Below are 72,089 nucleotides of genomic sequence, written 5' to 3'. Positions count from 1 at the left end.
GCCAAAGTTCGTACATTTCGTACAAAGGTACGTTCACAAAAGCCAAATGCATGGACGGAGTCGTCGTCCTTGCTTTGGCGTTTCTTGTGCCACGTCAGCGGCGCCAGACGCTGGGCTCTGCGCTGGGCGCAACTGGAATTTGGCGTTTAGCCATCTAATTTTCTATTTAAACCCTAATTTCCAAGAATTTTAGGGCACAAAATCAGAAACAGAACGTCGTAATTTCGAAATTCAATCCCAAAATCAAAATACAAAAATCAATTTTCAATCTTCAAATTCCTATACAATTTCTAATATTCAAGCAATTGGGAGTTCTAATCGAAAATCCAACCTAACCCTAACTAGGTAATTTCGAATCCCTACTCAAATCTACCATGTATTCTATTCTTCTACATTTCTAATACAAAATCCAATGATGTTACCATTTAGGGTTCATGCCTTTGGGTAACTAGGAAAGCCATACAAATGTGTCATCTTTGGGGAGGTTTTGACAGGCTAAAGTCGTATCACCTTATCAAAAATAAACCTAAGTCCACTAGCTAGGTAGCAAGGGAGTCAGGATCGAATCCACAGGGAAACAATGTTCTTTCTACTACTAATCAACTAATCTAGACTATTGGGAAACAAGAGTTGGTTTGTTTGTATACTAAGACTACGACGATAATTAAACGATTAAGAATTCAGATATTAAAAGGATCTAGGGCATAGGTTCACCAACAAATAACAATCCAGGATGATAATCAATCGACAATAATTAATAAATTAATCAATTAGACTAGCATGCTCTCTCGAATCGATACTAATCATAGACTTAGAATTAACGGGCTCTCGCTACGTATTAATCCTAATTCCACCTATTGACACAAGCCTAAACATCAAATTGCATCTCTCGAATCTTAACTTGATATTTCTAGACTATCACAATTAAACCTGCGCAAATCTAATTGCATAGTAGAATAAACCAATCAATAGGAATCAATTACAATACCAACAATCAACAATGTTCAATCATCCCTTCATAATTATTCATGGATCCCCAAACCCTAGAAATTAGACTACTCAAACATATTACCAATAATCAAAGCAAACATATTAATTGAAAGCATAATTAAAACAAAGTAATAAATCAAAATAAGAAAATAATACCTAAATGAAGAACAATGGAAATTGAAAGTTTGAATTTTTATAGAAATTGAAACTAAGTGTTTTGAACTAGTTTAGAGAGAAAACTTGGACTAAGAGAAATAAACTAAGGCCTAATACTAGAATAATAAGATGTCTACTAAAAATAAAAGGGTTAGTATTTATAGTTTGCCCAAAATACAAGCCAAAAACCGGAATTAAATCACGCGCATAAGCAGCAGGGGTTGGCGTCGCCCGATCGGGCGACGCTTCGCCCGATCAGGCGAACTGCTCGATAGTCGGCCCGATCTGGCCGAATTCCGCCCGATCGGGCGGTTTGCGAAAGTCTTAGAAATCACCAAGTTTGGCCGCCCGATCCGGACCGGGCGATGTGTGCCCGATTGGGCGCGCATTGACACTTCAATTCTCTTTTTAATTCGCCCGATCTTCGCGTTTCGCCCTCTGCTCAAAGGGCGATTTGCAATCATCAACATCCTTCGCCCATATCACCGAGTCTAACTCCCGGGGCTCAACCGTAAGCATCTAAGGCTCCCGAAAGTTGACGATAATGGTCCCGAACTTCCTCGGGTTCATGTAGTGGCCTAAATCATCATGAAAGAGGTCTAAAAAGACCAATTTATCACCAATTCATCCTGAAACTCAAGGCACACTCAATAACACAGATTAGTACTAAAAACGGCTCCTAAGAGCTCATTTGATGCATAAAAGTACTAAGGGACAAGGGTAAAACTCTATATAAAACTCCCCCAAGCTAGATTCTTACTTGTCCCTAAGAAAGGAAATCATCGATGAATACAAGACCAACTTCACCCCAACATATTTCAAAATGAAAGACATAATTCAAGGCAAAATCCAACGAGCATGCATCAATGTCAACCAATCAAATCCACCCAACCACAAATCCTCCCTAACAATCGTCACGCAAAGCGAACCACAAGTGCACAATGGAATTCAAGACTAGTGCTCACACACTCGTCAATAATTTATGTGGTGGGTAAAAGATGTACCCGTTCTCTCTCCTCCCATCATATAAGTGAACAATGCCCTCCCAAACTCACAACACTCGTGTGTCTAGAAAAACATACACTCAACCTAGTAGTCGACTCGAAATGTGTCATGTCATAACTTGCATTGATAAACAACTACTTTCACATTAATACGACTCTATGCACAAAGGTCGGAAGGTCTTTAAAGCTTGTAATGATAGGCTTAGGTAGGGGTGCGGTGAATTTGGGTAAAATGTGAGCTTAAAGCCTTGGCTTTGGGGAGCATAAATCCTAAATACAACCATGATCAACCAAAATAATGACCATAACTCTCCCACTCAACACATGACAAAACAACAAATAACCAACACCATACTTTCTTGCCTTTTTTCACAATTACAACCAATCACTCATAAGGATACGAACTTACTAAACTTAAGTGAAACAATACTTTGAAAATTTTTGAGAGTAACAAAATTTTTTTTCTTCATTTTTTTTTCAATCTCTCTTTTTTTCCCCTTTCTTTTAGAAACCTTCACATTTTTTTTTTCTTTTTCTTCTCATCTCTTTCATTTTTATCAACTCATTTTTTTTCTTTTTCAACAACAAGCATGACAAGAAGAACTCCCTTTTTCACCACTCAGTATGCTCAAAATGTACCACACTACAACTCCCTCACCTCACTACTATTAGCTCCCCCAAGCTAGGCTTGGGACTAGTAACCAATGGGGCTTTCATGGGCTTGTAATATGGTTAGTCACCGAATAAAGGGCACAAGCACAACATGGGTAGAAAAAGAGGGAACAAATCTATCTAATTTCATCTGAAGGCTACCTAAATAGAAAAATTCCTTCGTCCTCCTCAATGTGCATGTATATGAGTCATAAAACACTACTAATAGTTGCAAACCAATACTCAAAATCAACGACACACCAGGAAACTATCACACATTCCTCACCAAGTCAACCAGCCAAGCACCAAGTCCACAAATAGTTAGTCAGAGTTGACTCATGCTATGGCATCAAAGTAATCGAATATCAAATCATGGCTAACATATCAACATTGCTCGTCATCAAAAACCAAGAATCAAAACAATTTTCAATCAAGGGGCACAGCGAAGCATGCTTTTATATGAAGGAAATAATGCCCTTGGTCCAAGTATGCATTCAATGATAAGTCTAATAAATGCGGTTCAGTATTAATTAACAAGTTAATAATTCAGTGAGATCAAGTGAGCTGAATGCCTAGCTAGAGGCCGCTTCAGTTCAAGTGGAATTAATGATATTAATCCACAACTTACTCTTGACTGAACCCGTAGGGTCACACAAATAGTACGTAAACGGATCAAGTATTTAATGGCATTAAATACTCCAACTATGGATATTCGGAATCGACGGATCTTGGTTTCAGTGGGAGCTGAGATCGTCACAGGCAAGAAATGAATACTCCGGAAACGATGATATTGCCGGAAACGGAAATATGGATCGTATCGGAAATATAAATATTATCCAAGTCGTAGATGTTGCCGGAAACGGAAACATGGTACGTATCGGAAAATATTATCGGAAATAGAAATATTGCCGGAATCGGAAATATTGCCGGAAACGGAAATATTGTCTGAATCGGAAATATTATCGGAATCGGAAAATAATTCCGGAAACGGAAATATTAAATATTTGTTCGAAACGGAAATTAATTCCGGAATCGAAAATATTAAATATTATTCGTATCGGAAATAAATTCCGGAATCGGGAATTTAATCGGAAGCGTATCGTACGAATAAGCATCGGACGAGGCCTGCCGGACGAGGGCCCAGCACGAAGCCAGTCCATCGCCCAGCAAGCCAAGCGCGCCACACGAACAGCCAAGGCCACGCCAGGCCCAGCGCAAGGCCAGGCCCAGCAGGCCGTGGCAGCGCGCGCAGCTGCGAGCAGTGGGCTGCGAGCATTGCTGCAGCTCGCATGGGCTTGTAGCTCGCGTGGGCCGTGCGGCCGTGTGGGCTGTGCGCGGGCATGGCCTGCACGCTTGCGGGTCATGCTCGCGTAAGTGTTTGTGTTCGCATACGAAACCTAAAACGTGCAGAATTCGTTTAATGATTAAATTCCTAATTCTATTTGATAAATTAATTAAATAAGAGTTTTATTATAATTCTAATTTAATTAATTCGTATCCTAATAGGATTCCAATTCTCTTTCCATACCCCTATAAATATGTGGCCTGGGTTCACAATTTATAACGAGTTATTCAAGTATTCAAAGTGAGTTTTTGAGAGAAAAATTCAGTCACACATCTTGCTCAAAAGTGCCGAAAATTTATAGTACCTTAGGGGCGATTCTAGTTGGTCAATCTTAAGGCGGATCCGGACGTGCTGTGGACTATCTACGGAGGGACGACACTTGGAGTCCTAAAGACTTGTTCTTGTTCGGTTCGGGCGCAGCTAGGGAAGGCACGCAACAAAGAGTATGCATCTAAACTATGTTGTATGATTATGTGTAAATAATATGTATTCCTGGCTTAATGGTTGTTTCCGCATGATTTATGAATTGTCATATGTATCATAACCTAACAGTGGTATCACGAGCCTCTTATTATTTTCATAATCTAAATTGCATGAACATGGTTAAATATTACACATTTGCAAGAATTAAAAGGGGTGATTAATTTTCGTAATTGTTAATTAATTGCAAATTGCGTTTATTTAATTATACGTACGCAGTTTTTCGGCAGTTTCTTCGTTACTCATCCAAATCGAGTGATTTTTGTGTCAATTCCGCATGTAAAAGGCATTCTAAAATTTTGACAAAAAAAGAATTTTTCTGCCGAACCCAGAATTCTCAAATTCGAAGCCTAACTATGACTTTTCGAAGGTTTTAGTTTTTCGAATGCAAAATTTCGTAAATTTAAGATGTTAAATTAAATATTTGCGATTCTTGTTGATAAATCTTGAAATTTTGATTGACCTACTGTATATGTTTAACAAGTTTGAATGCCTAGCCTTGTTAATTATGCAATCTAATTTGTAATTATGATTAATTTGTTGAAAATTAGAATAATTTAGAATTAATTTGATTTTCATAATTAATTATAATTTAATTAGATACCTATGATTAAAAACCACCATAAAAATTGTAAATTTATGATAAATTTTAAATTTTTATGACCTAGACTTGAATCCATGTTAATCGGAAATCAATTGAATAATAAATTTTCGATTTTTCGCCCTAAAATTATGAAATTAATATTATTTATTAATTTGTCATTAATTTTAAATATAAATTTTTTAAATTTTATGCGATTCGTTCATATAACTTGCACGCACAAAGCAATGGACGCTACGTGTTACCCTTAAGGGGTGTTGTATAGTGCGGGCATGTGACGACGGGCAAGGGAGCTCGTCGCCCATGCGGCACGAATGCAATGAGCAAGGCCATGGTGCACGAGCACAAGGCAGCAGCCCTGCCTTGTGTCGTGGGCTATGAGCAATGGACGAATGGGCATGGGCGAAGGCAAGGCACGGCAGTCGCGTGTGGGCAGCAAGCGAGCTGCGCCACAACGCGCACTGCCTCGCACAAGCGCGCGCAGCCTCGCGCGCAGCGAGCGCAAGCTCGCGTGCCACGAGTGCTGCGCCCAGCGTCGATGCCTCGCGCAGCGAGCGCTGGCTCGCACAAAGCGAGCGCTGGCGAGCGCGCGCTGGCTCGCATCAAGCGAGCGCTGGCGAGCGCGCACAGCGAGCGCTGGCGATCGCGCGCAGCGAGCGCTGGCTCGCGTGCATCGAGCGCTGACGCGCGCGCAGCGAGCTCAAGCTCGCGTGGAGCCTTGCGAAGGATAGCAACAGCAGCTATGCGACGCAGCGCATGGGCTGCGCGCACATGGCCAGCGATGGCTGTGTGCGTGTGGCCCATGGGCGTGCGATGCGTAAGGTTGTTGCGTTACGATTAGATCGTTTTGAAATTTTAATTTGAAATTTTCAGTTTACGTAATTTTAATTAATTTTAAAATTAATAATTTAAATTATTTTCTTGGATTTTAATTTTGAATATTGTAATTATAATAAATTTTATTTATTCTAATTATTTTACTAAAATTAAAATCATGAATTAATTTAAATACGACTGAAATTAAATTAAACTTTTGGATTCAATTATAAATTTATATGAGCTTTAAATTTTAATTAAATTTGTATGTTTCCGGTTAGACTAGAAATACATTTTTATGTTTAAAATTAGTAAAGCATATGAATTTATTGGTTTGAGTGGGAGCCCTTTTTAGTCATAAACTCTTGATTAGAATTAATAAGGACTGAATAATTGGTAGATTATTGGTGCCCTTGATTAATTGCTGCAAATGTTTACGTGATGCATAATGTGTTTTACTAACCAGCTATGTGGGCCATTCATGATAATGAATGGGTGAATGGTATATATTGTATATGTACTGTTTTGCAGGTTATGAAGTGACTAGTATGGCCCAAATAGGATAGAAAATATGGTCTGCGTACCATTAATTTGAATGTAATTGGTCTAAAGTACCAAAGTTGTTTTTCAATTCAAATATGGTCTGCGTACCATCAAATAGTTGTAATTAGTTTTAATTATAGCTTATCCTATTTGAAGAAAATGGTGCCTCCCACGGAGATTTTCGAGACGGACTTTGAAGTTAAAGCTTCAAGATGAAGTCGGGCCATACTAGATCACATTTATCTTATGCATGCTTTAAGTTATTTATTGCTTTAAATATGTCTTAATTATGCATGAGATTGTGGCTTGATTATATTGCATGATTAAGGATTTTAGTTCACTTAAAATCTAACCAACATAGTAAGAGCCTTAAGTTCCAAACTTAAAAATTGAGTTAAAAGGTGCCATGCCAAAATATACACTTGCTTGGATATCCTTTACATCAATCTAGTAATAGTTTTCGCTCAACGAGGTGTTACTTATTGGTCCTAAAGGGGCAAGGTACACAAATAATTGTGAGTACATGTTAGTTTTGGTGAAACTCAACGATATAAGTAAGGAGTCCTTTTATGTCGTGGCAAAATCGATAGGTTTACCTAATAAGTTCTTAGACGTACCTATCAACCAAGAATAGTTTCTAGACTATTAGCAAAAGGCTTTTGCTTACCTAAGATGTTTTAGGATTAAGTCGACAAACTGTGCTTAGTTCTTCAATGATTTTAGGATCTTGGAATCATTTTATTCACACCTGCCGGAACAATAAATTCGAATAAAATGCTAATAACTTGTTGAAATTGCATGATTGCTTTAATTTTCAAGTTATTACTCATGATAAATGTTTAGACTTTGCATGCTTCAATGTATGTTTTAATTATTGTTTATAATTAAATATCTTGCACTGCAGTAAATCCTTTTAGAAAGGTAACAGTAAATTTCCTCGATTGGTAGTGAATCCAAGAACGATTCACGGAAATGAGAGAAAGTGAGCAATTTAAAATGTATGTTTCTTATATCGACTTTTATGGTTGTTTTCGAATATCAAAGTCGAATGGCAAACCGATTGGTGCTTGTGAATTCAAAATACAATGTAGTTTTGAGATCATAAAGCATTGAGTTTAAACGCTCAGCTTTACCAATGGTTAACAACCTAATATCTTTGTCCATTTAATTCTCGAATGAGTCTAGTCCCTAGACATTCGAATAGATCGATACTTAGAGAACTTTAGAAGCTTCTGGTAAGATCATCTAGTTGAAACAAAATATTCAACATAAATTAAAATGGTAAAGAACCTTGTTGGTGACATTGGACATGTCTAACAAAGTATAAAAGTCAACACTAAAGAATTCAATTCTTAAGACTATAAGAAAGGGTACAAGAAATAGGAAAACAAAGGAACAAATGAAAGGAATTTATAATTCCGTTTCTACCTATAAGTTTATGTTTAAAGAGAAGTGACCTAGGAATCAAACTTCCTTGGTATCATATACCGCTTGAGGTTCTTACTTCGGTAATAACTCAAATAATGGAAGCTAGGCTACACTAATGGCCTACAAGTGGGAAATGAAGCATGGCAATGCTACATTAGTTGTAGGGTCATCTAGTTTGTTTTAAAGGCTGGAACTTAATGGCTATTTTGTTCCATAATCAGCATACCTAAATTTCTGCTTCAAACACAGAAAGACTCACATTCAAGAAAAACAAAAACAATGTTTGTTTGTTTATTTGAATGAAATGGTCAATTACAGGTTGAGTCAATATGCTTGATTAAAACAAACAACTCTTTAAAGAACTTTACTAGGTTCAAATCAACCCCTTGATTTGAGTTCTACTAATCTTTGGCATTGTTGCTTAGACCATATCAACAAGTTAACATTCATAAGCTCTATTTTGATGGACTTTTGAAAGTTGATTGATTTCTAGATCATTTTAAGACAACTAGTCTTACTTGTTGAAAGTAACAAAAGATATGAACTATTGTTAGAACGCCTAGACAATAGAGTTCAAAGCTAAAGAAAGATTTTATGACTTTATTATTTCACATGGATTTGAGTGAATATAAGTTTATTTACTCAAATGTGATATAAGTTGAATCTGTTTGGCTAGTTCAAAGATTCAGAAGTATAAAAACCACTTGGCAAGAAATCATAAATATCTAGGTTAGATCATGATTACTTGGACCAAATATGATCATCAATGATTGTGTGTTGTAATTTCACAATCTAGGTCCATAAGATATGGCATATCTTAGTTGGAATAATCGAAGTCAATTAGTACTTGATTCGATTAATAATGAATCATAAAGACTTTTCCTATAATTTCTAAAACAAAATGCTCAACTACCACCAAACTAAACCAAATTCGTCAAAGCTATTGAAAAGTAATTTCAGAATAACTTTTCATAAAATATATCTAGAGAGTTGCAAAACTCAGTGGGAGCTTAGTGTTTGTCATTCGACAAACTAAGGCTCAAGTATAGATATATGTTTCATTATGATGAAACACAAGGGTATTGTTTCTACCACGAATTTTTGAGAACATAATGTTTGTTTGCTCGAAATAATGTCCTTTTTGGAAATTCGTTTCCAAAATGACAAGTGGGAGAAAATAGACCTCGAAAGTCTTCGAGGCGAACAACAAACATAAAACGGACATTCCGGAGGCTTTTCGAAGTTCTTCAGAAAATCCGAACTTATTCTTTAAGGACTTTAGAAGTGGCTTTAAAGAATAGACATCTCTTAGAAGACTTTACAAGTGCTTCAAGGAGAACAGAATATTCAAAGGACTTTCAAGTGGCTATTGATATTCTATTGTTTGATGTTCTATACCCTAGTAGGCACAGAGTTCAAGTCACTGGAACTATGAGATTCTTCTATTAGATAGTGAAGAAACATGGAGTTCAGGTCACTGAAACTATGCAATTCTTCTATTAGATAGTAAAGAAACCTACAACTTGCAGTCAAACTAAAAGAAGTGACTTGTAAGAAAGCTATGACGAAGCCCAGATTCCCTAAAATGGTTAGAGGCCATATATAGACTATATGTTTAATTGGTTAAAGGCCATAAAACATACTCAATGTTTTGATGACAAAATTGAAATTTTGTTGATTTGCAAGAATAGTTTCACACCTATTGGTTGCAAGTTTGTTTTAAGGATAAAAACCATCAAACATGGAATTGTGTTCACACACAAAGCTAGATTAGTTGCTAAAGGTTAAAAGCAAATTCATGGCATGGATTGTGTTGAAACCTCATGCAAAATCGTAATGCTTAAGTCTATAATTCAAGCAATGATTGCATATTGGTACATATGGCAATTGGATGACAAAACGTATTCCTCAATCAAATGTTGGAATATAATATGTACATGGTATGTCATAGAATTTGTGGATCCAAATAAATGCTTGAAAAGGAAAGCTAGCTTATAAAATCTAAGTACAGATTTAAGCAAGCAATTGGGAATTGGAACTGTATTTTAAGTGAAGCTAATAAGCATTTTAGTTTCATAAAATATACATGATTCTTATAGATATATAAGAAGTTTAGTGGGAGTACTTAAAACTTAATTGGTCCTATGTGTATTACACACATATCTCTCTATTGTGAAATAACATTCAAATGCTAATGACTTAGATTTGAAATTATTCATCAATGATGGACCATGGCGAAACTTAGTACATACTGGGTATTAAGATCTATTTACAAAGATCTTATGATATTGTTTTGGATTAAGTAATGGCATTTACTAAATCAAACACGAAAGTCTCCATTGGAGATATTCGACCCATGTGAATAAATCTAAGTAAAGGATGTTTGAACTATGTATAAGCATTTACTAAGTTAAACATCAAAGGATCTAAATAAGATTCTTAACCTATATTATATGTCAAAGAATTTAGCTGAATTTAGTATCTACTGAAACTAGATAAGCTAAAGTTACATGAATAGAATTCAATTGGGAATTATTTTGCAAAAGAATTTATCATGTATGATATAATATGAGGATCGCCAAAAACGTATCGTATGACTTTAGCCATGACGAACATATAACAATCTCTATTGATCTAAGTAAAGATCAACTAGATTGAGATCAAGAATACTTATGGTACTTGAAAAGGTACATAGGAATAGTTCTTGATTCAAGGAAATAAAGATATGCTAAATATTGATGCTACACGCATAAACACTGGCAAAGGATCAAGCAAGACCCTTTGGAGTTAACCATTGATAAGGACGAGCTATAGAGCATCGTGTTTTGAAAATGGCAACATGGGTTGGAGACCATGAGTTGTTGCGTGGGAAATTAAAATAATAATTTCTATGTTCTAAGATATAGTTGGAGAGTCTTCCATATATCTATGAACTGCTTGGATAAGTAAATCCAAACAAAGCATCACTAGCAACCTAAACAGTTGAAGTAAAAGTACTTATTGCCTAAGAAGCAATAAAACAGAGTTGTTTATATTAATGAGTTCTTCATTGAACTTGGGTGGATCACATGCCTGCTAACTTGATGGCTCTTCATTGCAAAATGCGTAGAACCACTATCGAAGTAAGAAAGACTAGATCACATACTAAACAAACTCAAAAGATCTTATCATCATATCTCGAAGAACATTCGATGAAAAGGATATTAAGATTGGCAAAGCATGATAACTAAACCTATGCAACAAGTGAGAGGCAACACTCACATTGTAGCACTGGAAATCAAGCATAGCTTTGAATTCCATGAACTGTTTTAAAGATGGGTTTTGAGGCCCATGGTTGTAAAACATTAGGGGTTGAACATTTATCATATATGAAATGTATTTTCATATTCCATTTAATCTTGGTTTAGTATTAAATGATGAGTCCCTTCAATTTGACGATATATTCAAGATAGACTGTCAGGACCAGTCCTGTGACTAAGAAATGTCTATCAAGTGAACTTGAATGTCAAAGGTTGAAAATGGTCCCTAGTCGGAGTTTTCTATAAAATTGGACGCATACAAAACGTTAGACGACTAGAATGCAAGATGACTAGTAGTTCTGTTTCTTGAACTATGTGGACATGGCAATGTCATAATCATTTGCATAGATACTTACTTTGGGAAGACTAGTATCGGACAAGACCTATGAAAATTTACTGTAAGAGATGAAAATCTGTCATAAGTAAATTTCATTAAAATTATTAGACACTAAATCCTCAATACCTGAGTGATTTGAGATTACTTGTTTGAGAACTGGTTGCTTTGACGTTGACCAACCGTCGCACCGTAAAAGGAGGCTATAAAGGCAACGCTCAGGTAATCACCTATCAAACGAAGTCTAATCTCAAGATCGCAAGATTGGGATTGTCCTCCCATAAATCGGGATGAGATGCTTAAAAGTTGTACAAGGCCACTCGGAGAGCTAGAAACTGTGAAATGCATGGCCGTGCTCGGATGAATCATAGGCTATGATTATCTGTTTATTTGATCAGTTGAACTCTGAAACCGAGGAACACCTCTGGACATAATAAGGATGACAACTCTTACCTTATGTTCAAGAGCAAGCATCGAGCGACAAAGGAATTAGGAAATGCACACTTGTCCCTAAGGACAAGTGGGAGACTGAAGGAAATAATGCCCTTGGTCCAAGTATGCATTCAATGATAAGTCTAATAAATGCGGTTCAGTATTAATTAACAAGTTAATAATTCAGTGAGATCAAGTGAGCTGAATGCCTAGCTAGAGGCCGCTTCAGTTCAAGTGGAATTAATGATATTAATCCACAGCTTACTCTTGACTGAACCCGTAGGGTCACACAAATAGTACGTAAACGGATCAAGTATTTAATGGCATTAAATACTCCAACTATGGATATTCGGAATCGACGGATCTTGGTTTCAGTGGAAGCTGAGATCGTCACAGGCAAGAAATGAATACTCCGGAAACGATGATATTGCCGGAAACGGAAATATGGATCGTATCGGAAATATAAATATTATCCAAGTCGTAGATGTTGCCGGAAACGGAAACATGGTACGTATCGGAAAATATTATCGGAAATAGAAATATTGCCGGAATCGGAAATATTGCCGGAAACGGAAATATTGTCTGAATCGGAAATATTATCGGAATCGGAAAATAATTCCGGAAACGGAAATATTAAATATTTGTTCGAAACGGAAATTAATTCCGGAATCGAAAATATTAAATATTGTTCGTATCGGAAATAAATTCCGGAATCGGGAATTTAATCGGAAGCGTATCGTACGAATAAGCATCGGACGAGGCCTGCCGGACGAGGCCCCAGCACGAAGCCAGGCCATCGCCCAGAAAGCCAAGCGCGCCACACGGACAGCCAAGGCCACGCCAGGCCCAGCACAAGGCTAGGCCCAGCAGGCCGTGGCAGCGCGCGCAGCTGCGAGCAGTGGGCTGCGAGCATTGCTGCAGCTCGCATGGGCTTGTAGCTCGCGTGGGCCGTGCGGCCGTGTGGGCTGTGCGCGGGCATGGCCTGCACGCTTGCGGGTCATGCTCGCGTAAGTGTTTGTGTTCGCATACGAAACCTAAAACGTGCAGAATTCGTTTAATGATTAAATTCCTAATTCTATTTGATAAATTAATTAAATAAGAGTTTTATTATAATTCTAATTTAATTAATTCGTATCCTAATAGGATTCCAATTCTCTTTCCATACCCCTATAAATATGTGGCCTGGGTTCACAATTTATAACGAGTTATTCAAGTATTCAAAGTGAGTTTTTGAGAGAAAAATTCAGTCACACATCTTGCTCAAAGGTGCCGAAAATTTATAGAACCTTAGGGGCGATTCTAGTTGGTCAATCTTAAGGCGGATCCGGACGTGCTGTGGACTATCTACGGAGGGACGACACTTGGAGTCCTAAAGACTTGTTCTTGTTCGATTCGGGCGCAGCTAGGGAAGGCACGCAACAAAGAGTATGCATCTAAACTATGCTATATGATTATGTGTAAATAATATGTATTCCTGGCTTAATGGTTGTTTCCGCATGATTTATGAATTGTCATATGTATCATAACCTAACATTATATTCATCGGAACGTATTTTTTTTTTTTTTTTACAAAGCTATAAACTAATCTAGAAAACAATAACAGACCAAAATAAACGCACCAAAATAAGTAAGTGCAAAAATGAAAAGAAAACATACCTAATATGTACAGGTAAGTGAAACACCCCCCCAAGCTAAATCAGACAATGTCCTCATTGGCTCAAGGGGTACCGAACCATCTCGATCATCCTCAGCATCATTGATGGCCTTGACCATCATCACCATCATCACCACCGCGACCACCATGACCGCTAGGGCCCGCTCCATACCCACCGTAGTAGTGGGTGGGTGTGAAAGTGCCCATGGCACCGGGAGCTCCATATCCCTCCGCGGGATAGGTAAACCAGGAAGGGTGCTGGGCATCCTGAGGAATATAGCCCTGCCTGGCATACTAATCATAAATAGGGAACATAGCTCTCTAGTGATCACTCGCAAAGTCATGAAATCCTATCTCAAGCCTGTCCAACCGCTCATGAACGGAGCGCTGCTCCTTCTCTGGTGTCGGGCCACCCTGTGGCCTCCCCTCATCCCCACGACGCCCCCTCCTAAAATAGGTGCGAGGCTTGGGCTGAAACTGGTGGGGATCTGGCTGCGGGTCAGGCTGGGGCTCAGGCTCCTGCTCTTCCTCAACCCCAACATACAAATAGTGAGCCTGGCCGGGTCTAAAACGGGTGCGGCCTTGAGGGCCAGACAAGGTGAAAAACCTGTTCCCCTCGAACATCCAATACATGGCACCCGGGAGAAACAACCCATGCTCACCCTGTAATCGGCGAAGCCCATCAAAATAGGCCAAGTCTAGCAAGTTGCTACCCAAAACCGGTGTCTGGTTAGCCTCTACAAAGTTTACCGTGGCCATGGCAATGTGGGTGATCAACCCACCAATGGTGATGCGAGTGGTGTGCGAGCTAGTGGCTATTGAATAAAGGTGGGAGGCCATATGATGGGCCAAGTTCATTGTATATTATCTCCTCCCCCTCTAGAACATAACCACCCAAAATCTCCAACTCTGTACTCCTAACATTCTGATTCTCCTCTCTTCCAAATATGGTGACAGGGTGTTGAATCCTAGAAGCATGCAAGTGTTGCATACTACCGGGATCACTATTTCCGGTTAGCTTTCCCCACATTTCATTATTGTTATGGGCATTACCAGGCTTCCTACTTGGGGTAGTGGACAAACCAAAAACCCTACCAAAGTCCTCAATACCCAAATGTACATCACGGTTCATCAAACAAAAATGAACCGAAGACACATCCCTATAACCATTTTTACGCAATTGCAAAGAACTCAAAAACTCCAAAGTCAATCTCCTAAAAGTAAGACGCATCATGCTATACATATTCTTCATACCAACACCATAAAAAACTCGTTTGACATCCTGTTCAATACCCATATCATGTAATGATTTTTGACAGATAAAACGGGTAGGAATTACCTTCCTCTTTTTGAGGTGGAAGAACCGATCCCGTTGCCACTCCGTAGTAAAGATAATCGCCGGAAAATCCGGATCCGATTCGAACTGTGGTGGCGGCGGTGGTGGTGTCGGATCACGAGCCCGGCTTGTAGAAGCCTCGTGTTGGTTCCTTGCTTGGATGATGCAATTCCTTTTAGGACGGCTAGCCATTGTTGAAAATCTGAGTTTTTAAGGTTTTTTGGGGTTTTTTTTTTGTGAAATTTGGGGATTTTGTGGAGAGTGGAAGAATCTGAAATTAATTAAGTGGAGGTTATAGGGGATGATGAGGAAGATTTTGATGTATGGTTTGTTGAATTTGGTGAACCATTGAGTGAGATATGAGGGTTGGAAGATGTTTAAAGCTTGGGGTTTAATGGAGGAAGAGAGAGAAAAGAAGTTGAAGAAGAAGATGATAATGAAAGAAAGGAGGAATCCCTTGTTTAATTCGACAGAATCGCGCGTTGCCCGATCGGGCAGCATCTCGCCCGATCGGGCGAAATAATATGCTCCAATTTCCTTCGACGCGCGCCCGATCTAGCGCACCTCGCCCGATCCGGATCAGGCGCCTGCAATTTTCTGCCAGATTTCCCTTTCAGCCTAAACTTCAGCCTCTGACCTCAAGGTGACATCATCGCACACCGCCCGATCGGGCGGACTTTCGCCCTATCGGGCATCCTACTTGCAATCGAGTCGATCGGGAAACCATCGCCCGTTCGGGCGATTTTCAATTAACTTCCTTGTGTCGACACGCGCCCGATCGGGCGCACCTCGCCCGGTCCGGACCGGGCGATTTACAGGGTACTCCTTTTCAGCTTTAATTTCACTTTTTCGAACTCGGAGTATTAGACCTGCACACTATTAAACACCCAAACAGCGTAAGTCCCTCTTCTCACCTCTCCAATACCAAAAACTACACTTAAGCACACACCTGAGAAAAATTAAACCAAAACACACAAACGAAAGCAAAAATTATACTACTAAAAGCGATAAATGGATAGTGAAGTACTCATCCCCCAGATAGTTTGATGAAATGTCCCCATTATACAATCCCATTTTACTGCGCAGAAACGAAAGGAAGGGGATGAGAGCCACGACAACTCATCGAATGGGGGCACCAAAGATGGTGCCATCTGGTGTCAAATCAGTTGCCTTGGATGAGCTATGTGGCGCGGAAAATGACATATCACGACCCCGATCATGAATACGGTGCCACCGTTGACAGAATATTCGGCCTTTTGGGTCACAGAGTTATCAAGCCGTACCCCCTTTTGAACCCATGCCAAAGAGTTGATACTCCGGTCACCTCCACCTGCAAAGCAATTCGAAACACTACTTTCTCCGAAGAGTTGTTAGAGTGACAGTGAGCCAATTCATCATTAAAATAATCATTAGACACGTTGACACCACAACATGACTCCTCTATCATGGGACTCTTAGCAACATGGGTTAAATTGAAAGTAACTTTGTCATCCCCCACATTTAAAGTCAGCTTGCCATTTTTGATATCAATGATTGCCCCTGCGGTGTGTAGGAAGGGTCTACCTAATATAATGGGAATATTTCTGTCCTCTTCCATGTCCAACACAACAAAGTCACCAGGAATAAAAAATTTACCCACTCGAACAGGTACATCTTCTAGAACACCTAGGGGATATTTCACAGATCGGTCAGCCATTTGCAGAGTTATGTTGGTAACTTTTAAATCACCCATGTTCAATTTAGTGCAGACAGACAAGGGCATGACACTAACATTGGCACCTAAATCACATAAAGCTTTGTCAATAAAAAGATTGCCAATGTTACACGGGATAGAGAAACTCCCAGGGTCCTTCAACTTGGGTGGAGACTTATTTTGTAGTAAGGCACTGCACTCTTCAGTAAATGCAACAGTCTCCACCTCACTGAATGCTCTCTTCTTAGTCAAGATGTCTTTCATGTATTTAGAATATGCAGGTACTTGAGTAATTAATTCAGTGAAAGGGACTGTTACACGCAAATTCTTTACCACTTCTAAGAACTTACCAAACTGCTTGTCTAGCTTGTTCTTAAGCTGACGGTGAGGGAAAGGAAGTTTGATAGGTGGGACTTGTATCTCAAATTTCTTCTCAACCCTTGTGCTAGCTTCCTTCTCCTTGACCACCTTCTCACCTTCTACTGGCACAACATCACTGACAGACGCTTCAATATCTTCTTCAATAGTCATAGGCGGCCCATCATACTCATATCCACTCCGCAAAGTGACAGCATTTACAGACTTTCTGTTCTCGGGCTGTGAAGGGAGATGACCTTGGGGTCTCCCTACAAGAGTAGTAGCCATTTGTGCCAACTGTGTATCAATGATCTTGTTATGGGCAGTAAGAGCACCAATTTTGGCATCCTTTTCGCTCAGAGACTTCTGCAATTGCAACATCATATTCCTCATCTCTACAAGCATAGGATCAGACTGTGTGGGTTGAGGTTGTGGTGGTGGAGGGGATGTGTTTTGTCTAGGGAACCCAGGTGGTCCACTAGATTGCTGGTTGTAGTTACTCCGCGGTTGGTATGATTGCTGTGGTGGTGGTTGGTAGGGTTGTTGTGGTGGTGGAGGATATTGAATCTGATGGGGGTTTTGGACATTAGTACCCCTATATGATAACAGGGGGTTATTTTTATACCCCTCATTGTAAGAGTTGGAGTACGGATTATTCTGCTTGTAGGACTTGAATGCATTGCATTGTTCGATAGAGCTCCTACATTCTTGTGCATAATGACTTTGCATCCCGCAACTATCACAGACATTGGCAAATTGGGCACTCATTGCAGCGACACTAGCATGTTGGGTGGACTGGGAAGATGCGATTTGCATATTATCAAGTTTGTGATGTAGGGCAGTTAGCTGAGCAGTAAGTTGTTCAATAGAGTTCATCTCATGCTTAACATCCCGGTCGGCAAAACCTCTAGGATTCCCATATTGGGCACTATGAATGGCCATCTCCTCTATCACCTCTAAAGCTCTAGGCACCTCAAGTTTCATAAATCTCCCACTAGCAGCAGAATCTATATACTACAAAAAAGGGCTAAGAAACCATACCAAATAGGCCTAAGAGACCAAAAATAGTATGGTTTATATCTCAATGGTCTCTTTGCATAAGAAACCATACTTTTAGTGTGGTTTGTTAGAATGAACAGAAAAACCAGACTTTTAACAAACATGATTTCTTATATGTCTTTAATTTTCCAAAATCATTAAGGCAAAGAAACCACTTTTCTTAAGTAAAGTGGTTTGTTTGTTGTAAAAGAAAAAACCACATATGTAAGTAGTGTGGTCTCTTTGATCATTAAATTTATTTTTCTAAAATTTATTTTTTGGAAGTTGACTTTCTTTGTAAACTGTCCGTGATCTACGCTTAAATTGTCATACAAAAATAATTATAACAAAATGCCAAAACGTACAATAAAAATCAATTCCACTAAAACTTTATTTCATTTCATCTAAAGTTCTTAATCTACAAAACTAACGAGTAACAAGTAAATACAATTAAAAATTATATATCCATCTCAAAAATACAGAAGTATATGACTATCTAATTTTGAATGATACTCAATATATTCTTATCCTCAATTAAATAAGCCACTAAATTTCACTAATTCTCTGCTCTCATCGTCTCTCTCCTCCAGAGGATGTGACATTCGGGTGTGTGCTTGCACCATAACGTTGCCCCCTATGTCTGCCTGTATGACGTTAAAACATAGATAAACCAGTAAATCCATCAGATATAACCAATGAAGGAGGAAAGGAATATACTCAACTCTATCTCATCGCCTTTGGTTCGTTCTAAGGCTTCTACTTCTCCTTTAATCTGCATAGGAAAATTTCCAAATAAAACTATTCACCCCTTTGGTTTCATAGTAGTACTACGAAAACTGCATTGCTTTGAGTGGATAATAAGGTGATCTCGTGTTATATGACATCAGGAACATTCTATATTACACACACACGGAATCATAATCGTGAAGGAAACGAACCTACAAAAGCAGCAAATCTACAGAATATAACAGTGAATCAAATTAAGAAATAACAAACAAGGGAAACTGTGATTCATAGTAGTACTACAAAAACTGCATTGCCGTGAGGGATAATCAAGTGATCTCGTGTCATAAAACACCATCAGGAACATTCTATATTACACACACAGAATCATAATCGTGAAGGAAACGAACCTACAAAAGCAGCAATTCTATAGACTATAATAGTGAATCAAATTAAGAAATAACAAACAAGGGAAAGCAAATCTTAGCATCACAATATATTACCTCACTAAACCACCACTGAGTATCTATCTATGGAGAAAGAACATATTCTATAGTCTAGAGACCAAGAGTATTCGCCTACAAAAACTGATTGATATCAGATGCCGGGAAAACACAAACTTAAAGTAAGTGTAGGCAGAGAACATCTCTAATATTTTGTAGTAGGCTCTAGCTACAGGTCTGCCAGCTAGCTTTCATACTACTACCACTGACATCACTATAATATATATATACATATATATATATATATATATATATATTCTTGTTTATTACAAATGGGAAATGGGAACAATGTATAACATGATCATAAAACTGCCGGTAAACTAGAGAAAACAATCATTACGGTTTGTACAAGCTCACCTGCTTCATAAGATCCACCTCATTGCGATACGGCGACCACTGCAAGATGATGGACCTACTCCACTACAAGAAAAAAGGGTTTTCGTGGTAATCATTTTGGCCTTTAGTAGCGAATATATTCGCTACGAAAACATTCCCCAACAATTAGCTCAAAGTTTCTAATGTTGTTACTCCTATAACATGATAAATATTTTTCTTCTAAACACAAAAGCGACATTCAGTAATCTCACATAAAAATATTAATTAGAACAACTTAAATTAAAACAAGAGTGGAAACTAGTTTAATACCTTGAATTTCTACCTTATACAACCTCCAATAAGAACTAAAGAATCTCTATAAGCTTGGACATCAGGAAAACTATCAAGACATCAATCACCCATGCCAAGAATACCAGAGAAAAGAGCGTACAAGAAAAGAAAACACCATGATAGATGGTCGCTCCTTCTTCAGTACGCCTACTGCAACATGCCCAAAATTCTAAAGGCCCTACATTATAGCTCAGAAAACCAAACTAAGATTTTTTTGATCCTAAACTCAACTATTCTTAAATATCAACAACTTTAATGAAGAAACCATGGTAATAAGGACTTGTCTATAGCTGAATTGAGAAAAGTCAGTTGCAAAGCAAAGTATTATGAGTAGCTACTAGGGGAATATCCAGAATCCCTAAACTAAAACTGATACTTCCCTACTTCGATGCATGTTGCCCTTCCTGATGGGTAGGAGATTCGAAGCCTAACACAGAACCAAGTTCTGAGCCTAAACTTACAGAACCTGTTGCATTCCGTCATAGCAAATGTCAAGTGAGGCAACCAACCCCAACTCTAATACTCCTTGGATCACAGTTATGTAGAAACAATACACAAATTGAAAGAGTGCATACCTCAAGATTCATAAAGGACTATCCAACACCTACTATTTCTGCAAATAAATAAAATACAAATATTTAATCATAAAGGACTATCCACCTCATAATTTGCACTGATGAATTTGATATCTACTGTAAAAAATGTAACCTCTTTGATTCTGATTTACACCGTACTTCCATAGCCTACTAATCCAACAACACAAGGGGGAAAGTACAATGCTAAATAATATATAAACTGAAAAAAATTTGCTATTATCTCTACTGAAAAAGATATAAAAAATCAGATATCAAATAAACCCAACGAAGGTGAGACATTGACCATTAAGAGTGAAACAACTTCAAGACGTAAGTAATCAAGGTATTGAGAAAAATGTAATAGTAAATAAAGACTAAATGTACCAAATATAAAGACATTTAATCCATAATTTACATAATATCAAGAAAAATTTATCTACAAACAATCTTAGACGAGTAATTGAAAGAATACAACAAGAATGAACTTTGAAAACAAATCAAATTAAAGGAAATTCCAGAGATGTATAAGAAACTGATAATTAACTACCGAAACTGCATATGCATAAGAAATTGAAATCTTATGAATTCATATCCATTTGAAAACAAAAACAAGTAGAAAAAAATCAATCTAAAGGTACTAGAGAATTCTGAATACTAAACAATTAACGATCTATCTAGAAAAAAGCTTACGGCCCTATTTGGTTCATTATTAGTAAAGGAAAGGAAGAGAAAAGAAAGGAAGGGAAAAGAAGGGAATGTGTTTGGTTTGAGAGAAAGAAATGAAGGGAAGAGAAATGAAATATAAATGACAACTTTTAATTTTTTCTTTCATTCCAAATTCCTCCAATTTTGGAAAGGAAGTGAAAGTTTTATAATTGAGCTTTCCTTCCAATTCCCTTCATTTCCTTCCACTTCCCATATAATTATTTGTACCAAATACAGTAAACATTATTTTTCCCTTCCTTTCTTTTCTTTTCCTTCCAATTCCTTCCAACCAAATAAAGCCTACATAAAATCAAAGCAAGAAAAATCGAATTTCCTTGGAAGAAATTCACAGAAATAATAGTGATTAAAGGAAATTTATACCTTTACTAACAACTTGTAAGATTCCGTTAACGAGCAAAATTTGTTCGTCGGTTTCTTCAAGCGAAATCAAAGAAGAACCCTAACTCATTTCAGCGAGAGGGCGAAGAAAGGGGAAAGCGGCAAGTTGTGAAATTCATTTCAACGAGGAATTTTTCAAGTGAAATTCCTGTTAGCGGTGCTGTAGTTGCAGAATTGCACGGGACATTGAGGCGAGAGAAGAGAAACACATGAGGAATTGAGGAGGAGGCGAGTGAGAGAAAGATGAAGAAAAACAAACCCTTGTCGATGAACTTGATGATACCAAGTTTAAGAATTCATTTTTTTTTGTTTTTTTTTTGTCAGATCATTTATACAATTATACAGAGTTCACAAAATTTGAATAATAAAGGGATACCACTTTTATTTAGACTAGTTGTTGGCCGACGCGCTATCGCGCGCCGTCCCCCAAGGTAGGGAAAACGTATGGCATAGTTATTTTCATTAAAATATATCAAATATGTTTAATTAGTATTATAACCATGTATTTGTAGGAAAAAAAACTTTTTGTTTAAAGATTGCTAATAACATTTGTTTTGTAAGGGAGCTGAAATAAATTGTGTATCATGTTGCACACCTCCATATCCGACAAATAAGGATTTGAAATGATAAAAAAAATTACAAATATGCAAACACATGAGGTATATAAATAAGAAATCAGTTACAAAATTATGGGGCCATTATGCAAACTCATTGGAACTATGTATAGCAAACAACAACACACCAAGTTTACATAACCACTTTGGTTAAAACTTCACGGAGCAACAAACAGAACCAGCAACAGAACCAGGCTACCCCGCAACCCTGAACTAACTTTCACTGCCTCGGACCAGCAACCTTCATGCAAACCAGAACACAAAATCATCAGCACACTTCAGAGAATCAATTACCTGATCAAAGAAAGAAGGGTGTAATTAATATCTTGATTGCAAGATTTAACCTTTTAAACAAAATTTTACATTTTAAAAACCATCATTTTCAATAAACAATGATCCTAATAATAAAGTTCTCTCGCTCTGTCTCAAAGGCCACATTTTTATTCCGAAATTCCCCAAATAATAATAGGCCACTCCTCATATCTTGTAATGTCTGGTTATAAATTTCATATGTTTCTGTTACAATTTCCTAATATCATGGATGCTTATTCTAACAAATACACTTAAACAAACCCATCCAAATGTGGTTTCTAACCTCTTTCATCTGGAGGTTAACCGTTGTTAGTGGACGTAGTGTCAACGAAGCATCGTATCCGTCCAATGTCCCAAGAACATGTACTAAACATACCAACATATACGGAAGACATCAGCCAAAAGAAATGATGCAGAATTGGCATGTCTCTTCTAAGAAAAGGGAACCACGAGTACGATATTTGTACCTTAATACGATGTGAATAATTTGATACTATGTGAATAATTTAAACCAATCTGATACTTCTATTCGATCTTTACTCCCTTCTCATATTTTTAGTGACAGTTAGCCACTATATTGATGCTTCATTAAGATACTAACAATTACCTTTAAATTTCCATTTGCCAAGCAGAAACTCTGAAGATCAATTCTTGAAGCCTCAAATCCCTTAGTTAATCATACAATTGGCAGGACTTGACGAATCTCATCAGAGACAACTTGCGTAGATTCTGCAAAAGTGTAAAACCTCAGTCAAGAGACCTGAGTAGGTGAAGAAAAGCATATACCAGTTAGGGTGGTTGTAACAAAATTTCATATATATACCAAGTAATAAGAAACAACCGCATAGTTACATTAATAAACCGTACACGCTCTAACCAAACACACATTTAGCAACCCTAGAATTAGAACCCCTCATATGGTAAATGCAGGCTACAACCCCATACAAAGAAGTAAGGTCAGGCTCACAGCCACAAACGAAATACATATTGAAACAACAAACATAGTAAATGCAAAGGAAACACCTAAACTGAAGCAACGCGCAAGACAATAACTGGGTGATTTTGGTTTATGACTTAAGACCACTAATTGACCCTATCACCTAGGCCCTCCAAGTCTTCAACATTGATGTCACACTTTCAATTGTTTTGGGTTTTTAAACATAGCAAGATCAGTATATATTCATGAATGTAAATTCAAAATGCTGACACAAAGCTATAGTTTTGATGATTCTCATAACCAAGATAGGATAACTGAGCGCATTAGATACTAATTACAAGTAGTACACAAAATAAAAGAGTTAACATAAATAAATAAAAAAGGTAAGTAAGTTAAAGTAGAGATTAAGGCAACAGCTACACAATAAAGTGGGAACGAACTAAAGTAAGCTAAAGTGGAGATTAAGGTAGTGGCTGCACATTATTAAAGGAAAAGGTTGGATTAACCGTGCAACTCTCAACAAGTAGCTAAAAGCTGATTGTGAAATGTGTATAAGCAAGTTACAATAGCAAGGTAGGCTGTATTTAAAAGCAAGTTACGCAATTACGAGATCAGTAATGTTGAATTGAGCTTAATATTTCCACTTTTAGCTTCTCACGGATCTTCACTTCAAATTAACTCCAATCATTGCTTCAACTACGAGATCAGTAATGTTATCATCCTAACTAAAAAAAGAATCAACTCCAATCAAACACCAAAAGTCATTCAGTAAATCAAATTAAGCAAATAAAACATCCCTCACATCAAACATTCAACTAACAAAACTTCACCAGCTAAATATAAAACTCTGTATAAATCCTAAATATAAACCTTAAACCTAAAGCTAAATCTAATCCGAATCCAGTGATGAAATTAAGAGAAATCCACGTAGTTCAGTTGATCAGATTAACAGTGCATGCTTCAAGTACATGTACACACAAGGAAACAACACATCAGACTCTCAGACGGACTAATTTTGAAAAGAAAAGAATGATTTAGATGCTCAGACTCTTAACAAATCCTTTTGAAACTTTACCAGTTGAACCCGACAGTATGACTTACAGAGGGATCTCAAGCAGAACATGAACCATTGAGCCCTAATGAGAATCATAAAGGTAAAGAGTCTTTACTTCCAATCTTTTTCATGAATTACAAGCACAAAAGGAACCCAAATAATGAAACTACATAACAGATGCAGCAGGGGGGACAACAAAAAGATAATAACTACGCAAAATGAGCTACATGTGTGGTAGAGAGTTGGAGACAAACACATCACTATTTTATCTAGAAACATTATACTTGCATATTTCGTTGTAGCTTAGTAGCAAAGTGACAAACACAGAAAACTAAAAATGCCCAAAAATCTGAAGAAATAGAAGACAAAGTCCAACCATTCTACTTTTGTAAGCAGCAGATAAATGAATTTGACAATACAGAATCCACATTTATACACCAATAGTCTAGCAACCCTGGTCATAATTAATGAGATGAAAAAAAATAGTAGAATGTCACCTCCGCTCGAGCCATCTCAGCCCAGAGTATCCTAATGCTTTTCAAGCTCAGTTTCGGCGTTATCTCCTTCCTTTGGCTGGTAATCTACCTAAAAAAATTAATAAACCAACCAATTATGAAAAGACTAGAATCCTAACACCCTCATAAGTCATAAGAAATCCAGATGCCAAGATAGTTAATTTATGCATAGACCTAGAAATTTCAGAAACTAAGAAAATATAAGAATCTGAACACCAAAAACCCCTAAAGTTACCTAGACCTAAAAAACTCAGAAATTGATAAAAGATAGAAATCTGAAACACCTAAAACCCCTGCAAAATCACCTAACAAAATCCAGACCACTTAATCAAGCACTTAACTACAATTTGGTGTTGGCCAAGGAATCATCCTTCCACATACAAGATCAGCAAGAAGATGTAAAATCAGTAACTAAAGCAAATAGATCTGGAAAACGCTAATGAACTCGGGCAATTGGAAAGCAAAAAACGGCATCGTATGCATAGAGATCTGGAACAATTTGGGCCAATGTTAAGACAAAAGAAACAAGAGAACATGTTCAAGCAATAAACGAACCCAGGGTAAACCACAATTGCAGATGATAAATAAACAATAAAACACAAGAAAGGACGGAAGAGAAACATTTAAAAAATCCAGAGAAAGGAGAATCATACAAGGGAGAAAGAGACGAATTGATATTGAGGAGATTCCTAAGGAGTAAGCGTAGTGAGGATAAAACTTCCCTCGGTTTCAAACATCTGCTCCTACTCACATAAACCTTCCCTCGGTTCCACATGCTCTGCCTCCTCAACCCGATTCTCCTCCTGTTATTCCGGATAACAAACCACCAAAATCACTCCAACTTAAATTAACCTAATTTACACAATTCGATCTAATTACCAACATAAACCTAATTACCAACAAAACCCTAATCACCAACCATTTCTTACACAAAATTAAATTAAAAAAATTCAAGAAATAGAAATAAATTAAAAGAGAGAGAAATTACCTTGTGAAGATCCAAGTCAAGAAGCTCAGCACCAGCTTTTGATGCCGACACCGAAGAAGAAGGCCGCGCCTCCATGGACAGCAAATCTGCAGAGAAAAGGCTGGAGGTGAAGGAGAGGCAAGGGAGAAAGAAAGGCAAACCCGATAACAAACCCTGGATGACAAAAGCCAAACAAAGAGAGGATAAAAAGGAGGGCGGATTTTTAGAGCAGAGTATGGAGGTGAAGGAGAAGCAAGGGAGAGAGTAAGGAACACAGAAGTAGGTCATGGGTGAGAAAGAGGAAGGCAGTCATGTGTGAGAAAGAGGAAAGCACGTGTGGACAGTTTAGAAAGGGCAAATCTGTTAATGGGCATAAAACGAATGGCTTTTTAGGGATAATACTATTGCATGAATAGTTAAACTAAGTTTCTCTTTTTTAAAAGGTTGTAGATGAAGTCGTGGTCTGATGATAAAGGCAAAAGTCTTGAGTATGATAGATTACAAGTTTTAATTATTTTTGTCATATTTGTATGGAGTAGTTCGTAATGTCCTTGTGACTCATTCTTATCAATTTAATTAATTAAATTCATAAGTACTCTTTTTTTACCTTTTCAAGGCAACTAAACAACACCCCCCCCCCCCCTCATATTCTTACTTTCTAGTGGGAACAAACTCGTTGATGACCCGGCCCATAACTTAGATCAGAATCCTCGTAAAAAAAGATAATTTGAGAGATTTTCATCACGTTGTAGCCGGGAAACTGGACCATAAAGTCATGATTTATTTGATTAAAAATAAGAGTGAGAAAGAAAGATAGATCCTAGAGAGATATAAGAAAGACAGATCGTGCAGAGATATAAATATCTCATGCAATTCAGCAAGAATAATATCTACCTTTTAAATAGTCCTGAGTCCTGAATCATAATGGATTACAATTATCAGACAAAGATTCCTAATTTCATAAATATTAAAGGCCAACTCAAAAAGAATTCAACTACTAATAATGGTATCGTGCAAACTCACCACACTATTTTGTCCATCATTGGTAATAACTGAAATCCTTTGTGTAATTGGGGGGGGGGGGAAGGCTTTTAACTAACATGTCCTTATTTAGCTTCCTAAACACAATGTTACAGAAGAAAATACTTCAATAAATTACAGCCTGATGTAATTCAAAGACACGCATTCTAATATGCAAACTGAAACTGCAGTGTAAATCATATACGCAAAGTTAGATCACTTACGATCTACAAGAGGTTGCTCAAGTCCATGTAACAATTTGCTCCCACGGCTAACAATTTGGTCAACTTTCTCAGAATACACTGCAGCAGTGCAACACAAATTAGATAGGATCAACAATGACCATAAAGGAGGAACATCATCTAGGCATGTGTTGAACCTTTTTAAAGGTTTCCTAACCATTCTGAAAAGAGTAATTCTTATCAGATTATATCAAGGCAACTAAACTTATGAAATATCCACATATAATTACACCAGATGCAACAATAATAGCTAAAGTTTGTGCTCATATGTGTTCGACTCTAATGGATATAACGAATTTCATTGCTCAATACGACAACCAATACAGTTTGTTTATTGTTCATTTGTGTCTAATGTGCGATTAATTTTATGGAAACTGAATACGAAGTATAACTGAATATTTGGTGACAGAGGAGGCTTACAGCATAGGTATTTTCATTGATGGTCTCCATGAAAATCACTCAAGAACATGGTGGTAGCATCCAGTGTTGGATATAAAACCAATTTCCAAGCCAACCAGTTTCAAATTCACTGTCTCCTCCCTCCTTCATCTATACTTTACCGTCTCTCTCTCTAACCCTGACCCCCGATCCCCTCTCTAGCTCTCTCCAATTACAAGTATTTATTCACATAATATTATTCAATTTATTCAAACTGATCTGATACTGAACGAACATAAACATCTACAATTAAAAAAAAAAGTATATATTTAATATTATTTTAAACATAGAATTAAAGTGGGCACAAAAACCAAGTACCAAAGTTTCAAAAGCAAAATAAATCAAACCTTAGAAGAAGCAGAGGACCTAGAAGGGTCGTGAGGGTATCCTTTGCCTCTAATGCTCTGTTCCCTTCTCTTTCCTTAAGAAGATATTCTTCAAGAACAGAGAGTAGCTGGACCTAGATGGAATTAGGTACATACATTAGTAGTGAAACCAATCACTGTATGAAGATCACAAACTCAAACTACAGCTGGGAGCAAATGTGGCCAAGAAAATGAATGAAAAAGATACATTCAAATCTAGCTAGCTTAATGGCCCCGAAAATCTTCTAGATATGATGCTGAATGCTTACCCTTTTAATAAAAGAATCTGACTCCTCTTTATTTTTCCCATGCTTGTAGTTTTGAAGTCAAGACCTCCACCACTGCTACTCCATTTCAAAACAAAGATATTAGTAAGGCTTATGAATATGGTGGCAACAATTGCAACAAGAATTTAAAGTTAGGTCAATTAACCTCATATTAATTCCATCAACTATTTTTCACCGACACGACACCTGAAAGCTAAGGCTCAAACCAAGCAAAATTTTATACTGGTGTAGCTAAAAAGATTTTGAAGCATATACGGTACCTGAAATTTTGTTAACCAGTATACGAGCCTTTTCAAACTGAGATGTCAGCCTCTTTCGCCTTAATAACAACACCCTGAGAAGCGAGATTAGCACCAGTTAGAAAAGTAAGCAAAGTCAAATATAAAAATTAACCAAAAAATACATAAGCAAACAAGAGAGTGACCAATGCATGTATAAAGAAAAAAAAGAAGATACAAGTCAAAAACATTACTACAAAATATCAAATAACGGTATGGACTCATAGCTCTATCTTTTCTTATCTGTTCTACAAAACAGTCCCTTTATCAGAAAAGTGTCATAGTGACTTCCCAAGTAAAATTTACAATACCTTTATCCTACTTTTCTCACAAGACAATAACATATATTTGAACAGAGAAGTTGGAAAATTGCAACCTAAATTTTTCAAGTAAATATTTGGTCTACAACTTCTAAAGAAAAAAAACACAAATAGTTTGAAAGCAAACAATAGTCCAAGATGTATTTTGCAGATCTCTGTTAAACACCGTTTACGTGCATTCAAATTAAAGGTTTTGTTCTTTTGGACATATTAAGGAGGGAGCGGAATATGCTAGCAGATAATATTCAGAAGGTAATCATAATCAAATTTCTTAGAAGGTAATCAAACCAAGTATCGTTTTGATGCGAAGTTGCAAACTGATAGTTGTCAGACTGTATCACTCATTTATTAGCAAGCTTTGGGTACACTTCAAGGCTATCAAGCCATGCATCTGGAAAATATTCATACATACAGGCATTCAAGAAAGATTATGCAAATGTCCAATTGGTACAAAAATCTGAAAACAAGTGCTTAATAGTAAATATCACACCTTAACATTCTCTTTCCATTTGCCTACCAAGAACCCTCATTGCCTGTTTTAACTTCCCACTATCACACAAACTACGCAAAATAGTGTTATAGGTGATATATGCGTTTTATATAGAGTTTTTACCCCCGTCCCTTAGTACTTTTTGATCTCAAATGAGCTCTTCGGAGCGATTTTAGTACTAATGTGCTCCTTGTAGTGTGTTTGTAGTTTCAGGTTCATCATTGTAGGAATTAGCATATTTTTGTGCATTTCCTACTCGTTTGAATCAATACAAGAGATTATATACTTTCGAGAGCGCAAACATTGAGTTGGAAGAATTTTCATGCAAAGCGAATAGTGAAAGAAGTAGAAAACTGAATGTCGTCCACTCTTTTGATCATAACTCGAGTTATACAACTCCAAATGCAGCGATTCAAATTGGGTTGGATTCTAGACTTTAAGAGCTTTCCAACGAGTGGTCACTCGCCTAATTCCGACTTATAACGAAGGAGATATGGTGTTTTTAAGATAGAGGATCGTGCAGTTTCAACACGCGCCCGATCGGGCGGGCTTCGCCCGATCCGGATCGGGCGGTTATTCTGGGCGCTGTTCTGGGCATTTTGCGACCGCCCGATCGGGCGGAATTTTGCCCGATCGGGCGGAATTTTGCCCGATCGGGGGGAATTTTGCCCGATCGGGCCGACTATCGAGCACATCGCCCGATCGGGCGAAGCGTCGCCCGATCGGGCCACGCCAACCTCCAGCGTATTTCGCGAGATTTTATTTCCGATTTTGGGCTCTATTTTGGGCAAACTATAAATACTAGCCCCTTATATTTTTAGTGACATCTTTTATTCTAGTTTTCTAATTACTTAGTCTATTTTAGTTCTCTCTATTTTCTCCAAACACTTAGTTTTAATTTTAATCAAAGATTCAAGCTTTATTATTCCATTGTTCTTCAAGTCGGTATTGTTTCTTGCTGTAATTTATCTTATTGCTTGATCATGCTTTCTATTATGTTAATTGCTTTGTTATTTATTATCATGAGTGAGTAGTTTAATTTCTAGGGTTTAGGGGATCCATGAATGCATGATTGGGATTATATGTGGACTTGATTAATTGATTGATTGATTATAATTTCTATAGCTTATTATTATTGCTCATCAATTCTGTTCGGCCGGACTATTTTGATTTGAGTTTGATTAACCTTAGATTATGCGCCGAGAGGTATACATATGATATTTTTTGGTCTGTGGCTATTAGATAGGAATTATTTCTAGTACGTAGCGAGAGCCCGCTAGTTGTTCTATCCTAAGGAATTCATAAGATTCGAGAGATGCATGTTTTCCTAATTATGATTGTTCATTGATTGTTATTGTCCGTTGTCCAATCCTGCTCTGCATTTATGGTGAACCGTTGCCCTAGATTCCTTTAATATTGTTATTTTCCGATTTGATTATTTGCTTTAGTTTAATATACAAACCAATCCAACTCTTTGTTACCAGTAGTCTAGATTAGTTAATTAATAGTAGAAAAAACATTGTTTCCCTGTGGATACGATCCCTGCTTCCCTTACTATATTTTTAGTTGGTGAACGCTAGGTTTATCTTTGATAGGAGTGCGATTTAGCCTGTCAAATTTTTGCGCCGTTGCCGGGGAAACGGTTTAATTTTCTGCTACTAATTTTATGATCTAGATTATTTTCTTGAGTCTCATAGAACTTCCTGTTCTTTGAGACCATGTATATATTTTATTTTCTTTAGTTTATTTTATTATTTTATTTTTTTTTTAATTTTTTTAATTTTTTTTTCCCCTGAAAAAAATGGATTATTATTCTTTCCCTCAATTCTTAAATGAGCCTTTTTGGGTGTATTTCGATAGGCTAAATGATTTTATTGGTTACCACAATTTTAATCTTTGGGATTCTTGTGGTTTTGCTTATGGTGGTTTAAATCAGTATACAAGGAATGTGATAGAAAGTAGATTTAATGGTGATTTTCGAGCCTTGTCTTTGGATGATATGTGGGATTACTATATGTGGTTTGCAAGGGATTTGTATGAGCGTGAAATGGCGATTCATGTTACATGTGCTAATCCAAATTATGAGCATAATCTACATGTTTCTACCCCCTCTCCCTTGAATGCTTGTTATAATGAGGTGCATTCTAATGTTTATGATAATCATGTCTATTCTAATGACTTATCTAACCCTTGCATGGATATCAAAGTTTTGCCTCATGATTCCACTATTGCTTCTCACGTGTATTATTGTGAACCCTTGCCCAATCCTGTTCAACCCGAATCAGAAAGCAGAGATAGCTTCTTAGAGGAATTAAGAAGATTTAACTCTGAGATTGAGATTCAGTGTACTAGATCTCAAGAGGCCACTAATGAGATTATTGAAGCTAGTAAGGGTACTCTTGAGAGATTTAGAAAAGTTCAAGAAATTATTGAAAATAATGATTCGAGTTGTGTTGGGGATGGGGGTCAACTGAGTGAACCCATAGGCAACCAAGAGTGGGAGGAACTTATAACTGAGGTTGAGGATGAGTTGGAGGATGATGATTTAACTGTTGGATCAATGGATGAAGGATTTGTTGAAACTGAAAACCCATATGTTATAGAGCAAGTCCATGAGGAAGTTGAAGTTGATAAAACCCTTGTTGTTGTGTCAACCCCTACCCCTCATATTCCAAGTCCAAGAAGGGTTATTCTTAGCCCCGTTTACACCGTCTCACTCCCCTTGTCTTTTCCCATAAAACCTTTGCTTGAGGATCTTGCTCCTCCCCACGAAAATCAAAATCCCAATGACCCAATAGAGTATGTTCCTCTTTGTGAATCTTTTCCAGGTACTTACAGTACTTACAAAGAAGAGGTGGATGCTTTGCAGAGAGATCTATATGGTGAAGAGCCTATCCACCATGAATTCCAAAACACAGAGAGAGCTATTTCATTGATCATTGATGTTGAAGAATCAATAGTCCGCAAAAACAACTTCCATAAGGAGAGTATGCCTACTTTCTCTTTTTCTTCTTTTTCCTATTCTTCTTTTATTATTGTTTTTTCTTTTTGTTCTTCTTCCTTTAGGCATCCTACTCCTTACTGGCATAGAGTTCATTTGGACTTTATGCAAATATTGTTGTTGATTATCGTGCATGTCTTGTTGCACGAAAGTTGTGCGAGTGCGCATGACAAGCTTCTGCGCTCGTTCGTTGGTTATTTACTAACCAATCTCTTTGCGGGAGGCACGATTTGATGATGCTGAGACCCGAAAGGCCGAAAGCTCGGTGAACGGTGGGCACCGTATTCATGATCGGGGTCGTGGTCTGTCACTTCCCGCGCCACATAGCTCATCCAAGGCAATTGATTCGACACCAGATGGCACCATCTTTGGTGCCCCCATTCGATGAGTTGTCGTGGCTCTCATCCCCTTCCTTTCGTTGTCTGTACATAAACTAAGATTGTGTAATGGGGACATTGCATCAATATAATAGGGGATGAGTATTTCACTATCCATTTATTGCTTTTCGTAGTGTATTTTTCGCTTTTGTTTGTGTGTTTTAGTATAATTTTTGAGCAAGTGTGTGTTTCATTGTAGTTTTTGGTGTTAGAGAGGTGAGAAGAGGGTATTTTACGGTTTGGACGTTTAATGCTGTGCAGGTCTAAGGCTCCAAGTTCGAAAAAGTTGAATTCAAGCTGAAACGGAGTAGTCTGCGTTTTGCCCGATCCGGATCGGGCGAGGAGCGCCCGATCGGGCGCGTGTCGATTCAAGGAAAATGTTGGAAAATCGCCCGAACGAGCGACGGTTGCCCGATCCACACAAAAGGCGAGTGAAATGCCCGATCGGGCGAAATTCCGCCCGATCGGGCGGTTGAAGATGACGTCGTAGAAAGGTCAAGGAAGGATTCTGGGCTGAGAAAAGTCAATAAAACAAGGCATTGCATTTCGCCCGATCCGGATCGGGCGAGGTGAGCCCCGATCGGGCGCGCACAGATTCAACGAAAAGGTTCGAAATTCGCCCGATCGGGCGATCTGCTGCCCGATCGGGCGATATGCTGCCAGATCGGGCGATCTGCTGCCCGATCGGGCGATTTGCGAATCAGCGACAAATAAGCCACGGTTTGCTCACTTTCCTCATGATACCCCTTGAGCCAATGAGGACATTGTCTGATTTTGCTTTGGGGGTGTTTCACTCACTTGTACATATTAGGTATGTTTTTCCTTTTATTTTTGCATTTACTTATTTTTGTGTGTTTATTTTGGTGTGTTTAATGTTTTCTAGAGTAGTTTATTGCTTTGAAAAAAAAAAATACAAAAATACGTTCCGATGAATACAATATCATGCTTCCCTGTGCCCCTTTGATTGAAAATTGTTTTGATTCTTGGTATTTGATGACGAGCAATGTGGATGTGTTAGCCATGATTTGATATTCGATTGCTTTGATGCCTTAACATGAGTCAACTCTGACTAACTATTTGTGGACTTGGTGCTTGGCTAGTTGACTTGTTTAGGATGTGTGATAGCTTCCTGGTGTGTCATTGATTTTGAGTATTGGTTTGCAACTGTTAGTAGTGTTTTATGACTCATATACATGCACATTGTGGAGGACGAAGGTATTTTTCTGTTTAGGTAGCCTTCAGATTAATCTAGATACATTTGTTCCCTCCTTTTCTACCCATGTTGTTGCTTGTGCCCCTTTATTCGGTGACTAGCCATATTACAAGCCCATGAAAGCCCCATTGGTTACTAGTCCCAAGCCTAGCTTGGGGGAGCTAATAGTAAGTGAGGTGAGGGAGTTGTAGTGTGCTTAGTTTTGAGCACAAAGTGAGTGTTGAAAAGGAAATAAGAGAGTTCTTCTTATCTTGTTTGTTGTTTGAAAAAGAGAAAAAAAAAATAATGAAGAGTGAAAGAGATGAGAAGAATAGAAAATATGAAGGTTTCCAAAGGGAAAAAAAAGGAAATTGAAAAAAATAAAAAGAAAAAAATTCATTACTCATAGAAAAATTCAAAGCATTGTTACACTCAAGTATTGTAATTTCTTATCTTTATGAGTGATTGATTTTAATTGTGAAAGAAAGGCAAGAAAGTATAGTGTGGTTTGTTTGTTGTTTCATCATGTGTTGAGTGGGAGAGTTGTGGTCATCATTTGTGGTTGATCATGGTTTTGCTAGGATTTATGCTCCCCAAAGCCAAGGCTTTAAGCTCACATTTTACCCAAATTTACCGCACCCCTACCTAAGCCTATCATTACAAGCTTTGAAGACCTTCCGACCTTTGTGCATAGTGTCATATTAATGTGAAAGTAGTTGTTTATCAATGCAAGTTATGACATGACATATTCCGAGTCGACTATTAGGTTGAGTGTATGTTTTTCTAGACACACGAGTGTTGTGAGTTTTGGGAGGGCATTGTACACTTATATGTTGGGAGTAGAGCGAACGGGTACATCTTTTATCCGCCACATAAATGAGTGATGAGTGTGTGAGCACTAGTCTTGAATTCCATTGTGCATTTGTGGTTCGCTTTGCGTGACGATTGTTAGGGAGGATTTGTGGTTGGTGGATTTGATTGGTTGACATTGATGCATGCTCGTTAGATTTTGCCTTGAATTATGTCTTTCGTTTTGAAATATGTTAGGGGTGAAGTTGATCTTGTATTCATCGATGATTTCCTTCCTTAGGGACAAGCAAGGATCTAGCTTGGGGGAGTTTGATATATGCGTTTTATATAGAGTTTTTACCCCCGTCCCTTAGTACTTTTTGATCTCAAATGAGCTCTTCGGAGCGATTTTAGTACTAATGTGCTCCTTGTAGTGTGTTTGTAGTTTCAGGTTCATCATTGTAGGAATTAGCATATTTTTGTGCATTTCCTACTCGTTTGAATCAATACAAGAGATTATATACTTTCGAGAGCGCAAACATTGAGTTGGAAGAATTTTCATGCAAAGCGAATAGTGAAAGAAGTAGAAAACTGAATGTCGTCCACTCTTTTGATCATAACTCGAGTTATACAACTCCAAATGCAGCGATTCAAATTGGGTTGGATTCTAGACTTCAAGAGCTTTCCAACGAGTGGTCACTCGCCTAATTCCGACTTATAACGAAGGAGATATGGTGTTTTTAAGATAGAGGATCGTGCAGTTTCAACACGCGCCCGATCGGGCGGGCTTCGCCCGATCCGGATCGGGCGGTTATTCTGGGCGAGCATTTTGCAACCGAACGATCGGGCGGAATTTTGCCCGATCGGGCGGAATTTTGCCCGATCGGGCCGACTATCGAGCACATCGCCCGATCGGTCGAAGCGTCGCCCGATCGGGCCACGCCAACCTCCAGCGTATTTCGCGAGATTTTATTTCCGATTTTGGGCTCTATTTTGGGCAAACTATAAATACTAGCCCCTTATATTTTTAGTGACATCTTTTATTCTAGTTTTCTAATTACTTAGTCTATTTTAGTTCTCTCTATTTTCTCCAAACACTTAGTTTTAATTTTAATCAAAGATTCAAGCTTTATTATTCCATTGTTCTTCAAGTCGGTATTGTTTCTTGCTTTAATTTATCTTATTGCTTGATCATGTTTTCTGTTATGTTAATTGCTTTGTTATATATTATCATGAGTGAGTAGTTTAATTTCTAGGGTTTAGGGGATCCATGAATGCATGATTGGGATTATATGTGGACTTGATTAATTGATTGATTGATTATAATTTCTATAGCTTATTATTATTGCTCGTCAATTCTGTTCGGCCGGACTATTTTGATTTGAGTTTGATTAACCTTAGATTATGCGCCGAGAGGTATAAATATGATGTTTTTTGGTCTGTGGCTATTAGATAGGAATTATTTCTAGTACGTAGCGAGAGCCCGCTAGTTGTTCTATCCTAAGGAATTCATAAGATTCGAGAGATGCATGTTTTCCTAATTATGATTGTTCATTGATTGTTATTGTCCGTTGTCCAATCCCGCTCTGCATTTATGGTGAACCGTTGCCCTAGATTCCTTTAATATTGTTATTTTCCGATTTGATTATTTGCTTTAGTTTAATATACAAACCAATCCAACTCTTTGTTACCAGTAGTCTAGATTAGTTAATTAATAGTAGAAAGAACATTGTTTCCCTGTGGATACGATCCCTGCTTCCCTTACTATATTTTTAGTTGGTGAACGCTAGGTTTATCTTTGATAGGAGTGCGATTTAGCTTGTCAATAGGTCACAACATCCGGAGCAACACTCATTCTATCGAGAAGTTTAAGTGCATTATCCATTTCCCCAGCTTTGCAATACCCACTAATCAGAACATTGTAAGTTATCACATTAGGGACAGCTCCGGATTCCTCAAGAATTTCCAAAACCCTAGTAGACTTCCTAGTTTTACCCATCCTACAAAACCCGCGAATCAAACTGGTACAGGGGATAATATCAGGGATATCACCTCGATAAACCATACTTTCGAGATACTTAAAAGCTTCATCAAGCTCCCCATTCCTAACCAATCGGCGAAGATAATTATTGCTCTCAAATTCATCATAAGTTGGACCAGCAGAAGCCCAAGATGAACTATCATCCTCGAATCGCCTACCAGAGTTTCTCTCATTGTGGAAAACTCTACCATTAATAGCTAAAGGTTCATCCTTAGAAACAGCATAAACCAAGTTTTTCTTTTTCTCCTGTTTCCTACACACCCTATCCTTCTTCAAATCAGGGAAATCAACTGATAATTCAATATAGCTTATTTTAGACGCTAAAAACCCCTTTTCAGAGCTAAAATTAGCTGAAACCCTAGTACCAATTCTAGTTCTTGCACCATTATTGCTTTGAATACAATGAAATGAGCAAAACCCTTCATGGGTTTGCTTCGCAGGTATCATTACATCCATAATTACTCCTTAATTGTATGTTATATGATTGATTTAACACATAATTTTACACAGAAATGAAAAGTGTATTCGTATTCTACTGCTAATGAAATTGAAATTCCCTACAGAATTAATTGAACAATTTGAAGGATAATTACTTGGGGGAAAGAGGGAGGCTCACTTAAATAACAAATAACAATTACATAGAGGATTGAAGGCGGGTAATTACCAGTGTTTCCAAAATATGCATAAAAACCAAATTAAAGACAAAAATGAAGGTGGGTAAGTTACCTGTTACCTCATACAAACTCTAACAGCAGAAAGCCTATGAGAAGCAGCGTTTGTTGTAGATGGCGCGGAAGCAGCCAAGCGTAAACCTGTGATTGGTGGCGCTTCGTAGCCATATCCCAAAAAAAAACCTAGAAATAAATTAAACAAAAACACCAATTCAATTAAACCAGCCATAATTCAACAAAATCAACAATTAAAAACAAGAAACAAAACCCTAATTCGAAAAACCCAGATTAGGAGAATTATACCAGGGAGAAAGAGACGAATTGATAGTGAGGAGATTCAGAAGGACTGAAGGAGTACGCGAAGCGAGGAAGAAGAAAATGGTGAAAACCACTATATCGGAGAAAATGGCGAATGGAGAGATCAAATTCCAGATCCGGCGAAAAGAAGGCAAGTGTGTATCCATGGACAACCGCGGACACAAAGAACAAGGAAAAAGAAACTGCGAAAGGAAGGGAAGACCGGAAAGGGAAGCACCGAAAGGGTAAGGACTGAGGAGCCCAGGAGGAAAGGGGAAAACCTAAACAAAGAGAGGAAGGGAAGCAATGAAGTGGGAGAAGGGAACGGTGGATGAAGAGCAATTTGCAACAACGTGTCTAACGGTTGAGAAGGAGGGCAAAACCATAAATTGTGAGAAATTTAAGGGCATTTTAGGGACTACACTATTGAATGAATAGTAAAAACATACTCCTTGCTTTTAAAAGGTTATAGATGTGGTTTCTTTGTCCCCCTGCCCTATTTAATTATTAAAAAAAAAATTATGTTTACCTAAGAAACCATATTTCTTTTACATTTGGTATCTTATTAATTTTCTAAGAAACTATGGTTCAAAATTGTATGGTTTCTATATATAAGAAACCTATAAAGTGTCTTATATGGTTTCTTGTTAATGGTTTCTTAGCTAGTTTTTGTAGTAGTTAGAATAAGTCTAGATTCGTTACCCAGACCGTTGTAAAATTGTTGGATCAAGAACCAGTCACTCAAACCATGGTGTGGGCACTCTCTCTGCAGAACCTTGAACCTTTCCCAGGCTTCAAACAAGATCTCGTCTGCCCGTTGGGAAATGGAAATTATCTCACCCCTCAGACGAGCCGTCTTCTCAGGTGGGAAGTATTTCACATAGAAAGCAAGAGCCAAAGAATCCCAATCGGTGATTTTCATAGCTGCTCGGTTGAGCCCATTAATCCATAGCTTTGCCTTCCCACTCAATGAAAATGGAAAGAGCATCTCCATAGTCTGCTCTGGTGTTAGATTCTTCTACTTAACAGTAGCTCAATATTGAATGAAAGGGTCTTCACCCTTTTCCCCACCGAATTCGTGTCTCTCAATCATATTTATCAACTGGGGTTCGATCTTGAAGTTCTCGATAGCAACAGAAGGCATGATCGCCTTGGGAAGCACAGACAGACTTGGCTTAGAATAGTCTGTAAGCCTTGGCTTATGTGGTGGTGTTTCGTCACCCATCTCTAAATCTGTATGGAATAGATTGCCACTCAGATGGTCGGATTCAGAGTCCGAATAGTCTCTCAACTGTTCAACGAATCTACGCCGTCTACGGAAGGTCCGTTCAGGTTCAGGATCGAACGAATTCGGATAGCTGGTATGGACAGTCCTGGGCATAAACAAGCAAAACTAGAAAACAGTCGTGAGATCCGACCTCAAGGAACGGGAGTTCCTTGAGAAGTAACAAACAATAATCTAGAAATAACAATTAATAACAGAAAATAAAACCGTTTTCCCGGCAACGGTGCCAAAATTTGACAGGCTAAAGTCGTATCACCTTATCAAAAATAAACCTAAGTCCACTAGCTAGGTAGCAAGGGAAGTCAGGATCGAATCCATAGGGAAACAGTGTTCTTTCTACTACTAATCAACTAATCTAGACTATTGGGAAACAAGAGTTGGTTTGTTTGTATACTAAGACTACGACAATAATTAAACGATTAAGAATTCAGATATTAAAAGGATCTAGAGCATAGGTTCACCAACAAATAACAATCCAGGATGATAATCAATCGACAATAATCAATAATCAATTAGACTAGCATGCTCTCTCGAATCGATATTAATCATAGACTTAGAATTAACGGGCTCTAGCTACGTATTAATCCTAATTCCACCTATTGACACAAGCCTAAACATCAAATTGCATCTCTCGAATCTTAACTTGATATTGCTAGACTACCACAATTAAACCTGCGCAAATCTAATCGCTTAGTAGAATAAACCAATCAATAGGAATCAATTACAATACCAACAATCAACAATGTTCAATCATCCCTTCATAATTATTCATGGATCCCCAAACCCTAGAAATTAGACTACTCACACATATTACCAATAAACAAAGCAAACATATTAATTGAAAGCATAATTAAAACAAAGTAATAAATCAAAATAAGAAAATAATACCTAAATGAAGAACAACGGAAATTGAAAGCTTGAATTTTTATAGAAATTGAAACTAAGTGTTTTGAACTAGTTTAGAGAGAAAACTTGGACTAAGAGAAATAAACTAAGGCCTAATACTAGAATAATAAGATGTCTACTAAAAATAAAAGGGCTAGTATTTATAGTTTGCCCAAAATACAAGCCAAAAACCGGAATTAAATCACGCGCATAAGCAGCAGGGGTTGGCGTCGCCCGATCGGGCGATGCTTCGCCCGATCGGGCGAACTGCTCGATAGTCGGCCCGATCGGGCGACTTGCGAAAGTCTCAGAAATCACCAAGTTTGGCCGCCCGATCCGGACCGGGCGATGTGCGCCCGATCGGGCGCGCATTGACACTTCAATTCTCTTTTAATTCTCCCGATCTTCGCGTTTCGCCCTCAGCTCAAAGGGCGATTTGCAATCATCAACATCCTTTGCCCATATCACCGAGTCTAACTCACGGGGCTCAACCGTAAGCATCTAAGGCTCCCGAAAGTTGACGATAATGGTCCCGAACTTCCTCGGGTTCATGTAGTGGCCTAAATCATCATGAAAGAGGTCTAAAAAGATCAATTTCTCACCAATTCATCCTGAAACTCAAGGCACACTCAATAACACATATTAGTACTAAAAACGGCTCCTAAGAGCTCATTTGATGCATAAAAGTACTAAGGGACGAGGGTAAAACTCTATATTAAACCACTAGAGGAAAAAACCCTTATAGGTTGCCCTTAAAATAGGCTTATAGGTTGCCAATTGCAAGGGCAACATATGGGGGGGTCACTTTTGTGAAATTATCAAAGGTTGCCCTTAACAAGGGCAACTTATAATCTTATAAGTTGCCCTTGTTTGCAACAAGGGCAACTTATGTGAAACTTATAAGTTGCCCTTGTCGCATACAAGGGCAACTTATAAGCTTCACGTAAGTTGCTCTTGTTTGAAACAAGGGCAACTTATAAGCTTCACATAAGTTGCTCTTGTTGCAAACAAGGGCAACTTTTGAGTTATTTTTTTTAAACCTTTTTCATGATTTATATGATTAGTTATATGATTATAAGACTCATTTCAAGTTCGTTATGCAAGCCTAAAGGTCATTTGGGTCGATATAGGTCATTTATGGCCAAAAATGGCATTTTTGATCCCAACTACCAACAAACAAAATTATATTCAAAATTCTAAACCTTTTTCATGATTTATATGATTAGTTATATGTTTATAAGACTCATTTCAAGTTTGTTATGCACGCCTATGGGTCATTTGGGTCGATATAGGTCATTTATGGCCAAAAATGGCATTTTCGATCCCAACCATCAACAAACGAACTTATATTCAAATTCTAAACCTTTTTCATGATTTATATGATTAGCTATAATGTTTATAAGACTCATTTCAAGTTCGTTAGGCACGCCTATGGGTCATTTGGGTCAATATAGGTCATTTATGGCCATAAATGGCATTTTCGATCCCAAATACCAACATACAAACCTATTTCCATATTCTAAACGTTTTTCATGATTCATATGGTTAGTTATATGATTATAAGACTCATTTCAAGTTCGTTATGCACGCCTATGGGTTATATGGGTCGATATAGGTCATTTATGGCCAAAAATGGCATTTTCGATCCCAACTACCAACAAACGAACTTATTTCCACATTCTAAACCTTTTTCATGATTCATATGATTAGTTATATGTTTATGAAACTCATTTCAAGTTCGTTATGCACGCCTATGGTTCATTTGGGTCGATATAGGCCATTTTTTTGCCCCAAAATGGCATTTTCGCTCCCAAATATCAACAAATGAACCTAAGGACACTTTCTAAATCTTTTTTATGTTTGATATGCTTAGTTAGAGGTTACTAAGATTCATTTCAAGTTCTTTATGCACATCTAAGGCTCATTTGGGACGATATAGGTTATATTTTCCCAAAATGACATTTTCGATCCCAAATATCAACAAATGAACCTAAAGACACTTTATAAAACTTTTTTATGTTTGATATGCTTAGTTAGAGGTTACTAAGATTCATTTCAAGTTCTTTATGCACATCTAAGGCTCATTTGGCTCGATATAGGTACATATGACCTATAATGACCAAAACGAGCCTTAGATGTGCATAAATTTACCAAAGTAGATGAGAATGAGGATTGGCAACCTAATACTAAGTGAATTAAACATGAAAAACGTCTAGAATTCCTATTTTGGTTCATTAGTTGAGAGTTGGGAGCGAAAACACCTATTTTAGTGAAACTAAGACATATAACTATCAAACGAGCCTTAAATGTGCATAAATTGACCAAAGTAGATGAGAATGAGGATTGGCAACCTAATACTAAGTATTTTAAACATGTAAAGGGTTAAGAATTCTTATTTTGGTTCATTAGTTGAGAGTTGGGAGCGAAAACTCCTGTTTTAGTCAAAATATGACATGTAAGGATCACATCTTATCTCCCTCTTCCTAGTCCCTTCTACTTTTTTCTTTCCTTCGAAAAAAACATTTGGCCTCTCATACAAATATAATCATCTTCTCAAGGAATATGCTAACTTATCCTTAGATTTAGGCAAAGCCAATAACAGTGACGGTATAACAATTAGATCTAGCTTACCGAAGTGAGAATTTGAGATCATATCCATTTTCAACTGTTGATTTAAAATTCACAAAACAAACTCGGGCGAGGGAAATACAAACAAACAATAATTCAACGAACCTAAGGAGAACAAGAAGGTTCACGTACCTTTGCGAGAATATAGCGTGGCCTTGTACCTATACGCCGGACGATTTCCACCAAGGCAGAGCTTACGTTGAAATTTATTTCCAAACTTTCAGAAGGGGCCGAAAAACAAAAAGAACTTAAATTACAAGGGGAAAGCCTCACACTCGTGCAAGAAAATATTTAGCAACTAACTTCTCCATTTACACTACTTTCATAAATATAAATTTTTGTATTTTTATTAATGGAAATAGAGATCATTTAGTAGAGAAAAATGTATCAGGACAAGCCAATTTTTCATTAACAGAACTAGAAAAAATCGTGATATAGTGCCGTCTAGTCATTCAATTAACTGCAAACAGAAAGCTGGGAACTTGTCAATATACGCATAGTATGACATTAAGATCCTCTTTACTACATAACATCGAAACAAATATGATAAACTTTGAAAATCCTGAAACATTCAAAGATTAGAAGCATCATGTGGCTTTTTAACTTACAAACCAAAATGGCCTCAATTTATTTATCTTGTACAAAATACTGTTAACTATGAACACTAAAGGTCTGTGAAGTTGTCAACCCTACACAAAAGGAGGGATTGGGTCAAAAACCTATCAAGGCTATGTTATCTTCACCTGTTTTTACTATACAAAACTGATTTGTGCTGATTAAAACTTAATATAAATTAAAAATTATGAGAAACAAGACTGCAACAATTCTGATACTTTAACAAACAGGCATTCCTTCGAAAAATTTGATAACTTTGAGAAACCACTTATGGTGTAAAAAAAGGAGGGAATTATGTTTCTTTTCAAAGAACTGATTGCAGAAAGTTCCAGGGACACTGATTTTAATCAACATGGCAGGCTAGACAAGGAGTAAATACCAAAAAGTGTCAACAGCCAACAGATACAAAAGTTTAGGACCTGCCGAAGGAATGCAGAAGCTAACTGATCCAAATGAAAATGAACTGAACAAGGCAATACAAAAGCTGAGAAAAAAGAAATGGAGAACACGCCATTTCTGTATCTAATTGATTTTATAAACAAAAAAAAAAAGAATATGTAAATACAATAGACAACAAGACAGAGATCATTCATCTTCGTGAGCAAGCAACTAACATTGACCAGTACAAGATCACCGAAATCAACAAATCACTGAAATCAACAATTCACAAAATCACACAAAACAATTCACTTCCATCCGCAATTAAATAATCAAACCCTTTGAATAATATCATAGCATAAAAAGTAATCTTGAGAAGGTATAAGTACAATTCCAGCTCCATAATTGTCTACATCAAATCTAGTTCAAAACTTGAATGCTAGTTCATACTCTGCTTCCAAATCATAGAACTCCAATGTTTTCCTAATACCTACCATCAATACAGTTATTTTATTTCAACAATATGACAGTTCTAATCCATGGAATTACCAACTAAGAGAGACACAATAAGCCATCAGAAAAATTTATTAATAAAAAAATACAGTGACGCTCACACTCTCACACACACACCCTTAATAGTTTACCTGAGGCAGTACAACAAAGGGTGATGAGTCTCCCACTAGCCCAGAAGTGAAAGAACCTGCTGGTCTTTGGACATTGAAACCCATTCTTCTGAGAAAGAAACCGGACATTGAAGAAAACAAAAATTCAATCCGATTGATAAAACAAGTAACAACCAAATTCCTAAATCAAACCGATGAATAAAAAAACCAAAATTTTAATCAACATGAGAAAAATAGAATTTATAATTTAGAAATATTACAACAAAAATTTTAAACAAAATGCGAAAAATAGAATTCAGGGACCTTGAACCTGAAATTTGATAATTTAAACGACTCGGGATCGACAAACATCCATGGCTAGTCGGCGGCGGTGCTCTGTGGTTGGCCGGCGATACACGCGACATTGTGCATAATTAAAACCTAACAACAAAAAAAGATTAAGAAAATTAACGAAAATCAACCCAAAATTAAAGCGAAGAACAAGAAACGGAATGAATTCAGGAATTAGGGTTTGAAAGACCAAAGAGTGAAATCAACCTAGAGGAGAGAGGAAGAGAGGAAGAGAGAGATGCGAACCTGAGTGAAGCTAGAACACCGGGGAGGCGGGGAGCAAAGGGGGAGCAGCGAGAACCTTAGGCCTTGATATGCAAAGGTTGCGCTTTTCAGAACCGAAAAGAAAGACTAATGTTTTTTAATATTTTTTTAACTTTTTCCTAATTTTTTTTCTTCAAAGGTTTCCCTTGTGTGATAAGAGTAACCTTTGATGAGCCACCTATAAGGATTTTTCCTCTAGTGAACACACATATCAGGTTTCATACTTGAAACCCTCTCCAAATGATTGTCCAAAAACACCATTTTGATTATGCCTACAAGATTCAATCTTTCTTCAAAAATGATTAGTAAAGTTGACACTTTTGCTCTCAAAAGTGTCACTTACAACAATCACATATTTTTACAAAATCAACACTTTCTATGATTCAAGTTTAAAGTTATGGATTCCATTATGTTTAAGGTTGTTTGTAATCACTTCCTTAAACTAGAATCATTTTCAAGTTATGGAGCATATTAAAGGTGAGGCCTTTTTATCATTAAAAGGTCTAATCTTTGAGATTCAAGACTCCTAATTTTAATGTTCAAATACAAGTCCCATTTCCAAGATTCTATGATGTTTAAGGTTGCTTGTAATCACTTCCTTAAACTAGAATCATTTTCAAGTTATGGAGCATATCAAAGGTGAAACGTTTTTAACATTTAAAGGTCTAATCTTTGGGATTCAAGACTCCTAAGTTCAATATTCAAGTCCAATATTCAAGATTCAATGTTTCAAGTTCAATTTCTACAACCAAAATCTAAGACACTTTTAAGTTGAGGTTTTTAGACTTGAATCCGTGTCGGACGCACTTATTATTAAGTAGTCGTTTGGCGTTAGGATCTAAAATACAATAGTTCAATTTCAATACCGCAATTTCAAAATCGCACCTTTCAATAACGCATTTCAATATCGCACCTTTCAATAACGCATTTCAATATCGCACCTTTCAATAACGCATTTCAACATCGCATTTAAATATCGTACCTTTTTTTTGGCAAATAATAATATATTATTACCAAGGGAAAAGCTAGCAAACTAGCTTACAATCAGTACAAGGCCCCAAAAGCCAACAGAACAACTGGAGCTACAAAAAGCAAAAAAGCCAACACAGCAAACACCACAGAACAAGCCATTAGGCCCAAACACACAAACTAAAACAGCTAGACTACAGGATTACATCAAGATAATGGATTTTTGCTGGTCAGTAGCTCTACATGCCACTCTATACTTGATATCTCTCAGAAGATCATGGGGACTTCTGCAGGATTGTGTGGAAATTTTTGCATTTCTTTGCAGCCATATACCATAAAGACATTCTGCAAAGAACATCAGAAGCAGCTTGAATCTGTCACCAGTTCTTTTGGCAGCTCTACTCATCAACATCACTTCATTATCCAACTGAGAAACAGGTCTGTGAAACTGTAAACAGGCAAGCACTGAGGACCAAATAGTAGCAGAGTAGCTACACTCAAAAAACAGATGCTGAGCAGACTCTGACATACAGGAACATAATGGGCACACATTTGAATCCACGACTTTCCATTTGAGAAGTCTATCCAGAGTAGGCAATCTCCCCAACATAGCTAGCCATGAGATAAACAAACTTTTTGGGGAAGCTTTGTTATGGAAAATGATTCTCCTCTAGCTGACTTTATCATAAGGCCCCATCAGCAAGTGGTACATGATTTTAATGGAAAAGATACCCCCCTTACTCACTGCACTCCAACCTCTAATGTTATCTACTAAATTCTGAGAATTCAGAATCTTTCTCAAAGGCCAAGACATGTTAACAGGCCAGTGAGTACTCCCAATATCCCTCCCCTTTATGTAATAGGCATGAGCCCATTTACACCAAAGCCTGTCCTTTTTATAAGTTATAGCCCAAAGCAATTTAGCAACAGCTGCTTTGTTCCACCAACACATATCTTTAAGGTTTAAACCACCAGCAACTTTAGGCAAGCAAAGAATGTGCCAAGCAACGAGAGCTTTTTTTGAAGGATCAGTGTTACCTGTCCACAAGAACACTCTACAGTATCCTTGAATTTCTTTGATCACTTTCTTTGGCAAGATGAAAATCTGGCACCAGAAAGATTGCAAACTCAGCAAGATTGTCTGAACCAACTACCTGCATAAGAAAGGTGCTTGACAGTCCAAACTTTAGCTCTAGCCAACACCTTCTCAATTAAAGGCCTACATTGATTATACTTCAGTTTCTTAGTTGAGAGAGGAACACCAAGGTATCTGAAGGGAAAGGTACCTTCATGAATAGAGACAACATTCAAAATTTCAGCCTTATCCTGCCCATATACACCCCCAACATAAATGTTACTTTCATATTAGCCTCCAAACCAGAAGCCAAAGAGAAATTCTTAAAAGAAGACAACATCATGTAATAGAGATTGAATCTGCCCTACAGAATAGGAGCAAATCATCAGCAAACATCAAATGAGTAAGGGCCAGCTTTCCACATCTTGGATGAAAGTTAAAATCAGGCTGGGACTGCAACTCGTGGAGGTGTTTAGAAAGATACTCCATACCAATAGCAAATAAAAAAGGAGACATGGGGTCTCCTTGTCTCAGCCCTTTTTTTTCTTGGAAAGGTGTACAAGGCTTCCCATTTATGAGCACACTGTAAGAGACAGTGGAAATGCAAGTGAACACCCATTGTACAAATCTGTGAGGAAAACCCAAAGCATCCATAACACTAACCAAGAAAGGCCATTCAATTGAATCATAGGCTTTCTTTAAATCAATCTTGAGCATACATCTGGGTGATAAATGATCCCTAGTGTAACCCTTGATCAGTTCTGTAGCAAGCAAAATATTGTCAGAAATTTGCCTCTCAGGGATAAAACCAGATTGGCATTCACTTACAACCTGCCCAATCACCCCTTGCATTCTTGCAGTGAGAATTTTTGAAACAATTTTGTACACCACATTGCAACATGCAATTGGTCTGTACTCTTTAACTTTGGTTGGATTAGGAATTTTTGGAATGAGGGTAATAGAGGTATAATTGTACTGAGGTAGCATTGAATTAGTAGCAAAAACATCCTTCACTGCTCTGTAAATGTCCTGCTTAATGAAAGGCCAAGCTTTTTTGAAAAAGACTGCATTTAGTCCATCTGGTCCAGGAGCCTTATCATTGCCAATCCCATGCATTGCCAAATCAATCTCATCATCAGTGACATTCCTACACAGCTCCTGCCTAGCATCATTGTTCAGTGTAGGGCCATTTCTCATAGTTGGAAGGTGAATAGAGGGAAGAGTATTTGCAGAAGTGCCAAGCAGCTTTTTATAGAAGCTCAGAATTTCTGCTTGAATTAGATCAGGTTCAACCAATTTAGTGCCATTGTCATCATACAGGATGGAAATTCTATTGAATCTAGCCCTTTCCTTCACAGTGGAAAAGAAAAATTGATTGTTAGAATCTCCTAGCTGAATCCACTGTATCCGGGATTTCTGTCTCAGTGCTATCTCATCAATTCTCAGCCAATGCCTAAGCTGTTTAATGCAAACAACCTCTTGATTAAGAAGTTCAGGTATGCTGGTAGTTTGCAAATTCTGCTGAACATTATCAAGCTCACTTCTGGCAAGGGCAATCTTCTCAGTAAGACCAGAAAAGTCTTCTTTATGTAACTTTTTGAGTTCTGCCTTGACCTTTTTCAACTTACACCAAAGTTTAAACATAGGAGTGCCATGGACCTCATCAGAAAAGGCTGTCTGAATAATAGCAGAGAAATTACTATGTTCATCCAGATAGTTAAAAAATCTGAAAGGCCTGCCCCCCTCAGCTTTATCTGGAAAACAATTTATCAATAAAGGGGAATGATCAGAGATAGAAGGGTTCAGGTATTCAACTTGAACATTACTGAATTTGTGAATCCAATCAGCATTTCCCAAGCACCAGTCAATCCTGCTAGCTATTTTGCCTTCACCAGTACCTTTGTGCCAAGAGAAATAATGCCCTACACTTTTTAAAGGACACAAACCAACACCTGTGATGAATTCATTAAAGTCTTTCATTTCAGCAGCTGAGACAGGAGCACCATTGATTCTATCATCAGCATACAGAGGTGAGTTAAAATCTCCAGTAATAATCCAAGGACACCTACCCACACTTGAGGCAAGAGTAGTAAGAGAGTTCCACAAGATCTTCCTAGTGTCTATAGAGTGAAGCCCATACACCAGAGTGACATACAGATCCACCACTCCATGCCTATCCCTAATTTCACAATGAATATATTGCTCATGAACCTGTAACACATGGATATCAACTTCAAGATACTGCCACCCTACCCAGATTCTACCTCTAGGGTTCTTAGTGTAATTATTCTCCCATTTCCAACTTCTCCCAAATTTATTGACTACTCTATTGAAATTGCTTTCTTTAACTCTAGTTTCTAACAGAGCTACAACCTGAATATTATGAGAATTGAGAAGGTGTTTTACCTCTGGGACCTTAATAGGATCATTAAGTCCCCTCACATTCCAGCTACAAAGATTAACCTTCTTCATCAGGGGGGTTTGTTTGGTTATGCATCTCCATGTCACCTCCTGTTAGCTCTTTAGGATTGCTAGGGCTCAAAGCCCTCATCCTAGACAGTCCCTTAGTCCTCCTTGTCACAATTTTCCATGGAGTTGGATCAGTCACATTGGGAACAAGCACCTCTGGAGTGTGCACAACAGTAGTACTGTTGTGTTGTTCCTGCTGCTTTGTCACTGGATTTTCCATTTGAACAGCCTTAGGGACCTACATCTTCTTTGTTACAGGTTTTGGCACTGGTGGTTTAGACTTCTTGTCACAATCATGGCCTGCAGTACAGCAGACCTTACAGTATTTTGCATCCAGTCATAAGTAACTGCTTTCTTAAACACCTCCCCATTTGAATCCTCTATCCAGACATGGTCAGGCAATGGACTAGTGATGTCCATCTCTATCAATACTCGAGCTAAAGATACTCTATCTTGCCTAGTAGTACATTCATCAGCAAAAAGTGGCACCCCTAACAGACTACTAGTCCTGCTTAAGGAGTCACACCCCCAACAGCTGAGAGGCAAATTTGGATATCTCACCCACAAAGGGATAACCCTAAGAACTTCTTCATAGAAGTTGAAGTTTGTTGTCCAAGGTTTTATGATCACTGGCTTGCCATAAAAGGTATAAGGACCCCTTGCAATGATCTGGTTTCTATCCTCTATGTTCATAAACTTGATGATGAAGTAACCATCATCTTGGAAAAACACCTGAGGTTGAGTAACAGAGTTCCACATCCCTTCCATATACCTCTTCACAGAAGCTATAGTAGGGGAATCCCCCACCACATACATCACCATAGAGGACTTCCATTTCTCAGTTAGTTCAGTCATTTCATCCTCCTGCAATTGAGCAATTTTTTTTCCATCCTGTAGAACAGGTGTAACAAAGGATACAGAAACCCCTTTTGAAGCCATTTTAGAACCAGTGAACAGATTATTCCATGGTTCCTTAACAATTGGAGGTTCAACTACCCCAGAATCGACATTATTTTCCCAATATCACCATTAACATCACATTCTCCATTCCCTTGAGAAGGGTTAGGTGTTCCACCCACAATATGATTACGAACAATCCCCAAATTATGATCCAATTGCAAGATAGTATCATGAAGTATGCGCGGAACCATACCAGCCGATGGGTGGACCAGAGGAGAATGCATCAGTTCCTCTCCATCTGAATCGTAAATCAGAGCATCTGGGTTTACAATTTGGGCTTCCTTTCGAGCAAAACTGGTGATTGGAGTGTGTGAACTTAATGAAGGAATATTCGCTGCAACATTCGACGTAGAAATATTCGGGATTGCTTTCTTCTTCTTCGCCATCAATGGAGGTTGGTGTACGTTAGTGAAACCCCTTAACGTGCGCCCAACTCGAGAGAGAAGAGAGAGAAAGGTTCTAAATATCGTACCTTTACTATTGCTATTTTAATTCCGCACTCTTTACTCATCTCACTTTGGGATGATGTGGTTTTGTACGCACTTTCAATAATTCCTGTATTCCTTGTAGTGTTGCTTTACTTGTTTATTGCTTTCATCACCTCACATGCTAAATCCAACAAAATGCAAAGTTACATCACGCTTAACAAAGATAATTTCTTGGACAAACCGACCTTAGGTTCCTTCAAATTAACTTTAAAGCAAAGTGGTCACGATACAAGGAGAAATTCTATATTCTAAATTCAAAGTTCAAACCCACATAGTGTCATGACTAGGGTTATTCGAAAATGCTCTTTGCCCTGTACTCGAATACAACTTTTGAAGCTCGCGGAATAAGCATCTTGTTCCCTTGCCCGGATCTTACCCATCCGTTTCTAAGATTCAATGCCTTATCCACAAAAGAGTCAACTTTGGTCTTTCCAAACGGGACCCTTAAAATTGTTTGGCGGCGACTCCTTCGAAATCCAAAAACATACAAAGCCTCCGTAGGGGAAAATACAAAAGAGGAAAAGTACGAAAAAACCCCCTACAATTCTGGCGACTCCACTGGGGAGTACTGATTCCAAATTCGATTATATGAGCATGCTTTGAGCAACTGGGCGTAGGCCCCTGCGCCAGACGCTGCTGCCTGCATCCAGCATAGTGGCTTCCAGTGGCTGGTTGCCCATGCTGCCCAAGTTTTTTGAGTGGGAGTCAGTTTTGGTTTTGAATTTCGAAGAAACCTTGAGAACGAATGTCGAAAAACGAGCTTTTCAAATACAATATTCGAGTACGATTTTCAAATTTTCAATTTATAGGCATGTCATTCATATTTCGAAAACCATATTTGTGTAAAATGAATTTCTACCTTGCCCAACATGAATGTGTCCTACATTCGGGTTAACCCCGGGGGCAACGAAATGGTGACTCTCCATACGGTTCCTGACCAAAGTGTGTGACCATTTTCACGCCTACCGAAACTTGACATTTGCTTGACATTCCCGATGTCAAGTATAAAGGTCGTCTGCCAACCAACACCTCCACTTTGAGGAGGTGCATATTGTTACCGAATCCGCCTCTTAGTCAAGTACCCTTTTGACACCTAAAGCCGACCACTTGCATCATACAAAACTTAGACCGACCTTAGGTTGAGAAATTTGCATGTCGCATTCATATACATGTTAGTATGACAACGTGCTATTTGTGCATTGTGTGGGCGTCTTTGCACGCGTGAATGAATAACCTCGAGTTCAAGATTTGCCAAAACCATTAGCCTCCAACTAGGAAACCTAACCCCTAGGAGCATAATTCAAACTTCATGCATATAAAATCGCCGATTTAGGGTCTTTTAGGAGTGCCACTCCATTTGATTCAAAACCCTCAAACACGCCTAACACACAAATGTCAAATTCAAAATTCAATCCAACGGCGTCATAATGCCGGATTTTCTAGTCCAATTTCAAATTCAAAATTCAATCCAACGACGACATAATGCCAGATTTTCTAGTCCAAATTTCAAGTTCCAAAATTCAAAATTCAATCCGACGGTGTCATAATGCCGGATTTCCGATTCAAATATTCAAACCTCCTATTCAAATCTCAAAACCTCAAGTTCAAATGTCCAAAGTCATGATGACGTAATGCCAAAATTTCGATTCAATCTTTCAAACCTCAAGTTCGAATTCCCGATTTCAAGTCCTATATTAATTGAAAGGCCTCAAATTTCAAATCCATGATGGCGTAATGCCGGATTTCCCATTCAATTCAATTTCAAAATGCTATGACCAATACCTCAAAATTCCAAGTTCACGGCGGCATAAAGCCCCTTGAAATAATACAAACCCCATACAAATTCTATCGGGTTGAAATTCCCTTGAAATATACAAAATCCAATTTCCTTTCTCACTGGTTGAAATTCCCCCGAAATAATAAAAATTCGATTCCCCCAAAACAATTCCAACGGGTTGAAAATCCCCATAATTAATACAAAATCCAACGGGTTGAAACTCCCCTATAATAATACAAATTCGACCTCCTAAAACATTTCCAATGGGTTGAAATTCCCCTAAAATATTCCAAGTCCTATTGACGGGTTAAAATCCCCTTGAAATATTACAAAATCCAATTTTCCTTCCAAACGGGTTGAAACTCCCTAAAAATATCAAAACTCCCTGAGATTATACAAAATCCAATGGGTCGAAATCTCCTTTCAATATCCCAAGTTCTAGTACAAGGAGGAGGCATCCACAAAAGAATGAAGCTCCTTTCAAAAAAAATATTCCCAACGGGTTGTAAATCCCGATACTAGTACAAATTCTTATACAAATCTCGATAGGTTGAAACTCCTTTCAAATATTTCCAACGGGTCGCAAATCCCGGATACAAATACAAAATCCAAAATCCCGAATCTTCGGAGTGGCGCTTAGAGTCAAGTCTAGGTCTCATTCATTGGATGCATATCATATCATGTGCCGGGAAGACCAAGTTCAAAATTCAAGACATGTGATAACTAGGTGCTCGGACTCATTCTCTCAAAATCCAATTCAAGATGACTTCATTGGCAACGGCTGTAGCAGAGCTCTATGAACGTGTTGAGGAAGCTAAGGCTCGCATAAGGGCTCTCGAAGACAATCAAGAAACTCTTTTCCATGCTGTGGGGCCTTTCGAGGTAGAGGAAATTTTTCATAACCAGAGGCCTGTGCCCTACCTCGTGCAACCAGATGAAAACTCAGAGTCTGGGTTTGTTACTAGATTACCTCAAGACGATATTTGTGGGATATGGGCCAGCGATGATGAAGACATATACCAGGACCCTCCTATTGAGAACCTCTATGACGATGAATGTCAGGAAATTGTGAATGTCGATTGGTACTTGGACACTAAGGCAGAGAATAGTGTTCAAGTCATGACTCGATCCGGTCGAATTCAAGAGCCAGTTAACAGAACAACACCAGCAACTAATGTCCCTCTACCTACCGAGGAGAATCCCTTGATCAAACAATTGAAGCGTACAAAGGCAGAGGTCAACATCTGGAAACTCATGGCTTCCTCTGTGGAGCATCGCACTGCTCTAATCAATGCTCTCGTCAAGTTGAATGTCACCCCGAAAGTCACTCCTGACGAGCTGGTCGGGTTACTAACCAATCTGGAAGAAGGTATTACCTTTACAAATGAAGACCTCCCACCCGAGGGGGCAACCATCACAAGGCGCTCTATCTGACTGTTGAATACAAAGACAAAATCATCCCCATGACTCTAGTGGATAATGGGTCAGCCATCAATGTGTGTCCTCTCCGCACTGCTGAAAATTTGGGCTTCACTCCCAGCGACTTTTCTAGCTCCTCCCAAGGTGTTCGCGCCTGTGACAACACTCGTCAGGAAGCAATGGGGACTCTCACCCTGCTACTCCGAACAGGCCCAATTGAGCGCAAGGTGAGCTTTCAAGTGCTCAACATCAAAGCAAGTTTCAATCTCCTTTTGGGGAGGCCTTGGGCTTCACTCCACCAGAAAGTCCGGATGGAGGTCCAAGGAAATATCATTACTCTAAATGCATCCCATCCAAGAACCAAGATAGCTGACAAGGCTCTGATATTAATAGAATATGATGACAATGATGAAGACCTTTGGGGTTTCAGTGCTAAGGTAGGAGCCATCGAGTCCAAAACGAATCCCATGGCAAGGCACATAATGATTAAGCGTGGGCGCTTCTTGGGCACTACTCTGCCACCGCCTACAGAATCTCCTTTCAAGACTCAGGGCCAGACTAACTGTTGTGGTCTGGGATACAAACCGACAAAGTACGACAACAAGCAACAAGAGGCTAAGTTAAGGTCCCGTCGAGCTGGTAATGACCAATTCAAAATGCCTCCCCATCAGCGCACGCTCAACGGGCAGTTCATAAAAGAAGGAGAGGATGACCTATACTTTGACTTCCCTGAACCTTTCTATGATATTTCAAAAGGAGTACTCTACCCTGGATTCGAGATCTTTCAAGACTGTCACTTCCTCGAAGATGCCCTTCTGATACAAAACAAAGCTACCCCTGAATTCCTTGATTCATCAGCTTTTGGTCTCTTGTTCAGCCAAAAGGTCACACCAATCATTGCTGAAGATACTATGGTTCAAATGATCACTCAAATCGAAGATTTTGACCCATCTAAGCTTATTACTCCCAGTTTAGAAGATGGTCAATGGCTGGAGGAAGTCCCTCAAAATTACTGCTCCAAATGGCAAAATGTTCAAGATTACTGTGGGTGAAGGATCTATGATTAGCGAGTCCGAGTCAGAGGATGAGTATGTCTTTCAATTTTCAATTTTCGAGTCTAGTGATGAGTCTAAGAGTCTAGGGCTAGAGTCTTGCATCAATCAAGAGCCTCTAAAGGCCGAACTTCAAGTCAAAGCTGTCGATGTAATGATTGCTAATTTCAATAATACTTCAATTTCCTCCTACTCTTCAAGTTCAAATTCAAAACACACTCCTAATCCAAACAACTTTGCTTAACAAGAAACTGACCTTGAAATCTTAAAAGCTATCGAAAATCATGAAAACAGGACGCCCATAATTGAGGAAACAAAAAAAGTTAACCTCTCTAACAACAGTGATCCAAAACTAGTTCAGATTGGTTTGACTCTATCTCAAGCAGAGCTGGATGATCTTATCAAGCTTCTTTCAGAAACATAGACATCTTCGCATGGTCCTATCATGATATGCTAGGGGTTGATCCAAGCATCGGTCAGCATACAATTCCCCTTATTCCAGGTTCAAAGCCCATCAAGCAGAAACTCCGTCACATGAAATCAGACGTTTCCCTCAAAATTCAAGAAGAAGTCTCTAAGCAGCTAGAGGCCGGGTTTATTCGAGAAGCAAAGTATCCAGAATGGATTGCAAATGTCGTCCCAGTTCTAAATAAAGACGGCAAAGTACGAATGTGCGTTGATTACAGAGATCTTAACAAGGCTAGCCCTAAAGAAGGTTTTCCATTGCCTTACATCGACATCTTGGTCGACAACACAGCAAATCATGCCTTACTCTCTTTTATGGACGGGTACGCAGGCTACAATCAGATTCCCATGGCAGAGGAAGATATGGAGAAGACAACCTTCATCACTCAGTGGGGGTACATATTGCTACACAGTTATGCCGTTCGGACTGAAGAATGCGGGGGCTACGTATCAAAGAACAACCACAACCATTATGAGCGACATGATTTACAGGGAAATCGAGATGTATGTCGACGACATGATCGTCAAATCCAAAGAGCGGCATGAGCATACAACACTACTTCGAAAATTCTTCAATAGGCTTAAGCAATACAATATGAGGCTCAACCCTCAAATATGTGCATTCGGGGTAATGTCAGGCAAGTTACTTGGGTATGTCATCAGTTCTCAGGGAATCGAGGCCGATCCTTCAAAAATCAAGGCCATTCTAGATATGAAACCGCCAGCGAATGAGAAAGAAATTCGGGGGTTCCTTGGCAAGTTACAATACATCAGCAGGTTCATTTCAAAGCTCACCATGATCTGTGAGTCGGTATTCCGAAAACTCCGCAAGAGTGAGCCCAAGGTATGGAACGAAGAATGCCAACATGCATTTGACACCATCAAAGACTACCTCTCCAACCCTCCAGTGTTGAAGCCAACAATACTGGGGGCTCCCCTCAGGCTTTACCTTACAACGTGCCCAAGAGATCGAAGGCAAAGAAAGTGCCATATACTATATAAGAAAGAAGATTCTCGAGTACGAAACCAGATATACTCAACTCGAAAGGCTCAGTATTGCCTTGGTTTGGGCCACAAAGAAACTCCGGCATTACATGCTCTCCCACATAGTGTATGTGATTTGCAAAGCAGATCCTCTCAATTACCTATTCGAAAAGCCGGCTCTCAACGGACGGTTGTCCAGGTGGTTGGTTATGTTAGCAGAATTCGACCTCAAGTACATCCCTCAAAAATCTATCAAGGGTTCAGCGGTCTCAGATTTCCTAGCGGATTGTCCCATCGAGGCATAAGAGGAGGATTACGACTTACCCGATGAGCAAATTCTAATGACAAGCGATGACCGTTGGTCACTGCACTTTGACGGTGCCTCAAATAAGAACGGATGTGGTGTTGGGGTGATCCTAGTAGCTCCGGACGGCACTCACATTCCCATGTCAGCAAAGTTGCAATTCAATGTTATAAACAATGCGGCCGAATATGAAGCATGCATTATGGGCCTGGAAGCCGCCTTAGCATTGGGTGTCCAGAAACTTCGAGTGTACGGGGATTCCTCCCTAATCATCAATAAAATTTCCAGAAAGTGGGAAGTGAGAAGTGAAAGCCTGGCCCCATACCAGTCCTATCTTGAGAAGCTGTCTGAGCAAGTAGAAGAGCTTCGTTACACATACCTCCCAAGAGAGGAGAATCAATTCGCCGACGTACTGGAAAAACTGGCATCAATGATTAACATTCCAAATGGCATGGGTGAAATGCCACTTACAATTGAAACACGTCAAGAAGCAGCATACGTCCATGATATTGACGATGTCGAGCCTGACAGAGATGAGCCTTGGTTTACAGACATCCAAAGGTACCTACAAAACTCTGAGTACCCCCCGCATTTTTCAAGCAAGATTCAAAGAGCGTTGCGCCTGCAATCAGCCAATTTCGTCATAGAAGGCGGCGTTCTATACAAGAGGTCCCCTAGCGGCCCCAACCTCCTATGTGTTGACAAGTAAGAAGCATAAAGAGTCATGGACACCATGCATGCTGGAGTGTGTGGTACCCACATGAATGGGAAGATGTTGGACCTCAAAGTCATCAGGGCTCGGTATTACTGGACCACCCTCGAGCGGGATTGCTACTTCTTTGTCAAGAAATGTCGTCCTACCTGTCAAAAGTGTGCGAACATGAAGCACGTTGCCCCATCCTTGCTATATTCTCAATCATCACCATGGCCATTCTCAGCTTGGGGTATCGAAGTCATCGGCAAAGTCACTCCAACAGGCACCGGGGGTCATGAATTCATACTGGTCGCAATCGATTATTTCACTAAGTGGGTCGAAGCCAGGTCCTTCAAAGTGTTGGGTTCCAAGAAAGTGGCCCAATTCATACAAGAAAACATCATATGCAGATACGGCGTTCCTCACGAGTTCATTAGTGACCAGGGAACCCATTTCCAAGGAGAGTGTGAAGATCTTTTCACCGAGTACAAAATTCAACATCATCGTTCTTCGCCTTACCGCCCACAAACTAATGGGGAAGTCAAAGAAGCCAACAAGAATGTCAATGCCATCATCATGAAAATGACAACCAATCACAAAGACTGGCCCCAAAAGTTACACTTTGAATTGTGGGGGTATCGAACTTCAATCCGCACTTCAACGGGCGCAACCCCGTTTTCATTGGTATATGGAATGGAAGCAGTAAAACCTATTGAGCTAGAGATACCTTCTCTAAGGATAGTCCTCGAAAGCAAAATCCCAGAAGATGGGTACAAGCAAGATATGACGAGCTGGTCATGCTCGATGAGCGTCGGCTTCAAGCCGCTCACCGTGTACAAGTCTATCAACGCCGAGTGGCGAGACATTTCAACAAGAGGGTCAGAACCCGGAACATCAAGGAAGGCGAGCTTGTCCTGAAAGCCCTTCGCAAGAGCGTCATGGACCCAAGGGGAAAATTCAAACCCAACTAGGCAGGGCAATACATTGTCAAGAAAGTCCTCTCCGGTGGAGCAGTCGAATTAACAGATGTCGATGGGACAGAGTTCCGTTCTTTGACGAACCTGGATCAACTCAAAAAGTTCTATGTCTAAGGCCCTGTTTAGTTCACCTTATTTCTCCTGATCTGATCTGATCTGGTCTGGTCTGATCTGATCTGGTTGATATTTTGAAAATACATATTGAGACGAATCTAACAAGATCCCACATGACTATGTTTTATCTAATATAAAAAACACTAAGAATAGTCAAAGTAGATTATATGAATAGTGACAAAAGTCCAAACGTTGCAAGTATTAAAAGACGGAGGAAGTAGATTTTAATTACACCGACAACAACATTATTTTTTATTAAAGCAATAATAGTAATAAAATATTAATTATAATAACAATGATATAAACATATACCAAAACTAATAATAACAATAATAATAACAATAATAATAATAATAATAATAATAATAATAACAATAATAATAACAATAATAATAATAATAATAATAATAATAATAATCTGGTCTGATCTGATCTGATCTGATCTGAACTTATTTTTTCTGATCTGATCTGATCTGAACTTATTTTTTCTGATCTGATTTGATCTGTTCTGGTCTGGTCTGATCTGATCTGATTAGATCTGAAATAAGTAATAAGATCCTGAAATAAGGTGAACTAAACAGGGCCTAAGTCCTAAATTCAAAATTCAAAGTCAAATTCAAAAAAATTTGTAAGTTAGAACTACGTTCGGCCTGATTTCTTAACAGGACACGTAGGCAACCTCATTCCGAGGTCCGACAACCTTAATACAAAAAATTCAAAGTTTTCTCAATTAAGGGCATCCAAAATTCAAGTCATCAAAATTCAATTGTTGTTGTTGTCTTTATTCCAAATGTGCAAATTAAAAAGAAAAGCATGTTCAAACGGAATTTAACATAATAACTTTTTATTTGGCTCTAAAGCCTTCATCAGAGCAAATTTAAAGTACAAGGTTGGAATCAAGTGAAGCAAAGTTCAAATCCTTTTCACTTCCACTAAACACAATTTCTGAACACATCTTCTAAACACACTCAAACACACTTCTTGCTAATACAACTTCAAACACATTAAGCCTACAAAGATCTGGAGTCGGGTGACTATGCTCTTGAGTCTTGGCACCTTGAGTACTATCTCCTGGCTCTTCCTGCAATCATTCATCAATCTTCCCCTTTCCCAAGCGGCGGGAGAAGGAACTGGCTAGTCTTCCAAGACGGGAGGATGACGAACCTCCTTTGGACCCAGAACGGTCAAGAACCGGACGAGCCACACTCCCGTCACCTTCTTCATAATCAGTTGATGTAGGGCGTCTAGCTCTAGAACAGGTAGAGAGAGAAATGTCCCGTTGGCTTGGACTTTCATCCATACAATATACCCCGCAGGCAGAGTAACAGGCTCATGTGGGAATTGAATATTCAAGAATGGTTTGGCAACCCAATACCACCTCCAAACTTCAAGACGATTAGCGTTCAATACAACAGGTTTTGGATGCTCCTCGGCACAATCCGGGATTTCTTGCTTCAAGCCATATTGTCTCATCACTAGAGCAGGAGAGTAAAAGACTAACATGGTAAGGCTAGGCACCCTAAAAGCAGTAGAGCCAGGTGCATATCTCATAGCTGCAATTCCTCATTAAGGAACTACCCACCTGATACAAGATTCAACCCTCGAGAGTGCGCAGCGCCACTCATCCAATGAAAGCCGGCCATACATCATGGGCCGCACAGTGAATCCTTTCCTATTATAGCTTTCCATGTTCTCCGGTGGTGCCACCAACATGAGTCTCTCCATAAGCCATACCTTGGGGAGAATACAAGAAAAGAAACTCAAAATTCAACATTCAAAATACAAGAACAATTTCAATATACAAAAAAGTTCCAGATCCTTACTTGGAGTAATACTGGACTTCCCGACGACAAAGAAGAGGGGTCCGAATTCAGCATATGAAGGCCCATCAATGTCTCGCCAATCACGAGCGGTATTGGGTCCTTACCACTAGCAAAATGCTCCACAATCTCTATTAGGGAGGCATCGCCATTGCCAAACCCCTGCTTCGAAAAGAGGAAGCGAGCAAAGATACAAAAACTCAAGGCCCTCAAGCGAAAAACTTGGGGACGTCAAGCCCAGCAAAATAAGTGACAAGGAGGGACAAATCCACCCCTCGGCCATATACCACAGCACTCAAAAGTGGGGGCTTCAAGCCCAAATATCTTTCAAAAGCCAAAAAAAAGTGTTCCTCAACACTAGGCATGCAAGGCTCTATCATAAGGGGCCATCCCAATATAGCACTGAACTCTTTAGGGAGGGGACATACCTAATTGTTTCCAAAGCGGAAAACATGTGAATCGGATCCCAAGCCTCCATAGCAGCAAGAATGAAATGCATGTCAAATTTCACAAACCGGGAAGAGGCGAGCACCCCATGATGCAGGCCATCAAGCTCCATTTTCTCTAATTTGCCTAACGAACCAAGCCAAGAGTTCAAGGCGTTTTTAAAAGATATAGCAATTTTCTTTCTTTTTTGTGAATAAGTAGAAGGTAAAGAAGAGCAGAGAAGGATCGGTGCTAGAATGTGATCCGGAAAGCTCCCTATTCATATAAAAACCAGCACTTATGGTGGTACTCGAAAGGACCACCTGTGCTGGGTGCCATAGCCTGCGCCAGGCGCAGGGCCTACAACAAGGACGAGCTCAACGTTCCCATAATGATTCTAAGTACGCACCCTTTATAGCTTTGCATAGCTAGTGCAACCCCAATAATTCATGCAGAAGATTCTAAAAGCCGCAAGCCGCGCAAATTCAAGCAGTTCGAATCAGCACTTCGGGTCAATTTGTTCAAAATTCAAAGCATTCTAGTTCTAGATCGGCGTCCTAAGTCAAGTCTGCATATGCAGAAGAATACTTTGACTTGCGCTTTTTCTAACCAAAGAACCTCAGTCAAAGTGGGGGCTTATAGTGGGTATGTACTGTGAGGTTATGATTCATATGACAATTCATAAATCATGCGGAAAAACCATAAACCCAGGAAAACATATTATTTACACATAATCATTTAGCATAGATTAGATGCATACTCTTTGTTGCGTGCCTTCCCTAGCTGCGCCCGAACCGAACAAGAACAAGTCTTTAGGACTCCAAGTGTCGTCCCTCCGTAGATAGTCCACAGCACGTCCGGATCCGCCTTAAGATTGACCAACTAGAATCGCCCTTAAGGTACTATTATTTTCGGCACTTTATAGGCAAATGTGTGACTGAATTTTTCTCTCAAAAACTCACTTTGAATACTTTGAAACTTGTGTTATAAATTGTGAGCCCTAGCCTCATATTTATAGCGGTATGGAAAGGGAATCGAAATCCTATTCAGATACAAATTAATTAAACCTAGAATCCTACAAGAACTCTAATTTAATTAATTTATCAAATAGAATTAGGAATTTAATCATTAACCGAACTCTGCATGTTTTAGGAAACGTGCACGAACACAAACACTTGCACACACACGCACGGCAGCCACGATGGGCCCCATGCGTGCGCGCGAGCAGCAGCCCACTCAGCGCCCGCGCGCGCTGCGCGCTGCGCGTGCTGTGCGCGCTGCGCGCTGCGCGCAGCCTGCTGGGCCTGGCCTTGCGCTGGGCCTGGCGTGGCTGTTTGTGCGGCGCGCTTGGCTTGCTGGGCGATGGCCTGGCTTCGTGCTGGGCCTCGTCCGGCAGGCCTCGTCCGATGCTTATTCGTACGATGCGCTTCCGATTAAATTTTCCGATTCCGGAATTCATTTCCGATACGAACAATATTTAATATTTCCGATTCCGGAATTAATTTCCGTTTCGAACAAATATTTAATATTTCCGTTTCCGGAATTATTTTCCGATTCCGGTAATATTTCCGATTCTGACAATATTTCCGTTTCCGGCAATATTTCCGATTCTGGCAATATTTCCATTTCCGATAATATTTTCCGACACGTACCATGTTTCCGTTTCCGGCAACATCTACGACTTGGATAATATTTATATTTCCGATACGATCCATATTTCCGTTTCCGGCAATATCATCGTTTCCGGAGTATTCATTCCTTGCCTGTGACGATCTTAGCTCCCACTGAAACCAAGATCCGTCGGTTCCGAATATTCATAGATGGAGTATTTAATGCTATTAAATACTTGATCCGTTTACGTACTATTTGTGTGACCCTACGGGTTCAGTCAAGAGTAAGCTGTGGATTAATATCATTAATTCCACTTGAACTAAAGCGGCCTCTAGCTAGGCATTCAGCTCACTTGATCTCACTGAATTATTAACTTGTTAATTAATACTGAACCGCATTTATTAGACTTAACATAGAATGCATACTTGGACCAAGGGCATTATTTCCTTCAGTCTCCCACTTGTCCTTAGGGACAAGTGTGCATTTCCTAATTCCTTTGTCGCTCGATGCTTGCTCTTGAACATAAGGTAAGAGTTGTCATCCTTATTATGTCCAGAGGTGTTCCTCGGTTTCAGAGTTCAACTGATCAAATAAACAGATAATCATAGCCTATGATTCATCCGAGCACGGCCATGCATTTCACAGTTTCTAGCTCTCCGAGTGGCCTTGTACAACTTTTAAGCATCTCATCCCGATTTATGGGAGGACAATCCCAATCTTGCGATCTTGAGATTAGACTTCGTTTGATAGGTGATTACCTGAGCGTTGCCTTTATAGCCTCCTTTTACGGTGCGACGGTTGGTCAACGTCAAAGCAACCAGTTCTCAAACAAGTAATCTTCAAATCACTCAGGTATTGAGGATTTAGTGTCTAATAATTTAATGAAATTTACTTATGACAGACTTTCATCTCTTACAGTAAAGTTTCATAGGTCTCGTCCGATACTAGTCTTCCCAAAGTAAGTATCTATGCAAATGATTATGACATTGCCATGTCCACATAGTTCAAGAAACAGAACTACTAGTCATCTTGCATTCTAATCGTCTAACGTTTTCTATGCGTCCAATTTTATAGAAAACTCCGATTAGGGACCATTTTCAACCTTTGACATTCAAGTTCACTTGATAGACATTTCTTAGTCACAGGACTGGTCCTGACAGTCTATCTTGAATATATCGTCAAATTGAAGGGACTCATCATTTAATAAACCACAAATTAAATGGAAAAATGAATTCTTTTCATTTATTGTGAATGATTAACCAATAATGTTTTACAAAGATTTAAACTCTAAAACTTTAAAACATTAAACAGAGACATCAAAGCCATTCTCCAATATGCTTGATTCCCATAGCTGCAGTGTGCGAGTTGTGCTTCGCCTGCGGCAGAGGTTTAGTTAATGGATCTGATATGTTGTCATCAGTTCCAATTTTGCTTATCTCGACTTCTTTTCTTTCAACGAACTCTCGTAGAAGGTGAAATCTACGAAGTACATGCTTGACTCTCTGGTGGTGTCTAGGCTCTTTTGCCTGTGCAATAGCTCCGTTATTATCACAATACAGGGCTATTGGTCCTTTAATGGAGGGGACTACACCAAGTTCTCCTATGAACTTCCTTAGCCATATAGCTTCCTTTGCTGCTTCATGTGCAGCAATGTACTCCGCTTCAGTTGTAGAATCCGCAATGGTGCTTTGCTTAGCACTTTTCCAGTTTACTGCTCCTCCGTTGAGGCAGAAGACAAACCCAGACTGTGATCTGAAATCATCTTTGTCGGTTTGGAAACTTGCGTCCGTATAGCCTTTAACAATTAATTCATCATCTCCACCATAGACCACGAAGTCATCTTTGCGCCTTTTCAGGTACTTCAGAATATTCTTGGCAGCAGTCCAATGCGCCTCTCCTGGGTCTGACTGGTATCTGCTCGTAGCACTGAGTGCGTACGCAACATCCGGGCGTGTACATATCATAGCATACATTATTGAACCAATTAATGATGCATATGGAATCCCATTCATTCGTCTACGCTCATCAAGTGTTTTTGGGCACTGAGTCTTGCTTAGAGTCATTCCATGAGACATGGGTAGGTAGCCTCGCTTGGAGTCCGCCATCTTGAACCTATCAAGCACCTTATTGATATAAGTGCTTTGACTAAGTCCAATCATCCTTTTAGATCTATCTCTGTAAATCTTGATGCCCAATATGTACTGTGCTTCTCCTAGATCCTTCATCGAAAAACATTTCCCAAGCCAAATCTTGACAGAGTTCAACATAGGAATGTCATTTCCGATAAGCAATATGTCGTCGACATATAATACTAGGAAAGCAATTTTGCTCCCACTGACCTTCTTGTATACACAAGATTCGTCCGCGTTCTTGATGAAACCAAAGTCACTGACTGCTTCATCAAAACGTATATTCCAGCTCCTGGATGCCTGCTTCAATCCGTAGATTGACTTCTTTAGCTTGCATACCTTTTTAGCATTCTTTGGATCCTCAAAACCTTCAGGCTGTGTCATAAACACAGTTTCTGTTAAAACGCCGTTTAAGAAAGCAGTTTTGACATCCATCTGCCATATTTCGTAATCGTAATATGCAGCGATTGCTAACATTATTCGAATAGACTTTAGCATTGCAACTGGTGAAAAGGTTTCATCGTAATCCACACCGTGGACTTGCCTGTAACCTTTTGCAACCAATCTAGCTTTGAAAACTTCAAGTTTCCCATCCTTGACCTTTTTCAGTTTGAAAACCCATTTGCTTCCAATGGCTTGGTAGCCATCTGGCAAATCGACCAAATCCCATACTTGGTTTTCAGACATGGAGTCTAATTCAGATTGCATGGCTTCTTGCCATTGCTTGGAGCTAGGGCTCGTCATAGCTTGCTTGTAAGTCGCAGGTTCATCATTTTCAAGTAATAGAACGTCATAGCTCTCGTTCGTCAAAATACCTAAGTACCTTTCCGGTTGAGATCTATATCTTTGCGATCTACGCGGGGTAATATTTCTAGATTGACCATGATTCTCACCAGATTCTTCTAAAGATCTCTGAGTTTCATCCTGAATGTCATCTTGAGCATTCTCTAGAGTTTGTTGTTCGACTCGAATTTCTTCGAGGTCTACTTTTCTCCCACTTGTCATTTTGGAAATGTGATCCTTCTCCAAAAAGACACCATCTCGAGCAACAAACACTTTGTTCTCAGATGTATTGTAGAAGTAATACCCCTTTGTTTCCTTTGGATAGCCCACAAGGATACATTTGTCAGATTTTGGATGAAGTTTGTCTGAAATTAATCGTTTGACGTATACTTCACATCCCCAAATCTTAAGAAAAGACACATTTGGAGGCTTTCCAAACCATAATTCGTATGGAGTCTTTTCGACAGCTTTAGACGGAGCTCTATTTATAGTGAGTGCAGCTGTATTTAGTGCATGTCCCCAAAATTCTAATGGAAGTTCGGCCTGACCCATCATTGACCTGACCATGTCTAGCAAGGTTCTGTTCCTCCGTTCTGACACACCGTTCCATTGTGGTGTTCCAGGAGGAGTCAATTCTGATAGAATTCCACATTCTTTCAGATGGTCATCAAATTCATAGCTCAGATATTCACCGCCTCTATCAGACCGCAGTGCCTTAATCTTCTTGCCTAATTGATTCTCTACTTCACTCTGAAATTCCTTGAATTTGTCAAAGGATTCAGACTTATGCTTCATTAGGTAGACATAACCATACCTACTGAAGTCATCAGTGAAAGTGATAAAGTAGCTGAAACCACCTCTAGCATTTGTACTCATTGGTCCACATACATCTGTATGGATTAAACCCAATAGTTCATTTGCTCTTTCTCCAACTTTAGAGAAAGGTTGCTTTGTCATTTTGCCAAGTAAACATGATTCGCATTTACCATAATCCTCTAAGTCAAATGGTTCTAGAATTCCTTCCCTTTGAAGTCTTTCTAAGCGTTTCAAGTTTATATGGCCTAATCGACAATGCCACAGATAGGTGAGATCTGAATCATCCTTTTTGGCCTTTTTGGTATTTATGTTATATACTTGTTTGTCGTGATCTAATAAATAAAGTCCATTGACTAATCTAGCAGATCCATAAAACATCTCTTTAAAATAAAACGAACAACTATTGTCTTTTATTATAAAGGAAAATCCCTTAGCTTCTAAGCAAGAAACTGAAATGATGTTTTTAGTAAGACTTGGAACATGGAAACATTCTTCCAGTTCCAAAACTAGCCCGGAGGGCAACGACAAATAGTAAGTTCCTACAGCTAATGCAGCAATCCGTGCTCCATTTCCCACTCGTAGGTCGACTTTACCCTTGCTTAACTTTCTACTTCTTCTTAGTCCCTGTGGATTGGAACATAAGTGTGAGCCACAACCTGTATCTAATACCCAAGAAGTTGAATTAGCAAGTATACAGTCTATAACGAAAATACCTGAAGATGGAACGACTGTTCCGTTCTTCTGATCTTCCTTTAGCTTTGGACATTCTCTTTTGTAATGGCCTATTCCATCACAATAAAGACAGCTTGATGTGGACTTGTCCTGCTTTGATTTAGCATTGCCCTTGGACTTTCCACCTTTCTTGAATGGTCTCTTTCTAGCCTTGAGTAAATCTTTGGCTTCACAGTCCAGTACTATTTCAGCCTTTCTGACAAGGTGAATAAATTCTGCAACTGTTTCTTCTCTTGGTTCACTTAGGTATAGTTGCTTGAAGCGACCAAACCCACTGTGTAGTGAATTGAGCAAGACAGAGACTGCCATCCTTTCGCTTATTGGTGTTCCTAGTAGACTTAGGCGATCAAAATATGAACACATAAGATCCACATGGAACCTCAGTGGGACGCCTACCCTTTGTTTAGTGCGAAGGAGCTGAACATGTGTTTCTTGGACCTCCATCCTATAACACCTGTTGGGAGAACTAACCTTTAGACCAGACATTGATTCAATCAACTCATCGACGTTCAGGTCCCTGTCCTCCGTACTTCCACGACAGATATCCCTCAGATTCTTGATGAGCGTAAAAAGTTCATAGGCTACAAACCTTCTAGCCCAATCATCAGGGATATTGTTCAGCATGAGACTCATAACCTTTTTGAGATCCGCATCCCAGGCGTAAAATCTCTCAGGGGTCATGTCTCTGGCATAGTAGCTTGGCATGGGATGTGACAGTACATACTCAAGTCGATTGAGTTTGACTATTTCAACTAGCTTAGCTTCCCATTCAAGAAAATTTGTCAGGTTCAGCTTGACCATAAGCTCAGAACCCATGATGATGTTTTGATTGTTGTTTGCCATATTAAAACTACAATTGAAAAGAATAAACAAATAAATAACCATTCACAGTTTCTCTTAATAAACTTAAATTCTAGCATACATGCATAATTCAATGTTTATTAAGCATTTTATTCAAATTATGTGTTCCGGCAGGTGTGAATAAAATGATTCCAAGATCCTAAAATCATTGAAGAACTAAGCACAGTTTGTCGACTTAATCCTAGAACATCTTAGGTAAGCAAAAGCCTTTTGCTAATAGTCTAGAAACTATTCTTGGTTGATAGGTACGTCTAAGAACTTATTAGGTAAACCTATCGAATTTGCCACGACATAAAAGGACTCCTTACTTATATCGTTGAGTTTCACCAAAACTAACATGTACTCACAATTATTTGTGTACCTTGCCCCTTTAGGACCAATAAGTAACACCTCGCTGAGCGAAAACTATTACTAGATTGATGTAAAGGATATCCAAGCAAGTGTATATTTTGGCATGGCACCTTTTAACTCAATTTTTAAGTTTGGAACTTAAGGCTCTTACTATGTTGGTTAGATTTTAAGTGAACTAAAATCCTTAATCATGCAACATAATCAAGCTTTTGATCTCATGCATTTTAAGACATATTTAAAACAATAAATAACTTAAAACATGCATAAGATATTTGTGATCTAGTATGGCCCGACTTCATCTTGAAGCTTTGACTTCAAAGTCCGTCTTGAAAATCTCCGTGGGAGGCACCATTTTCTTCAAATAGGATAAGCTATAACTAATTACAACTATTTGATGGTTCGCAGACCATATTTGAATTGAAAAATAACTTTGGTACTTTAGACCAATTACATTCAAATTAATGGTACGCAGACCATATTTTCTATCCTATTTGGGCCATACTAGTCACTTCATAACCTGCAAAACAGTACATATACAATATATACCATTCACCCATTCATTATCATGAATGGCCCACATAGCTGGTTAGTAAAACACATTATGCATCACGTAAACATTTGCAGCAATTAATCAAGGGCACCAATAGTCTACCAATTATTCAGTCCTTATTAATTCTAATCAAGTTGTTTTAACCTTAAGGATTTGTAGACCTAATCAAGAGTTTATGACTAAAAAGCGCTCCCACTTAAACCAATAAATTCATATGCTTTACCAATTTTAAACATAAAAATGTATTTCTAGTCTAACCGGAAACATACAAATTTAATTAAAATTTAAAGCTCATATAAATTTATAATTGAATCCAAAAAGTTTAATTTAATTTCAGTCGCATTTAAATTAATTCATGATTTTAATTTTAGTAAAATAATTAGAATAAATAACATTTATTATAATTATAATATTCAAAATTAAAATCCAAGAAAATAATTTAAATTATTAATTTTAAAATTAATTAAAATTACGTGAACTGAAATTTTCAAATTAAACATTCAAAACGATCTAATCGTAACGCAAACACCCTACGCGTAGCACGCCCATGGGCCGCACGCACACAGCCATTGCTGGCCATGTGCGCGCAGCCCATGCGCTCGTCGCATAGCTGCTGCATCCCTATCGCAAGCCTCCGCACGCATTGGTGCTCGCTGCGCGCGCCAGCGCTCATCGCACGCGGGCTATCGCTCGCAGTGCGCGCGCGACATCGCTCGCTGGGCGCGCGACATCGCTCGCTGGGCGCGCGAGCCATCGCTCGCTGGGCGCGCGACATCGCTCGCTGGGCGGGCGACATCGCTCGCTGTGCGCGCGAGCAATGCTAGGCGCAGCGCTCGTGGCACGCGAGCTTGCGCTCGCTGCGCGCGAGGCTGCGCGCTCTTGTGCGAGGCAGCTCGCGTTGTGGCGCAGCTCGCTTGCTGTCCACACGCGACTGCCTTGGCTCGCCCTACGCCCATGCCCATTCGTCCATTGGTCGTGGCACACGACACAAGGCAGGGCTGCTGCCTTGTGCTCGTGCACTACGCCCTTGCTCATTGCATTCGTGCCGCATGGGCGACGAGCTCCCTTGCTCGTCGTCGCATGCCCGCATTATACAACACCCCTTAAGGGTAACACGAAGCGTCCATTGCTTCGTGCGTGCAAGTTATATGAACGAATCGCATAAAATTTTAAAATTTATATTTAAAATTAATGACAAATTAATAAATAATATTAATTTCATAATTTTAGGGCGAAAAATCGAAAATTTATTATCCAATTGATTTCCGATTGTTATGGATTCAAGTCTAGGTCATAAAAATTTAAAATTTATCGTAAATTTACAATTTTTATGGTGGTTTTTAATCATAGGTTTCTAATTAAATTACAATTAATTATGAAAATCAAATTAATTCTAAATTATTCTAATTTTCAACAAATTAATCATAATTACAAATTAGATTGCATAATTAACAAGACTAGGCATTCAAACTTGTTAAACATATGCAGTAGGTCAATAAAAAATTCAAGATTTATCAACAAGAATCGCAAATATTTAATTTAACATCTTAAATTTACGAAATTTTGCATTCGAAAAACTAAAACCTTCGAAAAGTCATAGTTAGGCTTCGAATTTGAGAATTCTGGGTTCGGCAGAAAATTACTATTTTTGTCAAAATTTTAGAATGCCTTTTACATGCGGAATTGACACAAAAATCACTCAATTCGGATGAGTAACGAAGAAACTGCCGAAAAACTGCGTACGTATAATTAAATAAACGCAATTTGCAATTAATTAACAATTACGAAAATTAATCACCCCTTTTAATTCTTGCAAATTTGTAATATTTAACCATGTTCATGCAATTTAGATTATGAAAATAATAAGGGGCTCGTGATACCACTGTGAGGTTATGATTCATATGACAATTCATAAATCATGCGGAAAAACCATAAACCCAGGAAAACATATTATTTACACATAATCATTTAGCATAGATTAGATGCATACTCTTTGTTGCGTGCCTTCCCTAGCTGCGCCCGAACCGAACAAGAACAAGTCTTTAGGACTCCAAGTGTCGTCCCTCCGTAGATAGTCCACAGCACGTCCGGATCCGCCTTAAGATTGACCAACTAGAATCGCCCTTAAGGTACTATTATTTTCGGCACTTTATAGGCAAATGTGTGACTGAATTTTTCTCTCAAAAACTCACTTTGAATACTTTGAAACTTGTGTTATAAATTGTGAGCCCTAGCCTCATATTTATAGCGGTATGGAAAGGGAATCGAAATCCTATTCAGATACAAATTAATTAAACCTAGAATCCTACAAGAACTCTAATTTAATTAATTTATCAAATAGAATTAGGAATTTAATCATTAACCGAACTCTGCATGTTTTAGGAAACGTGCACGAACACAAACACTTGCACACACACGCACGGCAGCCACGATGGGCCCCATGCGTGCGCGCGAGCAGCAGCCCACTCAGCGCCCGCGCGCGCTGCGCGCTGCGCGTGCTGTGCGCGCTGTGCGCGCTGCGCGCTGCGCGCAGCCTGCTGGGCCTGGCCTTGCGCTGGGCCTGGCGTGGCTGTTTGTGCGGCGCGCTTGGCTTGCTGGGCGATGGCCTGGCTTCGTGCTGGGCCTCGTCCGGCAGGCCTCGTCCGATGCTTATTCGTACGATGCGCTTCCGATTAAATTTTCCGATTCCGGAATTCATTTCCGATACGAACAATATTTAATATTTCCGATTCCGGAATTAATTTCCGTTTCGAACAAATATTTAATATTTCCGTTTCCGGAATTATTTTCCGATTCCGGTAATATTTCCGATTCTGACAATATTTCCGTTTCCGGCAATATTTCCGATTCTGGCAATATTTCCATTTCCGATAATATTTTCCGACACGTACCATGTTTCCGTTTCCAGCAACATCTACGACTTGGATAATATTTATATTTCCGATACGATCCATATTTCCGTTTCCGGCAATATCATCGTTTCCGGAGTATTCATTCCTTGCCTGTGACGATCTTAGCTCCCACTGAAACCAAGATCCGTCGGTTCCGAATATTCATAGATGGAGTATTTAATGCTATTAAATACTTGATCCGTTTACGTACTATTTGTGTGACCCTACGGGTTCAGTCAAGAGTAAGCTGTGGATTAATATCATTAATTCCACTTGAACTAAAGCGGCCTCTAGCTAGGCATTCAGCTCACTTGATCTCACTGAATTATTAACTTGTTAATTAATACTGAACCGCATTTATTAGACTTAACATAGAATGCATACTTGGACCAAGGGCATTATTTCCTTCATGTACACCCCAAAAAATGG

The 72,089-nt window shown here is 38.8% G+C and overlaps 2 protein-coding genes, 1 long non-coding RNA gene and 1 other non-coding gene across 4 annotated transcripts; 1 reads left to right on the top strand and 3 right to left on the bottom strand.

The window, feature by feature from the left end:
* Positions 1 to 18,519: 18,519 nt before the first annotated feature.
* On the bottom strand, positions 18,520 to 22,165 carry LOC130467885 (uncharacterized). The gene is made up of 2 exons (XR_008927868.1): positions 21,711 to 22,165; positions 18,520 to 20,662 (listed from the first exon to the last, which is right to left on the bottom strand). It is a non-coding gene; the product is annotated as an uncharacterized lncRNA (long non-coding RNA).
* A 15,531-nt stretch (positions 22,166 to 37,696) lies between these two features.
* LOC130467454 (uncharacterized) lies at positions 37,697 to 49,676 on the bottom strand. Its single transcript, XM_056835964.1, has 8 exons — positions 49,451 to 49,676; positions 47,351 to 49,353; positions 47,067 to 47,238; positions 46,658 to 46,950; positions 46,119 to 46,360; positions 45,986 to 46,025; positions 37,922 to 38,216; positions 37,697 to 37,821 (listed from the first exon to the last, which is right to left on the bottom strand). Exons 1-8 carry the CDS (start codon positions 49,674 to 49,676, stop codon positions 37,697 to 37,699), a joined length of 3,396 nt encoding a protein of 1,131 aa, XP_056691942.1.
* LOC130468289 (small nucleolar RNA R71) lies at positions 38,679 to 38,785 on the top strand. Its single transcript, XR_008928693.1, has one exon. It is a non-coding gene; the product is annotated as a small nucleolar RNA R71 (small nucleolar RNA).
* Positions 49,677 to 49,708: 32 nt separating the features above from the next.
* Positions 49,709 to 50,395, bottom strand: LOC110799890 (uncharacterized). The gene has a single exon (XM_022005159.1). The coding sequence runs from the start codon at positions 50,393 to 50,395 to the stop codon at positions 49,709 to 49,711; it is 687 nt and encodes a 228-aa protein (XP_021860851.1).
* Between the last annotated feature and the right edge of the window lie 21,694 nt (positions 50,396 to 72,089).

Source organism: Spinacia oleracea, chromosome 2 (genome assembly GCF_020520425.1).
Source record: "Spinacia oleracea cultivar Varoflay chromosome 2, BTI_SOV_V1, whole genome shotgun sequence".
In the NCBI taxonomy this organism is placed as follows: Eukaryota; Viridiplantae; Streptophyta; class Magnoliopsida; order Caryophyllales; family Amaranthaceae; genus Spinacia; species Spinacia oleracea.
The sequence above is the reverse complement of the archived record's forward strand: the minus strand, read 5'-3'. Positions and strand labels throughout refer to the sequence as shown.

Bases quoted from the DNA above. Each gene is read 5' to 3' on its own strand.
- LOC110799890 (XM_022005159.1), bottom strand. From the start codon at position 50,395: ATGGCTTCAAAAGGGGTTTCTGTATCCTTTGTTACACCTGTTCTACAG.
- LOC130467454 (XM_056835964.1), bottom strand. From the start codon at position 49,676: ATGGAAAATCCAGTGACAAAGCAGCAGGAACAACACAACAGTACTACT. The intron at 49,354-49,450 runs GTTAATCTTTGT...TTCAGGTTGTAG, and splicing joins AAACCCCCCTGATGAAGAAG to CTCTGTTAGAAACTAGAGTT. The intron at 37,822-37,921 runs GTTTTTCGAATT...ATTTATTTCTAG, and splicing joins GTATAATTCTCCTAATCTGG to GTTTTTTTTTGGGATATGGC.